We start from the raw sequence: 55,913 nt of genomic DNA, 5'->3' as shown, positions 1-55,913 counted from the left end.
TTTCCTGTCCCTATCTCCTGAGTTTGGGGGATTACAGGCTTGGGCCACCATGCCCTGTGTATGCCGGGCTCGGGAATCAAACTCAAGGCCTCAAAGTACATACCTAAACTTTTTTGTTTGTTTGTTTGATTTTTCGAGGTAGGGTCTCACTCTAGCCCAGGGTGACCTGGAATTCACTATGGAGTCTCAGGGTGGCCTCGAACTCACAGCGATCTTCCTACCTCTGCCTCCCGAGTGCTGGGATTAAAGGCGTATGCTTCCACGCCCGGCTTTTTTGTTGTTGTTGTCTTTGGCAGGGTCTTGCTATGTACCCTAGGCTGGACTCGAACTCTCAGCTATCCTCTTGCCTCAGCCTCCTGAGTGCTGAGATTACTGGAGGGCAACACCACACCGGGAGTAGTTCTTAGTTACAGAAAGCCATCCTACAAACAAATCAAGGTAAACCCAATTTAATTGGTCTCCTGTCATTAGGATTCGTCTAAGAAAGGCCAGCACTGGAGAGGAGGTAAACTGGGGAGACCAAGAAAGAGGATTACAGGTCACTGCGCAGGGAATCGGAGGGGCGGTAGGAGGGGCCACGGGCTGGGAGGCCCCGCCAACTACAATTCCCAGGCTCCCCGGCCCGCCCCTTCCCCCCGTCCAGCCCGTTCCGATGCCCCGCCTCTGCCCAGCGCCCAGGGGGTGCCCGCCCAACTTCCCAGCGGCCCCGTGCGGCCCGGGCATGCCCAGTGCGGGCGCAGCCCCGGCCCTGGGAGCGCCGGGCCCTGGGAGCGCCGGGGCGGAGCGGGCGGCCGGCGCGGAGCTGCCGAGCGGGGCCGCGGGGGTCGAGCGGCGGCCCGGCGGGGCTGCGGGGTGAGTGCGGACGGCGGCGGCCGGCCCTCGGTCGCGTTGCACGGCCCGGGTCCGCGCGGCGCCGAGCGGGTGTGTGAGGGCCGGCCGGCCGCGGAGCGGGTCCGTGGCGTTCCCGCGGAGGCTGCGGCGAGGACCCCTGACGAGGGCGGGCGCGGGGAGCGGGGCCAGGCCGCGGCGCGGAGCGGCGGTCGGTGGCCCCCCGCGTGACCCCGGGGGAGCGTGGTCCGCACCGCGAGCATGGCTGGGTGCGGGAGGATGAAGGCTCGGGGGCTCCCGGGGAGTCGGTCCCGGCAGATCCGGGCACTCGGAGGCAGTCTGCGGCCCGGGATGAGTGAGGACGGTTAACCTTGCCGATACCAGGGGTGGGATGGATACTCCATCTTCCTGCTTTCCAGGGCTTGTGCTGTGTGGCTTAGAAATGAAAATGCAGACATGTGCCTCGGTATATGCTAAATCTGTCCTGATGTCTGTCAAGAGTTAGTTTCAAGACCTAAGAAAGGTTACTTGCCCATGGGATGCTTGTGTCAAGTAAAAGTCATCATTGCAAAGCTTGAGCAAGAGGAAATCCCGATCTAGGGTTTGTTCGAACCCTGACGTTCTGAAGTTTACTATGACTTTGGGCAAGCCATTTAACTTCTCCACATGTAAAATGCTGTGAACCAGATGCCTGTCAGTTCCCTCTGTTTAGGAGCCCTCTGGCAGTGTGTGGGTTCAAGCTGTGGCAGGTAATTTTTCTGAATGCCTTTGCTATTCGTTAAACTGGGTAATTCATACCGAATGAGTTTGTAGGAAAGATGTTAGCATACTAGTATAAAATTGAAATGGCTTGTCCTTCAAAAGCCCCTGTTGGGTGAGTAGGTGGTCATCGGTGATACATGCAGAAACCAGGTAAGAGTCAAATAACACAGTGGTTCTAGGCTAGGATAGACATGTTTCAGACTCCCTGCTAGGGCCTAGAAGTGGGGAAGGGGCTTCCTCACACCTCAAAGATGTTGTTTTCTTCACTGGGCTTGAATTTATACAGAACTTTCAGTTTTGCATTCTATTGCATTTTTGCTACCCTTCATTTGTAGATGAGTGAGTGGATGCATGAGTCTTCACAAACTAGTTTCTTGTCCATCATTGGGCATTTACTACTCACCTGGCTCTGGGCTGCTTTCATCATAACTCGTAAACAGTGTCTGCCAGTGCTCACATGATTGGAACTCTGAGGTGTTTTTTAGAAGGGAGAGTGGGAGTGTGAACAGATGTTTCTTAACCCCAGAAACTTAACTGCCCCCAGGTGAGCACAGCTGGGTAGGCTTTAACTAAGAAGCAGATGGGTTCATATGGTGTTGCGCAAGGTGCTTTCTGAGCACTCCCTGCTCTTCTGGTTCTGAGTAGCATTAGTCTACACAGGTCAGTGAGGTGAAATGTTTGAAGGTTCAGGGAAACTGTGCTTATGTTGTATTACGCTGTACCTCTTAAATTGAAGACCTCACAGCCTTCACTTACTTGATTAAGTGGGGCTTGAAAACTAGAGTCCTAGGGGTTTTTTTTGTTTGTTTGTTTGTTTAACGTAGGGTCTCACTCTAGTCCAGGCTGACCTGGAATTCACTATGTAGTTTCAGGGTGGCCTTGAACTCATAGTGATCCTCCTACCTCTGCCTCCAGTGTGAAACCCTAAGTTCTTAAATTTCTGCAAGTAGGTTTTCTGTTCACCTTAGAATTCACTTAAAAAATATTTATAGTGCTGGAGAGATGACTTAGCAGTTAAGGCACTTGCCTGCAAAGCCAAAGGATCCAGGTTCAATTCCCCAGGACTCATATAAGCCGGACGCACGAGATGACACATGCGTCTGGAGTTTCCAGCGGTTAAAGGCCCTGGACGCCCATTCTCTTTCTCTCTATCTGCCTCTCTCTTTCTTTTCTTTTTTTTTTTTTTAATTTTTATTAACATTTTCCATTATTATAAAATATATCCCATGGTAATTCCCTCCCTCCCCACCCCCACACTTTCCCATTTGAAATTCCATTCTCCATCATATTACCTCCCCATTACAATCATTGTAATTACATATATACAATATCAACCTATTAAGTATCCTCCTCCCTTCCTTTCTCTACCCTTTTTCTTTTTTTGTTTTTTTATATTAATTTTTTTCATTTTTATTTATTTATTTGAGAACAACAGACAGAGAGAAAGAGGCAGATAGATAGAGAATGGGCGTGCCAGGGCCTCCAGCCACTGCAAACGAACTCCAGACACGTGCACCCCCTTGTGCATCTGGCTAACATGGGTCCTGGGGAATCGAGCCTCGAACTGGGGTCCTTAGGCTTCACAGGCAAGCGCTTAATCGCTAAGCCATCTCTCCAGCCCACTTTTTTGGTTTTTGAGGTAGGGTTTCACTCTAGTCCAGGCTAACCTGGAATTCACTATGTAGTCTCAGGGTGGCCTTGAACTCATGGCGATCCTCCTACCTCTGCCTCCTGAGTGCTGGGATTAAAGGCATGAGCCACCACGCGTGGCTTCTATCTCTTTTTCAAATAAATAATTTAAAAGAGGATTTAAAATCATTTTTATTGTTTGTGTGTGTTTGCATGTGTGCCTGAATCTCTTGCATGTGCCACTTGTTTATATTTTATGTGGGTGCTGGGACTTGATCCCAGGCCATAAGACTTTGTAAGCAATGCCTTTAACTGCTGAGCCATTTCCTTAGCCCCTTAGAATTCACTTTAAATAAATTAGATGAGGGCTGGAGAGATGGCTTAGTGGTTAACGTACTTGTCTATGAATCCTAAGGATCCATGTTCAACTCTCCAGGTCCCATTAAGCCACATGCAAGGTGAAACAAGTGTGCAGGGTCACACATGCATACTAGGAGGCACATACCTCTGTCTGGAGTTCAGTTACAGTTACAGTTGGAGGCCCTAATGTGCCAATTCTCTCTCACATTAAAAAAAAAATGGCCAGTCTGTTGGGTTTGCCTTAAAAAAAGGAGCCGAGTGTGGTGGTGCGCGCCTTTAATCCCAGCACTCGGAAGGCAGAGGTAGAAGGATTGCCTTGAGTTCTTGGCCACCTTGAGACTACATAGTGAATTCCAGGTCAGCCTGAGCTAGGGGGAGACCCTACCTGGAAAAAAGAAGAAGAAGAAATCAAATGAGTGAAGTTTTTTTGTTGTTTGTTGTTTTGTTTTTCGAGGTAGGGTCTCTCTCTAGCCCACGCTGATCTGAAATTTACTATGTAGTCTCAGAGTGGTCTTAAACTCATGGTAGTCCTCCTACCTCTGCCTCCCAAGTGCTGACATTAAAGATGTGCACCACCACATGCCTGGCTATGAATTGTCTGTTAAGATTATTTGTGCATGTGAGCTCTCATCTCTCTCCGTCTTTCAGCACTGGGGGGATTGAGCCCAAGGCCTCATGCATACTAGGTAGGCACTCTATTACTGAGTTATATCCCCAGCCCTCTTTTGCTTCCTCCCCCCCCCCCTTGCTTTTTATTTTGATACAAGGTCTCAGTAAATTATGCAGGCTGGGCTTAAATTCACTCTGTAGTAGGTCCCTAATAACTGGTACCATAGACCTACACCACTATACCTGACTCAATTTCTTTTCTTTTGGTGTTGAAAACCCACCCAGGGCCTTGCATATGCCTGGCAAGCACTCTACCACCAAGCTACATCTCCATCCTTGCTAGCTTCTTGATTTTTGGAGCTAAATTTCCCATTAACCTAAGGGAGGGGCAGTAAAAATCCTAACCTAATTTTCAAGTACATGTATGTAGTATGTGTGTTTGTGGTATGTGTTGTAATGCATGTGTTTATGCCGTAGTGCACACCCTTGGCATGTGGAGGCCAAAAGAGAATGTTGTGTTCCCCTCCGTAGTTCATCTGCATGTTTCCTTGAAACAGAGTCTGCCATGGATTATGGAGCTTGTTGTTTGTCTTCGGGCCTCAGGAGTTCTCTAGTCTCTGCTCCACACTGAATTGGGGTTAGAGATGTGGATGTGGGTGTGAGTAGCCCTGCCCAGATGTGGGTGCTGGAGAATCAAACTCTGGCAGTCTCAGGCCATCATGCTTGTGCAGAGCGCTCTTACCCACTGAGCTGTTTCTCCAGCCCTGAACCCTGATTTTATTTTTTGGTTGTGTGTATTGTACTGGGGATTGAACTCTTGGTCTCAAGATACTGAGCATGTATTATTCTGCCACTGAACTACACCCTAAGCCTTTCTAATTTAAAATTCATTTTCTTAAGTGATTATTAAAAAAGTACATGTATGGGCTGGAGAGATGGCTTAGTGGTTAAGCGCTTGCCTGTGAAGCCTGAGGACCCCAGTTCGAGGCTCAATTCCCCAAGACCCACATTAGCCAGATGCATAAGGGGCACAGGCGTCTGGTTTGCAGTGGCTGGAGGCCCTGGCGTGCCCTTTCTCTCTCTCTTTCTCACTCTGTCTATCTGCCTCTTTCTCAACTAAATAAATAAAAACCCAAAAAAAATTTCTTTAAAAAAGTACATGTGTGTGCAAAAGTTGGGAAGCTGGCTAGGGTTGTAGCCTAGTGTTATATGAGACCCTATATTAAATCCCCAGGACCATGCAAAAATAACAAAGTCAGACAGCATAGAAAGGCCTGTTTAGAGGGTGGGGGCATTGGTACACCAGGGCCTGTAGCCACTGCAAATGCATGTGCATCTGGTTTTACATGGGTACTGGGGAATTTAACCTATGTCAGTGGCCTTTGCAAGCAAGTTCCTTAACCGCTGAGCCATCCCTCCAGTTCCTAGAGGTCTTTTTAGGTAGTTGTACATCATGCCTTAAAAACCTTCCTGTGCATATGAAAGCTCTGTGTGTTATTTAAGGGCATATGTGACTTTTTTTTTTTCAAGGTAGGGTCTCGCTGTAGCTCAGGCTGACCTGGAATTCATTATGTAGGGGGTCTCGAACTCAGGGTGATTCTCCTACCTCTGCCTTCCAAGTGCTGGGATTAAAGGCATGTGCCATTGCACCCAGCTAGTATTTTATTTATTTATTTGAGAGAGATAAAAGGCAGATAGAGAGAATGGGTGTGCCAGGGCCTCCAGCCACTGTAAATGAACTCCTGATGCATGCACCAACTTGTGCATCTGGTTTACCTGGGTCGGGTCCTTTGGCTTTGCAGGCAAACATCTTAACCACTAAGCCATTTCTCTAGCCCTCTTTTTTTATTTTTTTAAATTTTGTTTTGTTTTGTGAGGTAAGGTCTCACTCTAGCCCAGGCTGACCTGGAATTCACTATGTAGTCTCAGGGTGGCCTTGAACTCACAATGATCCTTCTGGCTCCCAAGTGCTGGGATTAAGGCATGCACCATGATGCCTGGTAGCAGCCCTCTTTAAAAAAATAAAATAAAATAAAATAAAATAAAATAAAAAGGTTTTATTTTTATTTAATTATTTGGGCAAGAAAGAAAGATGTAGATAGAAAGAATGACATGTCAGGGCCTCTAGCCACTGCTAACAAACTCCAGACACATGCACCGCCGTGTTCATCTGGCTTTTATGGGTACTGGGGAAATGAATCTAGGTCTTTAGGCTTCACAGGCAAATTCCTTAACCACTAAGTCATTTCTCCAGCCATGTAACTTTTTTTTAAAAAAATATTTATTTGTTTACTTATTTGCAAGCAGAGAGAGAGATAGAAGAGAGACAAGAATGGGTATATCTGGACCTCCTGCTGCTGTAAAGAACTCCTTATGCTTGCACCAGCTTGTGCATCTCACCTTATGTGGGCACTGGGGAATTGAACTCAGGTCCTTCGACTTTACAGGCCAGCACCTTAACCGAGGAGCCATCTCTCTGGCCCCTGCATATGTAACTTTAAAAAAAATTCTTACTTTTTGGTTTTTTGAGGTAGGGTCTCTCTCTAGTTCAGGCTGTCCTGGAACTCACAGTGATCCTCCTACCTCTACCTTCCAAGTACTGGGGCTAAAGGCATGTGCCACCAGGCCCAGCATGTAACTTTCAAAGTACTTTTATCTTGTTCTTTCATTTTCATTCATTCAAGTGTTTTTGGTGTGTTGTTCTTGTTGCCATTCTCCCCTCCACCACTACCCTCTCTGCCCAAGTAGGGTCTCACTCTAGACCTGATAATTACTCCTACTTCTGCCTCCCAGGTGCTGAGATTAAAGGTATATGTCACCACATCTTGCTTGTATTGTTTAAAATAGGGTCTTAGTATGTAGACCAGGCTGGCCTTGAATTTGTGGAGATCCATCTGCCTTTGTCTCCCAAGTGCTAGGATTACAGGTGTGTACTACTATGCCCATCTTATTTAAGTGTTTGAGAATATATTGCAAGCATAAAAATGGCTAAAGAAGCCGGGCATGGTAGCCCATGCCTTTAACCCCAGCACTTGGGAGGCAGAGGTAGGAGGATCACTGTGAGTTTGGGGCCACCCTGAGTCATAGTGAATTCCAGGCAAGCCTGGACTAGAGTGAGAACCTACCTCGACAAACGGGAAAAAAAAAAAAAAAAAAAAAAAGACTGAAGAGACTTGGGTGTGATGGCACATGCCTCTAATTGGAGGTTGAGATGTGATAGGATTAATAGGAATTTGAGGTTAGTCTGGGCTAGAGTGAAACCCTACCTGGAAAAACAAAAGAATATTCACACATTATCACCCATCTCAAAAGTACTTGGAGTATGCAGGAGTGTGATGGTTTGAATGTAAAGTCCCCCAAAGCCTCAAGTATTTTTTTCTTTTATAATTTTTTTAATTGACAACTTCCATAATTAGAAACAATATCCCATGGTAATTCCCCCCCACCACTTTCCCCTTTGAAACTCCATTCTTGGGCTGGAGAGATGGCTTAGCGGTTAAGCGCTTGCCTGTGAAGCCTAAGGACCCCGGTTCGAGGCTCCGTTCCCCAGGTCCCACGTTAGCCAGATGCACAAGGGGGCGCACGCGTCTGGAGTTCGTTTGCAGAGGCTGGAAGCCCTGGTGCGCCCATTCTCTCTCCCTCTATCTGTCTTTCTCTCTGTGTCTGTCACTCTCAAATAAATAAATAAAAATTTTAAAAAAAAAATAAAAAAAAAGAGTTCATCTTCATTTAAAAAAAAAAAGAAAGAAAGAAAGAAACTCCATTCTCCATCATATCCCCTCCCCCTTCTAATCAGTCTCTATTTTGATGTCATGATCTTTTCCTCCTGTTATGATGGTCTTGTGTAGGTAATGTCAGGCACTGTGAGGACATAGATATCCAGGCCATTTTGTGTCTGGAGGAGCACACTGTAATGAGTCCTACCCTTCCTTTGGCTCTTACATTCTTTCTGCCACCTCTTCTGCAATGGACCCTGAGCCTTGGAAGGTGTGATAGAGATGTTTCAGTGCTAAGCACTCCTCTGTCATATCTTCTCAACACCATGGTGCCTTTTGAGTCATCCCGAGGTTACTGTCATCTGAAAAGAGAAGGTTCTCTAACCAAAAGTGAGAGTAGCATTAATATATGGGTATGAATATTAAGAAAAGTGCTTACTGTTAGTTTCGTGAACATAGTATATACATTTAGCCAGACATCAGCAGACATTATACCCCTAGGGCTCATGACTACCCCTTTTGTAGGTTTTCAGTATCAGGGATGTATTTCCTCCCATGGAGCAGGCCTCCATTCTAATTAGTGGGTGGTTTGTTTCCCCCAGAACAGACATGGCACTGTTGCACCGGTTGGCTCATTTGGCCTAGCTGGCCAAATATAAGGCTTGCAGTGTCCACTGTTGAGTATCTTCACTGGTGATTTCTTTCTTCCTTTAACCTGCATGCAGTATGGCTTCTTCTAGCTTTCTGTCAGCTGGTCTACATGGAAGAGGTTTTCAGCTCAGCTCCAGCAGGATTTCTCAGTGACCTTGTAGCCTGAGTATGTGAAGTCCTTAGCAATAGGGTCTTACCATCTATTCCTGGTGGGAAACCAAGGGCCTCGGCAATGTTTTGGGGGCATGAGGGACCTCCCTGGCCAATAACCCACTGGAAGGTGTCTCATCCCTGGCACTGAAAATGTTCTAGTAACAATCTATGGCTCCTGTGTGTTCTGTTGTCCAAAAATATAAGTTTTCATATGACTTTTTATATCCTCTTGGATTTTTTTTTTTGGGGGGGGGTTTCAAGGTAGGGTCTCACTCTGGTCCAGGCTGACCTGGAATTAACTCTGTCATCTCAGGGTGGCCTTGAACTCATGGCAGTCCTCCTACCTCTGCCTCCCAAGTGCTGGGATTAAAGGCGTGCGCCACCATACCTGGCTCTTGGATTTTGATTAACCCTCCCTCCACCTTTCCTTTACTCAATCTCTTCCCCTGACCTCACTTGGGCCTTTTCACCCCCATTAATCTGTTCTTCTACTTACATATATACAATACTGTAGTAGACAGCTTCAGGTTTGCTGAGATGAACTTCCAGACCAAGCACAGTTATGGAGGAAGGGATTTATTGAAGCTTACAGATCCATAATGGCAGAAGAAGCTGGCCTGCTTTCACAGGATCAAGTAGAGAGGGAGGTACAAGCCAAAGGCCACACACTTCAGGAACTCCAGCTAGGCACACTTTGCATTATCTTTAGATTGAAATCTGAAACCCACCACCACACCTTAAGATCCACCCAGTGACACTGCCTCTAGCCAAGTGGCTGCAGATCAGATGCAAACTACAAACAATAAAGAACTGAATATATTGGGGGCTATCTATTCTATTCAAACCACCACAAATACCATCCTATTAAGTCCCCTCCTCCCTTCCTTTCTATTCCCTTTATATCTCCTTTTTAGTTTACTGGCCTCTCCTACTTAATTTTCTTCCTACTCACACATAGACGTCCAATCATTTGTAGCTAGGACCCACAAATGAGAGAGAACATTGCTAGTTTAGCTTTCTGGGCCTAGGTTACCTCACTTAGTATAGTCCTTTCCAGATCCATCCATTTTCCTGCAAATTTCGTAACTTCATTTTTCTCTACTGCTGAGTAGAACTTCATTGTGTAAATGTGCCACATCTTCCTTATCCCCTCATCAGATGAGGGACATTCAGGCTGGTTCCTTTTTATTTTTATTTTTTTTCTTTTGAGGTAGGGTCTCAGGCTAACCTGGAATTTACTATGTAGTCTCAGGGTAACCTTGAACTCACAACAATCCTCCTGCCTCTTTTTCCTAAGTGCTAGGATTAAAGGCGTGCACCACCATGCCTGGCTTCAGCCTCAGATATTTCTGATTAAGGTTAAACTCCCTGCTAGGTGTGGTGTCACACACCTTTAATGGGTTCCTGGCTGGTCTATGTCTACAGGATGAGCTCCAGGTCAGCCTAGGCTAGAGTGGGACCCTATCTCAGACCTTGAAAAACTAAATTAAAGAAATAAAGATTAAGCTTCCTGGGGCGATGGCTTAGTGGTTAAGGCACTTGCCTGTGAATCCTAAGGACCTAGGTTCAATTCCCCAGGACCCATGTAAAGCCAGATGCACAAGATGGTGTATGTGTCTGGAGTTTATTTGCAGTGGCTGGAAGCCCTGGCACACCCATTCTATCTGCTTCTTCCTCTTTCTCAAATTATATATCTTCCTATTTATTTCTAGTCCAGGCTGACCTGGAACTCACTATTGAGTCTCAGGGTGGCCTTGAACTCACAGCAAGCCTCCCACTTTTACCTCCCTTCCTCCCTCCCCAGTGCTGGAAATAAAGGCACCCAGCTAAGCTTCCTATTTAAATCTCCAGCTGGTAGATCCCTGCTGTAAGAGGTGTGTCACTGGGGCACAGATCTTGAGTCTAGCCCTAAGGTGTGTGTACAGGCTCAGCATGTACTTAATGGTTCTGGCTTTTCTCTGTGCTCTGGAAATATGAAGTGAGCCAGCTTTTTCCATCATGGTGAAGCTTCCCCTGGAATCTATAAGCCTGAAATAATCCCTTTCCTCCCATAAGCTGCTTCTGGTTGGGTTCTTGTCCCAGGAAGGAGGAAGTAACTACAAGAAGGGATAGGAACATCAAGGCTCTGAGGAGACCATTTCTCTGAGAGCAGATGTGCTCCTGGACAAGTGGTCTCCTCTGAGCCTTGGTATGTCCCTAACTAAACGTGGCTGCAGTCTCAGCTATTATTCTTCAGTTTCTTGGGGAAGTTGAGACAGGAGATCTGTTTGGTCCCAGTGAGTCCTGCCTGGGAAAACTAATGAAATTCTACCTTACAATAAAGAAAAAACTGAATGGGATTTTAAGTTTCAACAGTTAGTGTTGGTTCATTGTCTTAGTGCTAGAATCTGTTGCTCTTGTATTAGTAACAAATATTGGGGTCCTCCTGTAGAAATGTACCATGAAGCAATGCATCTTCATGTAAATATTTTCCTCCATTATTATTATTCCATCTGCTTCCAGGTCTTTCATGATGAGAACTTCGGGGGTACTTCCCTCTCTGAGTAATTGATAGTCTGGGCGGTGAGGAGATGGCGGACAGTGTTAAAACCTTTCTCCAGGACCTTGGCAGGGTGAGTACATTTTGTGTCAAGGAATTTGTCTTGACCTTTTTTGCTGATGGAACTAACTAGGAAATCCTTCACTGTTTTTTGGAATTTTTATCATATTTTTGGCCCTTTACATATAATATAAATGTCATTCTAATTCACACCACTCAGCAGGTAAGGATTATCTTGCATTCTTTTTGTTGGTTGGTTGGTTGGTTTTCTTTGAGGTAGGGTCTCATTGTAACCCAGGATGACCTGGAAGTCACTAGATAGTCTCAGGGTGGTTTCGAACTCATGGTGATCTGCCTGCCTGTGCCTCCTAAGTGTTGGGATCAAAGGCATGCACCGCTGGGTGAGACAAGATCTTGCTTATGTAGCCCAGTCTGACACGCCCCCTTTTTTTGTTTGAGGTAGGGTCTCACACTGCTCCGAACTGATGTGGAATTCACTATGGAGTCTCAGGGTAGCCTTGACCTCACAGCAATCCTACTTCTGCCTCCCGAGTGCTGGGATTAAAGGCGTGCACCAGCACGCCTGGCTGCTGCTGCTACTTCTTTTTTAAAATTGTGACTCCAGTATGACCTTTAGCTTGTGGTAATGCTCTTGTCCCAGCATCCCCTGTGCTAGAAATGGAGGTATACATTACCCTGCATCATCTTTTTGGTTATCAAGATAACCTTTTGGAATGGAGAGATGGCTTAGCAGTTAAGGTATTTGCCTGCAAAGCCAAAGAACCCAGGTTAAATTCCCCAGGACCCACATAAGCTAGATGCACAAGGTGGCACATATGTCTGGAATTTGTTTGCAGTGGCTGGAGGCCCTGGAACACCCATCCCCCCTCCCTCTTTTTCTCTCCTAGATAAATAAATATTTTTTTCTCAATTTTTTTTTCTTTTCTTTTTTTTTTCTCAATTTTTATTAACATTTTTCCATGATTATAAAAAGCATCCCATGGTAATACCCTCCCTCTCCCCCCCCCCCAACTTTCCCCTTTGAAATTCCATTCTCTATCATATCCCCTCCCTATCTCAGTCAGTCTCTCTTTTATTTTGATGTCATGGTCTTTTCCTCCTCGTATGATGGTCTTGTGTTGGTAGTGTCAGGCACTATGAGGTCATGGATATCCAGGCCATTTTATGTCTGGAGGGAGCATGTTGTAAGGAGTCCTACCCTTCCTTTGGCTCTTACGTTCTTTACGCCACCTCTTCCACATTAGACCCTGAGCCTTGGAAGGTGTGATCGAGATGCTATTCAGTACTCAAGTCACTTCTTTCCAGCACTGTGATACCTTCTGAGTCATCCCAGAGTCACTGCCATCTGAAAAGAGAAGATTCTCTACCCAAAGTGAGAGTAGCATTAATACAAGGGTATAATATTAAGAGAAGTGCTTATTGGGCAGTTGGATAAGCATAGTATATACATTTTTCCAGACATCAGAAGATGTTACACCCCTAAGGCTCATGACTACCCCTGTTTTAAGTTTTCAGTATAAATAAAAATTTTTACAAAGATAGGGTCTTTCTTGTTGCTCTGTCTGGCCTTGAATCTCCTCAATCCTCCTGCCTGTGCCTCCCAAATTCTCAGATTACAGGTGTGCGCCTGGCTCCTGTATTTTATAGAAGCTTGTCTGGTGAATATCTCTAGTATTAGGATTGTTGTTAGCGTGGCTCTAGCGTCTTACTGTAGCCCAAACTGACCTAGAACTTTTATAGCCTAGGCTGATCTCAAACTCATTATAAGCTGAGGATGACCTTGAACTCCTGATCCTCCTGCCACTTGCCCTCCCAAGTGCTTATATTGTAGACAGACACCACCGTGCTCTGTTCCAGAGCCTTTTCAAAAAATATTTTTTTATTTATTTGTGAGAGAGAAGGAGAGGCAAATAGAGGGAATGGGTATGCCAGGGACTCCATCTGCTGCAAATGAACTCCAGATGCATGTACCACCTTACGCATCCGATTTATGTGGATTCTGGAAAATTGAACCTGGGTTTTTGGCTTTTCAGGCAAGTGCCTTAACCACTAAGCCATCTCCCCAGCCCCAGAGCCTTATTTTGTTTTTATTTATTTTTACATTTATTTTGAGGCTAGGCCTCATGTATCCCAAGCTAGCTTCAAACTTGCCATATACCTGGGGATGGCCTTGAACTCCTGATTACACAAGCTTTTTTAACAATAGTTTACTTGAGCTGGATATGGTGGCACAGCACCTATGAGTAGGGCACTACCGTGCTGAAGCAAGGAGATCACAAGTATAGTGAGAGCGTGTCTCAAAAAGAATACAAAACACAAAACAAAGTCCGGTGTGGTGACTCAAGTCTAATCACAACACTAGAGAGGTAGATGCAGGCCTTATTGCAGCTACATCGTAAGTTTGAGACTAATTTGAGACTAAATTACCTGGGCTGTTTTTTGAGACCCCTGTCTTAAAAGGGAATAAATAACTAGGCATGGTGACTCAACACTTTAATCTCAGCATGGAAGGCTGCGGTAGGAGGATGGCCAGCAATTCTGGGCCAGCCTGAGGCTGCAGAGTGAGTTCCAGGTCTACCTGGGCTAGAGTAAGACTCTGCCTCGGAAAATAAATGAATAAATCATATTTAAAAAGCGACAGCAGAGTTGCTGTGTCTTTGAAGCCAGCCTTGTCTAAATAGGTCAAGTCTAGCCTTGTTACAGCCCTGTCTCAAAAAATACTCATGGTGGGGGTTAGGCTGGAGAGATGGCTTAGCTTTTAAGGTGCTTGCCTGCAAAGGACCTCAGTTCAATTCCCCAGTACCCATGTCAGTCAGATGTATAAGGTGTTGCATGCATCTGAAGTTCATTGCAGTGGCTGGAAAACCCCTGGTGCACCCATTCTCCTTCTGCCTCTTTCCCTCTGTCAAATAAATGAATAAAAATATTTTTTTAAATTTATTTTTTTAAAACTTTTTAAAAAAATTTTTATTAACATTTTCCATGATTATAAAATATATCCCATGGTAATTCCCTCCCTCCCCACCCCAACACTTTCCCATTTGAAATTCCATTCTCCATCATATTACCTCCCCATTAAAATCATTGTAATTACATATATACAATATCAACCTATTAAGTATCCTCCTCCCTTTTTTTTTTTTTGTCTATATTTTTTTAAATTTTTATTAACATTTTCCATGATTATAAAATATATCCCATGGTAATTCCCTCCCTCCCCACCCCCACACTTTCCCATTTGAAATTCCATTCTCCATCATATTACCTCCCCATTACAATCATTGTAATTACATATATACAATATCAACCTATTAAGTATCCTCCTCCCTTCCTTTCTCTACCCTTTATGTCTCCTTTTTACCTTACTGGCCTCTGCTACTAAGTATTTTCATTCTCATGCAGAAGCCCAATCATCTGTAGCTAGGATCCACATATGAGAGAAAACATGTGGTGCTTGGCTTTCTGGGCCTGGGTTACCTCACTTAGCATAATACTTTCCAGGTCCATCCATTTTTCTGCAAATTTCATAACTTCATTTTTCTTTACCGCTGAGTAGAACTCCATTGTATAAATGTGCCACATCTTCATTATCTACTCATCAGTTGAGGGACATCTAGGCTGGTTCCATTTCCCGGCTATTATAAATTGAGCAGCAATAAACATGGTTGAGCACGTACTTCTAAGGAAATGAGATGAGTCCTTTGGATATATGCCTAGGAGTGCTATAGCTGGGTCATATGGTAGATCAATCTTTAGCTGTTTTAGGAACCTCCACACTGTTTTCCACAATGGTTGGACCAGATTGCATTCCCACCAGCAGTATAGAAGGGTTCCTTTTTTTCCACATCCCCGCCAACATTTAAGATTGTTTGTTGTCATGATGGTGGCCATCTGACAGGAGTGAGATGGAATCTCAATGTAGTTTTAATCTGCATTTCCCTGATGACTAGTGACGTAGAACATTTTTTGAGATGCTTATATGCCATTCGTATTTCTTCCTTTGAGAACTCTCTATTTAGCTCCATAGCCCATTTTTTGATTGGCTTGTTTGATTCCTTATTATTTAACTTTTTGAGTTCTTTGTATATCCTAGATATTAATCCTCTATCAGCTGGCGAAGATTTTTTCCCATTCTGTAGGTTGCCTCTTTGCTTTTTTCACTGTGTTCTCTGCAGTGCAAAATCTTTGTAATTTCATGAGGTCCCAGTGATTAATCTGTGGTTTTATTGCCTGAGCAATTGGGGTTGTATTCAGAAAGTCTTTGCCAAGACCAATATGTTGAAGGGTTTCCCCTACTTTTTCCTCTAGCAGTTTCAGAGTTTCAGGTCTGATGTTAAGGTCTTTAATCCATTTGGACATAAAAATATTTTTTAAAAAATATACATGGGGCCTAGGGAGATGGCTTAGTGGTTAAAGGCACTTGCAAAGCTGGCTGAGTTAAAAAGTGATATCACCCAACCAACACATGCACACAGAATTCAGATCAAGAAATAAGATTCTGGCTGGGTGTGGTGGCCCTCCCCTTTAATCCCAGCACTTGGGAGGCAGAGGTAGGAGAATTACCTTAAGTTCAAAGCCACCCTGAGACTACATAGTGAATTCCAGGTCAGCCTGGGCTAGAGTAAGACCCTGCCTTGAAAAACAGAAAGAAAAGAAAAGGAAAGGAGAAGAGAGGAGAGGGGAGGGGAGGAGACTGAAAATAATGGCTAAATTAGTCTTGAGAATGGTATTGCTATTTCCTTTTAGTCAAAATAAATTTTAGCCTGACATTTTGGTACATGCCTTTCATCCCAGCACTTGGGAGGCAGAGGTAGTAGGACTGCTGTGAGTTCAAGGCCAGCCTGACAATACATAGTGAGTTCCAGGTCAGCCTGGACTAGAGCAAGATCCAGACTCTACCTTGAAACCCCCCCCCCCAAAAAAAAACCCCTCTAGATTCCATCACAGTACTGGAAAAAATACAATCAAGGGCTCCTTAAGTTTACAGCAGTAAATAAATAAATAAGTAGATAAATAACTCTGGTTTCTATTGTTATTTCAATGTACTGTATGTAACTTTTAGAAAATTTTCTACATTCTGTAATCTCTTTAAAAAATATCCCTATGTTCAGGGAATCAAAGACTCCATCTGGGGCATTTGCACCATCTCAAAGCTAGATGCCCGAATCCAGCAAAAGAGAGAAGAGCAGCGTCGAAGAAGGGCAAGTAGTGTCCTGGCACAGAGGAGAGCCCAGAGCATAGAGCGAAAACAAGAGAGGTAAGGAGTGCAAGCCTGTGTTCCAGAACGTCACAGAGAGAGCACTAGAGGTGACTGATGCTTGATATAATAAAAAGATCATTCTTAGTAACATTGGTTTTACCTTATTATTGCTTTTTCATGGTTTTGTTTTAAAATAGGAAAATTTTATAGGTACCCCCCCCAATACACATTGTCTCACGCTAAAATCCTTACTCAAAATGGCATGTTTAAAAACATAAAATTAGAATACCAAATAGAGAACCACAAAAAAATTACTTGGTTTGGTGTATACATGTAGGAAAGCCTATGTGGGTTTATTTATTAATAAAACCACAGCTCTACTCCCCTTCCCCCAACCAAGTCTGTCCCATTTAGGAATATGGAGTTCATTTTTTTATTTTTTATTTTTTTAAACAATTTTATTTATTTGAGACAAAGTGAGAGAGATAGAAATAGGCAGGTAGAGAGAGAGAGAGAAAGAGAGAATGGGTGCACCAGGGCCTCCAGCCACTGCAAACGAATTCCAGATGCGTGTACCCCCCCATGTGCATCTGGCTTACATGGGTCCTGGGGAATCAAACCTGGGTCTTTTGGCTTTGCAGGCAAGCACATTAACTACTAAGCCATCTCTCCAGCCCCGAGTTTATTTATTATTAGTGGCTAATAATTGGAAGTTTTGCTGGGCATGGTGGCACAAGCCTTTGATCCCAGCACTTGGGAGGCAGAGAGGTAGGAGGATTGCTGAGACTAATATTTATTCCAGGTCAGCCTGGGTAAAGTGAAACTATACTTTGAAGAAAAAAAAAAATCAGGGAGGAGGCCAGGAACTGGGAGAATCAGGAGTGGATTGTAGCACTGCCAGCCCAGAATATCAGTGTGTGGTGGGATTAGCAGGGGAGGCGAGCTTGACTGAGAGAAGTGGTGCAGTGTGTAGGAAGAGGCAGACAGAGATCACAGAGAGATATGGAAATCAGAGAGCACACACCTTACATCAGGAAAGAGCTCCAGAAAGAGAAGGAAAGAGAGAGCTGACCCTTCTTAATAACTTCAGATTTCAGAAAATGCTTTTTGTTTCAATATTGTTTAGTTGAGAGAGAGGCAGATGAGGAGAAGAGGGGGATAAATGGGCACACCAGGACCTCCAGCCACTGCAAACTAACTCCAGATGCATGCGCCACCTTGAGGATTTGGATTATGTGGGTCCTGGGGAATTGCACCTGGGTTCTTCGAAGTCAAGCACCTTAGCTGCTAAACCATCTCTCCAGCTCTGTTTTCTTTTTTTAAGAAAAGTTAGAGCTGGGCATGGTGGTGCACACCTTTAATCCCAGAACTCGGGAGTCAGAGGTAGGAGGATCACTGATTTCGAGGCCATTCTGAGACTACATAGTGAATTCCAGGTCAGCCTGAGCTAGAGTGTGAGACCCTACCTTGAAAAACCAAAAACCAAAAAAGGGAGGGACTGGAGAGATGGCTTAGCTTAGCAGTTAAGCACTTGCCTGTGAAGCCTAAGGACCCCAGTTTGAGGCTCAATTCTCCAGGACCCATGTAAGCCAGATGCACAAGGTGGTGCATGCATCTGGAGGCCCTGTGCACCCATCCTCTCTCTCTCTGCCTCTTTGTTGTTCTCAAATAAATATAAACAAACCAAAAAAAGTAGAGCTAGTTTCTCAGCCTTTTTTCTCATTGAATGGACTAGAACATTAGACAAAGTTGGTAATACAGTGCCAATTGAAGGTGTAAAATGGAGAACAATTGTTAAATTCATATGGTCTTTTACAGTGAGCCACGCATTGTTAGTCGAATTTTCCAGTGTTGTGCTTGGAATGGTGGAGTATTCTGGGTAAGTTATTTTTCATCTAATTTAGGTGCCTTACAATTTAGTTGCTAAGTTAATATTTCTCAACTGTTTCCTTGAAACACTAAGCAGCTGCTTACATATGCTTCCTGATTTTTTTTGTTTGTTTGTTGTTTTGAGGTAGGGTCTTGCTGTAGCTCAGGCTGACCTGGAATTCACTATGTAGTCTCAGGGTGGCCTTGAACTCATGGCAATCCTCCTACATCTGCCTCCTGAGTCTGGGATTAAAGACATGTGCCATCATGCCCAGCTGTGCTTACTCTTTTAATGTTGGGGAGCAGAGGGATGGAGGAGGATGGTAGTGGGGTAAAAATAAATAAGATATATGAAAATGTCATGATGAAACCCATTGTATTGTATGCTAATTAAAATATTAGTTAAAAAATGTATATGTGGGCTGGAGGGATGGCTTAATGGTTAAGATACTTGCCTGCAAAGGTTCAATTCCCCACTGTCCATGTAAGCCAGATGTGCAAGGTGCTTCATCTGGAGTTCTTTTGCAGTGGCTAAGTAGCTAGAGGCCCTGGTGCGCCCATTCTCTCTATCTGCCTTTCTCTCACATTAAGAAAAGTGTGTGTGTGTGTGTGTGTGTGTGTGTGTGTGTGTGTGTGTGTAATCCAAGCACACAGGAGGATCAGAAGTTCAAAGTTATCCTTGTTTATATAGTTAGTTTCAGGTCAGTGTGAAATGCATGGATCTGTTGTTTTGTTTTGTTTTAAGGTAGGTCTCACTCTAGCTCAGGCTTACCAGGAATGTTTTTGTTTTTCCAGGTAGTGTCTGTCTCTAGCTCAGGGTGGCCTTGAACTCACAGTGCTGGGATTAAATGCATGTGCCTGGCACTAGAGGCTGTTTTTTGTTTTTGTTTTTTTCTCTAATAGTTTATTCATTTATTTAAGAGAGAGAGGGAGAGGTCTGGGGAAATGGCTTAGCCATTAAGGTGTTTGCCTGCAAAGCCTAAGGACCCCAGTTTGATTCCCCAAGACCCATGTAAGCCAGATACACAAGGGGGTGCATGTGTCTGGAGTTTGTTTGCAGTGGCTGGAAGCTCTGCTGCACTCATTCTCTCTCTCTGCCTCTTCCCCCCTCTCTCTCAAATAAATAAATAATATATATATATATTTTAAAGTAAAAGAGAAAGAATGGGAATGGCAGGGCCTCTAGCCACTGCAAAGAAACTCCATACACAAGTGCCACTTTGTGCATCTGGCTTTATGTGGGTACTAGGGAAGTGAACCCAGGTCGTTAGATTTTGCAGGCCAAAGCCTTAACCACTGAGCTGTATCTCCAGCTCCCATGAATCTGTTTTAAAAAACATTTGGCTGGGCATGATGGCACACGCCTTTAATCCCAGCACTCAGGAGGCAGAGGTAGGAGGATTGGCATGAGTTCAAGGCCACCCTGAGAATACAAAGTGAATCCCAGGTCAGCCTGGGCTAGAGACCCTACCTCGAAAAGAAAAAAAAAAAAGAAAAAAAAGTGTTTTTTTTTGTCTGTGTGCACACCAGTCTGTTGCCACTGCAAACAAACACCAGGTATGTAAAACATTTTTTTGTTGTTGTTGTTTTTGTTTGGTTCGCTTTTGAGGCAGGGTCTTGCTGTAGGCTAGGCTAACCTGGAATGCAATATGTAGTCTCAGGGTGGCCTCACGCTCAGGGTGATCCTCCTACCTCTGCCTCCAGAATGTGGGGATTAAAGGCATGTACCACCATGCCCAACTTTATACCACTTTTTGCATCTGACTTTACATGAATGCTGGGGAATTGGAATCCTGGGTTAGAAGGCTTTACAAGCAAATGCCTTTAACTGTTGAGCCATCTCCCTAGCCCCCTTTAGAAATAAATTTGGATTCTGTGCATCTGTATTCCCAATCAGGAAAGAACACTGCATATAAACAAGTGTCAGGGAGAGTACTAAATATACTTTTAAAAATGATTCACTCACATGCTTTAGTATTGCTTTAGATAATTTTTGTTTTTTGTTTTTCAAGGTAGGGCCACACTCTATCCCTGGCTGACCTGGAATCCACTCTGTAGTTTCAGGCTGGCCTCAAACTCATGACGATCCTCCATGATAATTTACTTTACTATTTTATTTATTTATGAAAAATAGAGAGAAAGGCAGAGAGAGGGAGCAAAAGAGAGCTTCTGGTCACTGCAAACAAACTCCAGATGCATGCGCCACCATGTGCATCTGACTTACATCAGTCCTAGGGAATTGTACCTGGGTCCTTTGGCTTTTGTAGGCAAGCACCTTAACTGCTAAGCCATCTCTCCAGCCCTGCTTTAGATAATTTGTGTTGACTGTCTGAACAATTGTGTTAAGAGATCTATGGGAATCGTAGGTGAAAGGACAGTCAAGAACAGTTTTTTTTTTTTACTTCTGTTGTACTTATTGACTAGAACTGATAACTATGGAAACTCAGCATTGAGAGGCAGAGGTAGGAGGATCGCTGTGAGTTCAAGGCAACCCCAAGACTACAGAGGGATTTCCAGGTCAGCCTGTGCTAGAGTGAGATCCTACCTCAAAAAAACAAAAAAAGAAAAGAAAAGGTTGTGTATAATTAATTGTTAATTGAGAAATAGCGCAGCCTACTGAGAGGTGGGTATTTCAAAGAATGGGTAGCAAATACTTCCTTTGACTTGGCATTCAATGCAACTCAGTTTTATACCTTCAGGTACTGGTTTTAGATTTAGTCAATAAATATTACTATGTATTTGGTATATGCCTTTATATTTTGTCCTCAATAATAATTAAAAATTTCCATGCCCTCATAAATCCTACTGCTTTGTAGGCAGTACAAGGTTTGTGTCATTCAGTTGGAGTTATTGGGAAATAGAAGTAGGTCTGAGCTTATTAGTGTTATGTTAAGCTTCCTAATGAACACATAAAATATGATTAAAGGAGGGTCAGGGGGACCCTCCTTACCTCGAAATGACTACACTGAAGCAGTCAAAGCAATGGGGAGTCTGAGCATAAGACAGATCAAATCATGAGTTGTTTATCAGAAAATGTTTGGAGAAGCTGTGAGTTCCTTGTCTTTAAGAAGCATAGTCTTCTGCGGCCTCAGGCTTAGCTTGTGCAAAGATCACCCTGTTGCCAGTTAGCTTGATCTTCTCAAACAGGCAATCCCAGCAGGAAAATCACACTGAACATTGAAATACTTCATTCTAAAGAAGAACTTTTGATTACTTTATTGCTTTTTTTCCTTTAGTTCAGTCTCCTCTTGTTTTACCGAGTGTTTATTCCTGCGCTTCAGTCGGTAACAGCCCGGATCATTGGTAAGTATATATCTCATTTAGTCCTGTACATATCTTGTTTATTCCTCAGTCTGTAACAGCCTGAAGCATTGGTAACCTCTGCTTACTACTTGCTACCTGCTGGGGAATGGAAGTGGGAGATGCTTATATCTGGTCGAGCTCAACTTCATATGCGCTTCCTACTTATCTTTCATATTTTCATGCTTGTAACTCAGAGTTCTCAACAGCCCATTGAGGTAGTTGTTGTGTTGCCCATTTTATGGATGAGGAAATGGAAGTTAATTAAATCCTTAGAAAGTAGCAGAGCTGGAATTTAAATTCGTGTGATGCAGTTAATCACTGGCATCTTAGTAGCCACCTTTTAGCAGGATTATTTCAAGATAAGCAGCATATATCTGTGGTTTCTCTGAGTTAGATTTGTGGCCAAAATATGGTGTGTCTACTATGATTGAGACTCTTTGAAAGATAGGAGTAATAATACACTGGCAGGAACAGATGTGGGGTAGGCGAGAATAGTCACAGTAGTTCCAGTTGTGATCTTCCGGTCTTTTATTTCTGTAGTTCAACTAACATCTTTTCACTTTCCTCAGGTGACCCATCACTCCATGGAGATGTCTGGTCGTGGCTGGAATTCTTTCTCACCTCCATTTTCAGTGCTCTTTGGGTGCTCCCCCTGTTTGTGCTTAGCAAAGTTGTGAATGCCATTTGGTTTCAGGTAGGTCCAGGGCAGAATAAAGTCTGGGTGGTACAACAGGACAGGGAGACAAGTCATAAATACCAGCTTATAAAGTTAGTGGCCATATAGAGACCCATTTTCAGCTCTTAGTTAGTCTTTCTTTGCTAAACCAGTGGGTCTGGTACTGTAGTCTTTGTGGTTTTGTAAAATGGAAGTATTGGCCCGATGTGGTGGTGCGCAACTTTAATTCCAGCACTCAGAAGACAGAGGTAGGAGGATTGCCAAGAGTTTGAGGCCAGCTTGAGACTACATGGTGAATTCCAGGTCAGCCTGCGCTAGAGCGAGAGCAAAATCCTACCTCAAAAATCCAGAAAAAAGGGCTGGAGAGATGGCTTAGCGGTTAAGCGCTTGCCTATGAAGCCTAAGGACCCTGGTTTGAGGCTCGGTTCCCCAGGTCCCACGTTAGCCAGATGCACAAGGGGGCGCACGCGTCTGGAGTTCGTTTGCAGAGGCTGGAAGCCCTGGAGCGCCCATTCTCTCTCTCTTCCTCTATCTGTCTTTCTCTCTGTGTCTGTCGCTCTCAAATAAATAAATAAAAAATTTAAAAAAAAACAACAACAACAACAAAAATCCAGAAAAAAAGAAGGTATTGTCTCATGTTAGTGAAGCATTTCATATTTCATATTTCATGCCTAATGTCTATGAGTTTCCTCACCAGGCAGGTCAATGGAAGACTAGTGGCATTAGCTTTGGGATGGATGTCGAGGCTATTTAGTTCCTATTTGTGCCCTCCTTTCTCTGTTTCAGGATATAGCTGACCTGGCATTTGAGGTATCAGGGAGGAAGCCTCATCCATTCCCCAGTGTCAGCAAAATAATTGCTGACATGCTCTTCAACCTTTTGCTACAGGCTCTTTTCCTTATCCAGGTGAGACTGGCCCCCTGGAAACATGGAATAATGTTTAAAACGTTTTATTAAAGAGAACTTCATAAAGGTGGCTTTTGCATTTATATTTGGAGAAGTATTTGTGGGAAGTAATGATAAAGCACTTTTTAGGAAACTGAGTTAGAATTATTAAGTAGGGATGCAGAATAGTACACACTTTAGACTTGAGAGGAGAAGAAGGGAGGGAGGCAGAGAGGAAAAAGGGAGACTGGCAAAGAGAGAGAGACAGAAACCAATATGGACAATACTGTGCATGTGAGATCTTCTCAAGAATTGCTTAAAGCATTTTCCACAGAAGTAACTAGAGAAAATAAAATTGGGAGAAACATGAATTTATGTTCTTTCCAGCCACCTTCGATATCCTCTACTGCTATTCAACCTTGAGAGGCAGTTGGGAGGCCATTTGAGGAGGCAGGGATGATTGGGAGTGGTGGGTGAGAAGTGTCTGTGAATTTTTGGAATTAAGATGTGCTGCATTTGCTCTTCAGGGGATGTTTGTGAGTCTCTTCCCCATCCATCTCGTTGGCCAGCTGGTTAGTCTGCTGCATATGTCACTTCTTTACTCACTGTACTGCTTTGAGTATCGTTGGTTCAATAAAGGTAGGTCCGTGTAAAGACACCCAGCAGAGAGAGGCCAGTTCAGAAACACTGTTGCTAAACTGGGTTAAACTATGCAACACCTAAGCTCACAACAAGGAAATAGCATCCAGAGCAAGGAGAAGCTTTCATTCAGCTTTTAGTGAGTTTAAACTTTGAGGCTGGAAGGGGGGAATATTGTAGAATCACTAATGTGACATAGCTCTGCCTGGGCCATAAGATGGTATAAATGAGCTCAAGTTGTTTTAGAAAAAAAAATATTTTTGTTTTTATTTATTTTATTTATTTGAGAGAGAGAGAGAGAGAGAGAGAGAGAGTATGGACACACCAGGGCCTCCAGCCACTGCAATCAAACTCCAGACACATGTGTCATCACCTTGTGCATCTGGCTTACGGGGGACCTGGAGAATCAAACCCGGGTCCTTAGGTTTCGCATGCAAGCACCTTACCTGCTAAGCCATCTCTCCAGTCCTACAATTTACCTTATATGCTATATATATGTACTAGGTGGTAGATTTGTACCTAAAACCCAAGCCTCAAATACTATGTCATGTGACTAGAATAAAGTATGCAGCCTGACCTTAGTACTGGCCTCCTTGTCTCAGGAATTGAAATGCACCAGCGATTGTCAAACATAGAAAGGAATTGGCCTTATTACTTTGGATTTGGCTTGCCCTTGGCGTTCCTCACAGCAATGCAGTCCTCCTACATCATCAGGTAATTTGGCCAGAGAGATTTGAAAGACTGGTAAAAATTAAAATTCAGGTAGCAAACATGTTTTTAGTAAGTACCTTTGGGTTCTGTATCTAGCATCTATATTATTATTTTTTTTCCAAGGTGGGTTCACACTCTGTAATCCCAGGCTGGCCCCCAAATCAACAGTGATCCTCCTCCTTCTGCTTCTCAAGTACTAGGATTAAAGGCATGTTCCATCATGCCAGGCTTTAGCATTCTATATTACTTAACTATCAGGGACCTGATTACTTGTCAGACAAAAGTAGTCCTTTTGACCTTCTATCCCATTTGCTATGTTGCCTTCTGGTGCAGTATTAAGTACACTAGGTGCTTCAAATTTTTCTTTTTTTCCAAAAGCTGTGTTTGACCTATTAAGGTTTCATTAACTCATGGTGTTAACACCTAAGATAAAAAGGTCTGGGTCTTCTAATATCCTCTGTGAAGTGTAATGGCTTTTGAAGGTAATTATTTTTTTCCACAGTGGCTGCCTCTTCTCTATCCTGTTTCCTTTATTCATCATCAGCGCCAATGAAGCAAAGACTCCTGGGAAAGCATAGTAAGTGTCAGGTGGTGAAGAAACTTTTACCTTATAAATAACCTCGTAACATAGCAAGAAAACATTAGTATACAGTTTATTTATTTTTAAATATTTCTATTTCTTTATTTGCAAGGGGAGATTGAGAGAGAATGGGTGCATCAGGGCCTCTTACCACTGTATACCAACTCCAGACACATGTGCCACTTTGTGCATCTGGCTTTTACATGGGTACTGGGAACTCAAAATTCAGGGTACCAGGCCTTGCAAGCAAGCACCTTAAGAGCTAAGCCATCTCTCAAGTCCAATTTAAAATTTTTTTTTGTTAAAATGTTTGTTAGAGAGCGGGTGAGGAGGGAGAATGGGCACACCAAAACCTCTTGCTATAAACAAACTCCAGATACATGCAACATTGTGTGAGCTGGCTTTATGTGAGTACCTGGGAATTGAACCTGGTCCAGCAGGCTTTGCAAGCAGCACCTTTAACTGCTGAAACATTTCCTAACCTCCTTTTTTTTTAGTTTTATCTGTGTGTGTGTATGTGTGTTGGATGTATCAGGGCCTCTTGCTGCAAATACATGTCTGTTCAGCTTCACCTGGGTGGCTGGGGATATGAACTCAGACTAGCAGCCTTTGCAAGCAAGCACCTTTAACCACTGAGCCATCTCCCCATCCTCCAGTATACAGTTTAAAGGGATACTTCTGAGATAGATCCCAAACTTTTTGCATGAGTATATGCATATAAATTTGTATGTATTTCCCAAATTGATGCTAGCATACAAACTCATTTTTTTTTTTCGATCCGTAGGTAGTCCAGTCAGGCCTTGAACTCATGATCCTGCTGCCTCAGCTTCTCCCATGCTGAGATTGTTGGCAATGCCACTAAGCCTGGCCTATTTATATATATTCATAAATTTAGGCCAGGTGTGGTGTCACATGCCTTTAATCCCAGTATGTGGAAGGCAAAGGTAGGAAGATCACCGTGAGTTTGGGGCCACCGTGAGAATATAGAGTGAATTCTAGGTCAGCCTGGGCTAGAATGAGACCCTACCTCAACCCCCCAGCCCCTGCCAAAAAAATAAATAAAAAATTTAACATTTGAGCCAGGCATGGTGGCCAAGGCTGAGGCAGAAAGATTGCTTTGAGTTCAGGGTCAAACTGGACTACACAGAGTGAGTTCCAGGATATCGAATTCACTGGATATGTCATTTATAAACAGGTGAGTAAAGCTCATTGCTCTAAGAATGGCACTTAAAAAAGCAAAAGTAGCCAGGCATGGTGTTGCATGCCTTTAATCCTAGCACTTAAAAAAAAAAAAGTAATGATTATATATGGTCTGGCCACATAGTGCTTGTTTAATCGTGATTAAAATATAACCTTATTTCCTTTAAAAGGCCCAATACAGAACCTGGTGATTTTAATACATTCATGGCAAACATAGGACCTGGCAATGTGTTGTTTTCCTCCTTCCTCCCCCCCCCCCCTTTTTTTTGTAGTAGATAGTAAACCCAGAGCCTTAGGCATCTACCACTGGGCCAATTCCTCTTCCTCCACTGCAGTTTCTAGTTGCCTATTCAGTCTATGTGTCTGCTGTCTGTACTACTTTAATAGTTTCAGTTCCCTTGTTTTTTCCCTATGTAATTTTTTTTTAATTATTATTTTCAAGGTAGGGTCTCACTCTAGCCCAGGCTGATCTGGAATTCACTGTGTAGTCTCAGGGTGGCCTTGAACTCATGGCAATCCTCCTACCTCTGCCTCCCCAGTGCTGGGATTAAAGGTGTGTGCCACCACATTTGGCTTTCCTTATGTAATTTTAAGTTTAATGTAGGCAAATAGGCCATCACATCATTGAACCAATTTTGATTGAATGGGAAGCTAACCAGTTGTTCCTGTCCTTTAGCCTTTTCCAGCTGCGCCTCTTCTCCTTGGTGGTCTTCTTAAGCAACAGACTATTCCACAAGACAGTCTACCTGCAGTCAGCCCTAAGCAGCTCAACCTCCACAGAGAAGCTCCCCTCACCACATCCATCTCCTGCCAAACTGAAGGCTGCTGCAGGCCGCTGAGTTTCCTGCTGTCCAAAGGAGATGGTGGGATTGGATGGAGGCTGTGGCAGCTCTTTTTCTTGTTCTCCTTCCCTGCCAGGGAAGGTGGGACCCACTGCCAAGGGCCTCTGCATATCCCCTTCTCTTTGAGGAACTGGAATCTTTGTCTCTGGTGCACATAAGGCAGGATTGTCCTGACCCAGTATGTGGAGTTTTACCACCACCGTGAGTCTGAAAAGACCACAGGTTTTCCAGCTTTTTTCTAGCATTTACCAGCCCCTGTGCCTGGACAGATTTGAATACTTGGTTTTTCTCCCTGTGCCATTACCCTTTCACCTCTCTTTGCTGCCTTCCAGCACCCTCGGATGAATGGGTTTTGTAATCCTAACTGTTGTATTTTGTGAATTTGTTGTTATTGTTTTTCTGTGAAGCACATACATTGGATGTGGGAGGTGAAGGAGTATCTCAGTTACTCCTGCTGACTCCCTTACTAGCCATCACTGTCTTGTTTCTTGTAACTCAGGTTAGGTTTTGGTCTCTTGCTCTATTGCAAAAAGAAAAAAAAGAAAAAAAAAAAAGAGCGAGCCTGAAGAGATGGGACAGGACAGACCTCACAGCCAGATTGGCTGGCTGCTGAGGAATAATTTTCTTTCTTCCCCTTGAAGGGGAAAAAGCTTTTTTTCACTGGTACATTTAAAATTCCCCAGCTAGGGGAGATACCAATTCTGGACAAGTGCCACTGGAATACAGAATGCTTGGAGAATCTGAACTTTTCAACTCTGGAAGATGAAAATTTACTGTTGGCCACTGCTGGGTCTGATTGGTATTTCAAAGGAATATTGGGTACTGCAAATAGGAACTGAAGGGGGGTAAACTTATTAAACCCATTAACCTGTGATTGATGATGTTTCCCTGTCATTTTAAAAGACTAAGTAGAAGGTGGGAGGTCTGATGTCAAAAACTTGTACAATTTTAAAATGTCACAATTAAATGTGAGCTGGTTTCCCATACAATGTGTAATGGTTCAGTTTGCAAATCATGACCTTAAGATAGAGGGGTTCACAGATCATAATCTTGGATATAGCTATTGATTTTTACAGATTGACACTGAAAGATGTTTGCTGCCTGAACTTGGAGAGGTGGGTCAGCGGTTAAGGCACTTGCCTGCAAAGCCTAAGTACTCAGGTTTGTTTCTCCAGTACCTATGTAAAGCCAGATGCACAAGATGGCACATGCGTCTGGATTTCATTTGCATTGGCTACAGGCTCTGGTGTACCCATTCTCTCCCTCTGCCTCCCCCATCTTTTATAAAATAAATAAAAAATGTTTACAAAAAAGAAAATTGGGCTGGAGAGATGGTATAGTGGTTAAAGCACTTGCTTAAAAAGCCTAACAATCTGAATTTGGTTCCAAAGTACCCACATAAAGCCACATGTACAAGTGGTACATTTAGAGTCCATTTACAACAGCTGGAGGCCTGGTATGCCCATACACTCTCTCTGCTTGCAAATAAATAATATTTTTCTGTTTTTTAAAATATTATTTATTATTTGAGAGAAAGAGAGAGAGAATGGGTGCTCCAGGGCCTCCAGCCACTGCAGACGAACTGCAGATGCATGTGCCCCCTTGTGCATCTGGCTTTCGTGGGTCCTGGAGAATCAAACCGGGATCCTCTTTCTCTCTCTCTCTCTCCCTCTTTCTCTTTCAAATAAATCAATAAATAAAAGTACAATATTAAAATCTTTTGGGCTGGAGAGAGGGCTTAGCAGTTGAGGCAAATAAAAAAGAAAGAAAATCTTAAAGTTTAAGCCATTGAAAATGAGGAACCTTCTCTTTCTCATTCAAAAATATTTTTTTCCTTTTCAAATTTTTTATATTAACAACTTCAATGATTATAAAAAATATCTGGTGGTAATACCCTCCCTCCCCATCTCAATCAGTCTCTATTTTATTTTGATGTTATGATCTTTTTCTCCTCTTATGATGGTCTTGTGTAGGTAGTGTCAGGCACTGTGAGGTCATGGATATCCAGACCATTTTGTGTCTGGGGGGAGCACGTTGTAAGGAGTCTGACCCTTCCTTTGGCTCTTACATTCTTCAAAAATATTTTTAAAGTGGGCTTGAGATATGGCTTAGTGGCTAAAGGCATTTTACCAACAAGAAAAGCCTGATATCCCCCAGTTCCTATGTAAAACCAGATGCATTATATGTATGAAAGTGAGGAATCACCTGGAATAAAGCTCAGGAGAGTGCTTGTGCAAGTCCTTAGGTTTGATTCCCATAGCCACCAAAAAAAAAAAAAAAATGCACAAGGTGTGCTAACACATGACTTTACTCACAGACCGAGGAGGCAGAGGCAGGAGGATCACCAGTTCAAAGTCAGCCTGGGCTATGCACCTAATGTAGTCTCCCCAAAACACAATAGCCATGTATGATGATCCATTCCTATAATCTTAGCACCTGGAGGTAGAAGCAGTTTGCAGTTTAACACTGAAAACAGCACTCACTTAAATTTTGTTATTGTAGCTGAGAGAGGTCATATCTGTATAAAGACTAGATTAGGTACATTTGCAGAAGTCAGGATCTCACTGTAGCCCAGGTTGGCCTGGAACTGACTGCAGCACAGGCTACAGTGAACTGTAATTGATCCCTTACCTCAACCTGACCAATGTTGAGATTATAGGTGTGAGCCACACCCAGCTAAAGAAACACCACCTTTTTTCTGGCTTGTTTTTTGTTTCAAGTTTTAAAATTTTATGTTTTTGACACAGGGTCTCTCACTATATAGTCCTTGGTCTGGACCTAAATGGCTTCCAACTTGTGGCAATACTTCCTGATTGCTAGGACTACAGCTGTGCTCCACCACACCCAAACTACAAAGAAAGGCAAACCTTTCTCTTAATGTATGGACATCAAGATGTAATGAGACTAAAATTCAAGGGAAACATGGCTTTGTTCAGAGTGGCAGTAAGCAACCCAATAGGAGAACTTACATCTCTAAAAATGAAAGTGCTGTTGGAGAAAAGGCTTAGTGGTTAAGGCACTTGCTGGGAAGCCTAAGGACCCAGGTATAATTCTCCAGTATCCACGTACCAGATGCGCATGGTGGCGCAGGCATCAGGAGTTAATTTGCAGTGGCTAGTGACCCTGGTGCATCCATTCATTCTCTCTGTGTCTGTCTCTAATAAATAAAATGAAAAATGAGGGCTGGGCATGGTGGCGCACATCTTTAATCCCAGCACTTGGGAGGCAAAGGTAGGAGGATCACTATGAGTTCAAGGCCACCCTGAGACTACATAGTGAATTCCAGGTCAACCTGGGCTAGAGCGAGACCTTACCTTGAAATCTACCCTCCCCCCCAAAAGTGAAAGTGATCTTGAGTTTTAGCAGTCAGTAGGGTCTTAGGAGTTGCTCATCAAAGTCCATTTTAAGGTCAGGCATTGCAGTTTAGTTAGGCATATGTGATTCACATACTACCCTTTTTATTTTACTTTTAGAGTCCAGGTATTTATTATAGCAACTTAATTTTTTTTAATTAATTTATAAGCAGGGAGAACTAGAAGAGGGTCAGAGAGAATGGGTATGCCAGGGCCTTCAACTGCTGTAAATGGACTCCAGATGCATGTACCACTTTGTTCGTTTGGCTTTACATGGGTACTGGGAATTGAACTCAGGTCATGAGGCTTTTCAGGCAAGTGCCTTAACCATTGAGCCATCTCTAAAGCCTGACATACAGTATAATCTTTTCCAGATTTATTCATTTCCCTGTAAATGTCACAACTTCATTTTTCCTTATAGCTGAATAAAATTCCATTATGTAAATATAGCACATCTTTATTATCCATTCATCAGTTGGAAGGGCATCTAGGCTTGTTCCATGTCCTACTGTGAACAGAGCAATAAACATGGATGAGCACTGACTCCTCTTATCTGCCGTACATTTAATACAGGCTAAGTAAGATAAGGTTTTAAGGAAAAGTGACAAACTGAAGCGAATGTAGAAGTGAGAGCTGGGAGTGGTTTCTTCTCCCTGTAATCCCAGCAAATCCTAAGGCAGCAGATTGCTTTGAGTTTGAAGCCAGCCTGTGTGTGCTACAGAGTAAAACCTTGTCTCCAAAATTCTATCTTGGTCTGAGTGGTGGTGCATGCCTTTAATCTTAAAGGTAGGTGGATTGCTGTGAGTTTGAGGCCACCCTGAGACTACATAGTGAATTGCAGGTCAGCCTGGGCTAGAGTGCCACCCTACCTTGAAAAACCAAAAAGGTAAAAAAAAAAAAAATTTAGTTTGCCAAGGTGGTTCATACCTATAATCCCAGTACCTGGGAGGCTGAGCTCAAGACCAGCCTGGGCTACAGAATGAGTTCCAGGTCAATCTGGGCTGGAGTGAGACCTTGCTTCAAAACAAAACAAAATTTAGAAATGAGGCTGGGTTGTAGCTCAGTTGGTAGAGTGTTTGTTTAGCATGAACAAGACCCTGGGATAATCCTCAGCACTGCATAGGTCAGGGCATAGGGGTGCATGCCTGTAATAGCAATATTTTGGGAAGTAAATGCAGGAGGATAAATTGAATGTCATTGCTGTATGGCAAGTTCAAGGCCAACCAGGGATATGTGAGATCCTTTCTCAAAAGGAAACAAGGCTGGAGAGATGGCTTAGCGGCGCGGTTAAGCTCTTGCCTGTGAAGCCTAAGTCTAAGGACCCCAGTGGTTCCAGTCTCTATTCCCAAGGACCCATGTTAGCTAGATGCACAAAGGGGGCACACACATCTGGAGTTCGTTTGCAGTGGCTAGAGGCTCTGGTGCACCCATTCTCTCTTTCTCTTGTCTATTACTCTCAAATAAGTAAATAAAAAAACATTTTTTTAAAGAAAAATCCAGAAGTGGGCGATTATTGGCCAGAGGTTTGTAAACTAGTTTAATATAAAATCTGTAGAGTAAAACAGGCAACGGTGGATGTTCAATCACTGTCCACTTCTCTTTCACAAGCTAGTGTTTGCATTCTGGCCAGCAGTAGTACATTCTGCTGCATTGCTGAAGTGTTTACCTCCGTCAATGAGATTGTTAGGCCACAAATTATCAGTTTCCTAGTAGTAGTGGAAGCAGTCTGATCATCAATAGAACCCACCTATGTTATATGACATGCAGAAAACATGCAGTAGACTTCAGTCAGTGTAACTTAGACCTTTGTAACAAGGAGTTACAATCAATGAAATATGTGAGAATGAACCTAAGTTGAGTCTATAGAAATAGTAGCAGATCAAGATGACTTAAGCATTTATGCACCTTCTATGTCAGACATCTGCAAGGTACTGGGAACCAGTTAAGAGTATCATGATTACTGCCCTCATTAAATAAATATGTAAAATAATAGCAAAAAAAATGCTATCTTCCACAAATGGTTACTAAAGAAGACTAGCAAATGAACTGCAGAACACATGGCCATAGAAATGTAAATGATTCTAGAAACAAAAGTTAACAAATTCTGACTTGGGTGCAATGGCACATACCAGTAATCCAAGCACTTGCCTGACAGAGGCAGGAGAGTGCCAAAAGTTCATGGTTGGCTTTGTCTCCACCCAGGCCACATAGCTGAGATCCTGTTCTTTTAAAAAATAATAATAACCCCCCCAAAGTAAGTTAAATTCTGAAAACTGCTGTCATAGAAAATTGAGAAACTACTATTGGCTATGAAAAGGGAACTTAATTAAAGTTATTGAAAATTAGGCTAGGCGTGGTGAATCATGCCTTTAATCCCAGCACTCGGGAGGCAGAGGTAGGAGGAGTGCCATGAGTTCAAGATCACCCTGTGATTATGTAGCGAATTCCAGTCAGCCTGGGCTAGAGTGAGACCCTACCTCAAAAAACAAAATAAATAAAGTTATTGAAAGTTTAAGTTGTGAAAATCAAGATTACTCTCATCTGGGTTGGAGAGATGACTTAGTTAAGGCAATTATCCTGTGAAGCCTAAGGACCCATGTTTCATTCTCCAGGTACCATGTAAGCCAGATACACATGGTAGTGCATGTGTCTGGATTTCATTTGCAGTGGCTAGAGGCCCCGGTATGCCCATTCTCATTCTATCTCCCTTTCCTTCTCTCTGTCTCTAGTAAAAATACAAATAAATCAGAAAAAAATTTTTAAAGAAGATTATTGTCATCCCATTATCCAACATTTGTCAGTGGGGAAGAATCAAAACATTTCAGGCCTGATGGAAAAGGGCCAACTAAGTATAAAGCAAGAAAACAGGGCTGGAGAGATGGCTTAGTGGTTAAGGTGCTTGCTTTCAAGGTGTAATGACCCTGATCCCTTTCCCCAGTACTCATATAAAGCCAGATGCACAAAGTGATGTGACACATGCATCTGGAGTTCCTTTGTATTGGTTAGAGGTCCTGGTGTACCCATTCTCTCTTCTTGCAGATAAATAGATATTTAAAATTAAAAGAGAGCCAAGCGAGGAGGATGCCTTTAATCCTAGCACTCAGGAGGAAGAGGTAGGAGGATCGCTGGGTTCAAGGCCACCCTGAGACTACATAGTGAATTCCAGGTCAGCCTGGGCTAGAGTGAGACTACCTCGGGAAGAAAAGAAATTCCCATAAAGGAATGTGACTGATTAGCACCTGACTTCTCAAGAACACTAGATAACTAAAGCATGCTATAATGTGGTTTTGTGTCTGTTATAATAGGTTTGGTGGGTCCCCATTTTGTTCCTAAAATTCTTTTTCATTGTTTTGAGGTTTTTTCATGTAACCTATCATGGCCCCTGGTATCCTGAAATTCATCCTTTTGTCTCCACCTCCCATGTATGTTAAAACCTTTTTAGGGTTGGAGAGATGGTTTAGCAATTAAGGACTCACCTGCAAAGCCAAAGGACCCATGTTCAACTTTCCAGATCACACATAAGTCAGGCATACAAGGTGACACAAGTGTACATGTGGTACATGCATCTGGAGTTCAATTACAGTGCTTGGAGGCCTTGGCATGCCAATTCTCTTTCTCTCTTTCTGGTGGTTTGATTCAGGTGTCTCCCATAAGCTTAGGTGTTCTGAATGCTAGGTTGCCAGCTGATGGAGATTTTGGAATTAATGTCTCCAGGAGGCAGTATATTGTTGGGGATGGTATTATGGGTGTTATAGCCAGTTTCCCCATGCCAGTTTTTGGCACACTCTCCTGTACCTGTTGTCCACCTTATGTGGGCAGGGGGTTATATACACTCTCTGCTCATGCCATCATTTTCCCTGCCATCATGGAGCTTACCCTGAAGCCTGTAAACCAAAAGAAACCTCTTTTTCCTACAAGCTGCTCTTGGTTGCGTGATTCCTACCAGCAATGTGAACCTGATTGCAACACTCTCATTGAAAATGAAAATAAAAGATCGAGGCGGGGACTGGAGAGATGGTGTAGCAGTTAAGCACTTGCCTGTGAAGCCTAAGGACGCTGGTTCGAGGCTCGATTCTCCAGGACTCAAGTAAGCCAGATGCACAAGGGGTTGCATACATCTGGAGTTTGTTTGCAGTGGCTGGAGGCCCTGTCACTACCATTCTCTCTCTCTCTGCCTCTTTCTGTCTGTCACTCTCAAATAAATAAATGAAAATAAACAGCCAAAAAAAATTGAGAGGGCTGGACAGATTGCTTAGAGGTTAAGGTGCTTGCCTGCAAAGCCAAAGGACCCAGGTTCGATTTTTCCCAGGACCCATGTAAGCCAGATGTGTAAGGTGGTGCATCTATCTGGAGTTTGCAGGGGCTGGAGGCCCTGGCATGCCCATTCAATCTTTCTCTATCTGCCTCCTTCCCTGTCTGTCTCTCCCAAATAAATAAAAATAAAAATATTAAAAACAAACAAATAAACTTTATTTTTTTATTAGTTTTTCGAGGTAGGGTCTCACTCTAATTCAGACTGACCTGGAATTCGCTATGTAGTCTCAGGGTGGCCTTGAACTCACAGTCATCCTCCTATCTCTGCCTCCAGAGTGCTGGGTTTAAAAGTGTGCACCACCATGCCTGGCTTAAAAAAAAAAAAAAACTTTAAAAGTAATACTTTTATTTATTTATTTATTTGTAAGCAGAGAGATACACAGAGAGAGAGATAAAGAGACACAGAGAGAGAGAGCATAGGCACACTAGGGCCACTAGCCACTGCAAACAAACTCCAAATGCATGTGCCCACCTTGTACATCTGGCTTATGTGGGTACTGGGAAATCAAACTCAGGTTGTTAGACTTTACAGGCAAGGACTTTAATCACCAAGCCATCTCTCCAGCCCTGTATTAAAACTTTTTATTGACAGTTTTCACAGATGTGCATAATGTATTTTGATTATAATATCCTATTACTTTGTCCTATCTCCCTCCCACTGAACCCCTTTCTTCCCAATCACTCCCTTTCCAGCTTGAAGTCCTTTCTTTTCCTTGTGCTTCCCTCGTTTTTTCTTTCTTTTTTTATATTTTTTTTGTTTCTTTTTATTTTTATTCATTTATTTGACAGCTACAGACAGAGAGAGAATGGGCACTCCAGGGCCTCCAGCCACTGCAGAAAAGCTCCAGATGTGTGCACCCCTTTGTGTATCTGGCTAACATAGGCCATAGGGAATCAAAACTCGAAACAGGGTCCTTGGGCTTCACAGGCAAACACTTAATGACAGCCATCTCTCCATCCCTTTTTCTTTCTTTCTTTTTTTTTTTTTTTAATTTTTACTTACTTACTCCAGACAGATTGGGTACACCAGGGCCTTCAGCCACTGCAAACAAACTCTAGACACATGCACCACCATCTTGTGCATCTGGCTTATGTGGGTCCTGGGGAAACAAACCTGGGTCCTTTGGCTTTGCAAGCAGACACCTTAACTACTAAGCAATCTCTCCAGCCCCATCTTCATCTTGTTTGTTCTGTTCTGATTTTGGCTCTTCTCCATCATTGATAGGCCTGGCACTGTGCAAGTCTGGTATAGGTAATAGCCATGGTCATGGTCATGAATGCAACACCACCTTGTGTCTATAGGGGGGGGGGGGGAATTGGGATTCTGGGATGTTTTCTGAAACCCCAAGCCCTAAGTTCATATTTGCAAACTTACCAAAGAATTGGCAATTACAGATTCAAGAAAATGTTTTTTGTTTTTTTTTTTTTTTGGTGTTTGTTTGTTTTGTTTTGTTATTTTTTTGAGGTAGGGATTCACTGTAGCTCAGGCTGACCTGGAATTCACTATGTAGTCTCAGGGTGGCCTCGAACTCACAGCAATCCTCCTACCTCTGCCTCCCGAGTGCTGGGATTAAAGGTGTGCACCACCATGCCTGGCAAGAATATGATTTTTAAAACATCACATTTTATTCAGATCTTACAAAGAAGTGGGAAAGAGAGAGAACTGGGAGATAAGGGAAGATAAAATAGATTGATGAGAAGTACACCACATGGAGCCCAAAATCCCATATAGTCCATGTGTAGCCCAGGAGCCCAAGTAACTGAACATGGATCATTGGGGAAAGATAACAAAATATGAGAACAAAGTTAAAAAACATGTGCTTCCAAGAAAGATCAAAAGTGAAGACAAAGCCGGGCGTGGTGGCGCACGCCTTTAATCCCAGCACTCGGGAGGCAGAGGTAGGAGGATCACCGAGAGTTCAAGGCCATCCTGAGACTACATAGTGAATTCCAGGTCAGCCTGAGCCAGAGTGAGACCCTACCTCGAAAGACAAAAAAAAAAACAAAAAACAAAAAACAAAAGTGAAGACAATAATAAAAGGAAAAAAGTGTCTCTTCCCACCCCAGCAAAGACAGCTCTTACCCTTCCAAAACCCCCCCCACACACACACAAAAAAAAAAAAAAAACAAAAAACATTGCTGCCAGCTCTGGAGAGAGAACAAAAATGAGCCCCTGTCTCCATGGTTCTAGGAGGATATAGAAGTTGTGCCATCCCACCTGGACACAGCTACACCTGGTATCCCAGCCAGTCAGCCTTGGCTTAGAGGAGCAATTCACCCATACCTGGGCAGGATGCACACTTCAGCCACTGCACTGAGAGATAATTGGGTGAGATGGGCAAACCCTAAATCCCATGACGAGGTGTAGGTGGGGCAAGATGGTGAGGGTGTGATGTCCTAAGGCTTCTCCCTTTTAAGGGCCCTCTTAGTCCTGCCTACTACTCTGACACACGCTCCTCCCAACATGTCCAGAAGACAATATTCCAAAGCACCTCTCCCCATCCTTTGCTACATTCTTTCAGCCACCTTGAGCCTTGGCAGGTCTTGTTTAATGCTTAGCACTTAAACTGTTACTTCTCAGCACTTGGATGAGTTTTGCATCACCTCAGTAGTCACCGCCATCTACAAAAAGAAGCTTCTCTGACTAAAAGTGAGAGCAGCATTAATCTATGGGAATATAAATATTTAAAAGAAAATTTGCTGGACACAACAACCATCTAGCCAAACAGTAATACCTTCCCCCACAGGGCCTATGACCTAGGCTTTAGAATAGGTTTTCAGTACTGATGCAAGATTTGGGGGTATTGGAGAAGTTTCCCAAACTTATGAACCCCAATGTTGGGTCCTTATCCTTCTTTTTTGTTTTGAGGTAGGGTCTCACTCTAGCCCAGGCCAACCTGGAATTCACTATGGAGTCTCAGGGTGGCCTCGAGCTCACAGCAATCCTTCCTCTACCTTCCGAGTGCTGGGATTAAAGGCGTGTGCCACCACGCACAGCTACCTTATCCTTCTTTAACAAAGAATCAATGAAAATGGACTTGAGAGTGTCATAGTGGCACATACCTTTAATCCCAGCACTTGAGAGACAGAGGTGAAAGGATAGCTGTGAGTTCAAGACCATCCTAAAATTTCATAGTGAATTCCAGGTCAGCCTGGGCTAGAGTGAAATCCTTCTGCTGGAGCAGAGTCACAAGTACATGGACCTAGAAGCTCATGTAGAACAATTTAGAAGAAACATGCATTCATATGGAAGGCATGGTATATAGTTCACAAGGGTCATTTAAGAGAAATTGATGTTTAGGAAAAGGCTGGAGCAGAGTTACATGCAGGGAGCGGCTACAGACGCCATTACAAGATGGCGCTGACTTCCTGCTGAGAGTCGTGACGCACAACTCCCTACTTGGTCATATCCTGGAGACAGTCTTGCTTGATGCTGCGCGTGCACATGATGTAATGCATCCTGGGCCTATCCTGTGGCCCTGGGTGGTGGGTGAGCAGGTGGCGGCCAATCCGTAGGTGTCTTGTAGTATTACACCCTATAAAAGCAGCTACACTCCTGCGCCCCGGCCCCTTCGCCATCAACTTTCCTGTTAACCAAGAGGCTCTCCAATAAAGTGTGATCGAGAAGGATCTTTGTTTGCTGGTCGTTCTTCTCCTGCTGGTCAGGGAGTTCGCCGCAAAGTGGTGCCGAAATCCCGGGACGCCAGGTGCTTTGTGGTCACCGGGCGAGGGGCCGAAGAGGATCCAGAACTTGACACACGGAGAGGAAGACCGCGGTAAGTTACCCCAGTCATGCTAGACCCGTATTTGAAAAAAGGGCGGGAGGCTCTAGCAAAGCATCAGGATAGTTTTTCTGAGTCTGATTCAAATGGGGAGTCAAAAGTTAGGCCTAAGAAAAAGGGAGATATAAAGAAGGAGAAACATATACAAGATAAAGATAAAAGCCTGCAGGAGGAGCTTGAAAAGATGGGGGAAATGAGTCATCGCTTGCCTGAGAAAGGGACTAAAGGGACCTTTACCAGGCTGTATCCCCCTATTGAAGAGCTTGTACGTTTAAGTGTTTTTGAGACAGATGAGGAAATCACCTCCAACTCAGACCTAGAGGAGGAGGAGGAGGAAGAACCATTACAAAAGGGGGGGGAAGGAATCAAGGAAGTCACAAAAGGGCACTATTCATCTCTGCCTAGGCGCCCCCTACTAACGAAAGGAAAGCAGGCCCAAGGGGGTGGATCTCTGCAATTAATAGAGCCGTCTGCACCCCCACCCTATAACTCCCCTGGGGACACATGCCGCTTCATTAAAACAAAAACCTGGTCGCGGCTGGCCTCCGCTAGGAGGGGCTTCTATTATGGCTTCAGAAGGAAAAAAAAAAAAAAAAAACTCTTTAGGAGCTCGCACTCTCCAATATTTCCCACAGCTGGTCGCTCGACAAGCTTGCTTGGGGCTTAAATATTGTTTAATACATTTTGCAAAGCTGCCTGACAGGCTTATCATTCCCTATACTAAGGAACAAGTAAAAGTTTTGTCTGGCACTGTGGATGATTGGAGCATTCTCATGTGTGCTTTCCCAAATGTCATAGATAATCATTACCCAAAGAGCCCTATTTTGTCTTTTGTTGAAAACAATCTGGTTTACTTTCCTAAAATCACTGTTCAGGAGCCTATTACATCAGCCCCTGCCATCTTTACTGATGGCTCAAAGTCTGGTCGTGGGGCCTACCTGGTACAGGGATCGGAGCCTATAGTAAGAATGTTCAGACCTGACTCTCCTCAGATTGTTGAATGCTTAATAGTCTTGGAGGTATTTCAGACATTCCCCACTTCCTTTAATTTGTTTACAGATTCCTTGTATGTGGCCAATGCAGTGGCTAATTTAGAGATCGCTGCTTCGGTTCGCTCTACTAGTCTAGTGTCTAATATTCTTTTACAACTTCAATCTTTAATTTTGCAGCGAACTTGCCCTTTTTATGTTTCTCATATTCGAGCTCATTCACTACTGCCTGGCCCCTTGTCACAGGCTAATGACCTTGTGGATTGGGCCGCTAGGCTAGCCCTGATCTCCTTGGATGATCCAAAGGCTTCGGCAACAGAATTCCATAGACTATATCATGTCCCTGCAAATACTTTAAGACTAAAATTTCCTATTTCCAGAAATGAAGCACGGGATGTTGTAAAATCTTGCCAATCTTGTGTCACCTTTTTGCCTTCCCCACATGTGGGCGTTAATCCCCGAGGCCTACATCCTAGAGACCTTTGGCAAATGGATGTGACACATCTTCCAGAGTTTGGAAGATTAAAATACCTACATGTCTCAGTGGACACCTGTTCAGGCGTTATTTTCGCCTCTCCATTGGCAGGTGAAAAGGTCTCTCATGTCAAGACTCATTGTTTGGAGGCCTGGGCTGCTTGGGGAAAGCTGCGCCATTTAAAAACTGATAATGGCCCAGCATACACATCTGCTGGTTTTCGAGCCTTTTGTGCACAAATGCAGGTAGCTCATGCCACTGGCCTTCCTTACAACCCACAGGGCCAAGGTATAGTAGAAAGAGCAAATAAAACCCTAAAAGCCCTCTTATTTAAACAAAAAAGGGGAATAGCAGAGGATGCAACCCCTAAGGAGAGAGTTTCTTTAGCCCTCTTCACTCTTAATTTTTTGGTTTTGGATCCATATGGTAAAAGTACAGTGGAAAGACACAGTCAATCTAAGATTCCCATGCCCAGTGAAATGGTGATGTGGAAGGATGTCTTAGATAATAAATGAAAAGGACCAGATCTTGTTAATAAGATCCAGGGGAGCTGTTTGTGTTTTTCCACAGGACCAAGATTCTCCGCATTGGGTTCCGGCTCACTTGGTGAAAACAATTATCCGACCCCAACAGGAGGCTCCTGGAGACGGAGATGCCTACCAGGATGGAGAGAAGGATGGAGAAAAGGAGAGCCTTATTTATGATCCTCATCCTGTGCCTGGAATGTAGGGGAGAACAGCGTTGGGGCATTATGTCTGCATTTCCCAAACCCATGCCAGTGTATCACTCTGCTGTGGTTTTTCCCCGTTTCTTTACAATAGAGAAGGAACTGGGTCTTCCCATGGTGAAGAAAGACACCTTTTCCATTTCTATTGGAGAACAGCGGAGTTTCCAGGCATCGGGGACATTGTGCTTTACGCTTGATCCAACTTATGAGGACTGTATGGTCTTAAAGAAACAAGCCTTTGCTTGGTTCCACAGGGACATGATTTGGGAAAGACATGACCAACAGAGACGTAATGATTGGTATAGTCCAGAGAATAAGACTTCCCAATATAAATTTGGTAACTATACCTATACTGAATTGGCAATCTGGCTTAATGGAACATTTCTGGTTGGTGTAAACATATCAGACAAAGCATACCAACCACGACTTGCTCCTCATTGTTGGGGAAGTGATGAAGGGGAAACCTGGCCGTGGTCTGACTGTCAGTCTACCGGTGTTGGCTGGACGAGTAAGGGAAAACTCTTTAATTTCTCCCCGGACATGAGGGGTCCCCATCCCTATCCGGCCTTATGGACTGGGGGATTTTTCAGACAAGATAGAAGGTATAATCCATTTTCAAAGTGGATTTTGTGTGGAACAAATGGAAGCTGTACTGATTTCACACCTTTTGTGTTATTACAGGGAGGACAAGTTGCTTGTAATAATGTGACTGCAGTCTTTAGTGAGAAGGAGCAGGTGGTGGAGGAAGCTGATGAGAACTGTGGTGCTTTATACAAAACTATCAACACCACAGGGGGAATTATGAGCATTGGACATGGGTGCCAAACTAACGCAAGAAATGCTACTTTCTCCCCGGCACCCAGTTTGCGTTCACCCACCGTTTATGTTTGTCCTCAGTAATTCCTCCTTTAGTAGTTGCTCCAATACCTCCTGCCTCTTGTCCCAATGCTGGGATGCTCCAAAGTTTAAGAATGCTATGGTCCTTAGGGTCCCTCGCTGGGTCCCTGTGCCTGTGGAAGCTCCCAGCACGCTGACTTTATTTAGGAATAAAAGGGATTTTGGCATCACAGCAGCAGTTATAGCAGCCATGGCTGCGATAGCTGCTGCCGCTACTGCGACGGGTGTGGCCATAGCTTCCTCAGTACAGACGGCTGAAACTTTGAATAACTTGGCTACTTCTACCTCAGAGGCCTTAGACACTGAGACAGCTTTAAATTCTCACTTAAAGGGTGGTATCCAAATTTCAAACCAAAGAATAGATTTAGTCCAAGAACAGGTTGATATCCTTTGGCAGCTAGCTCAGCTGGGATGTGAGTGGAAGTATAATGCATTGTGTGTTACTAGTGTCCCTTATGAAAACTTCACCAGAGCTGCTAATCTGTCTCGTAGTTTGTCGCTAGCCCTCTCGCAAAATTGGTCTAAGGAATTTGATAGGGAATTGGAGGAATTAAGACAAGCTATAGTACATATTAACTCCACACGAGTGGATCTTAGCTTGGCAAAAGGCTTTACTTCTTGGATATCATCTGCATTCTCCTATTTCAAGGAATGGGTAGGAACTGGAATGTTTCTGGTGTGCTGCCTAGGAGGGTGTGTGCTTTACCTATGGTTGGTCTGTCGCCTGCGAACCCAAACTAGGAGAGATAAAATGGTCATTTCACAAGCGCTCGCTGCCTTAGAATGTGGCTCTTCTCCCCAAATCTGGCTGGCAGCCTTAAAGGGAAAATAGCTCCCCTGGCCCTTGCACCCTCGGGGTCTCAGAGTACCCATTGCACAAGGATGGGCAGGAATATGGTAGCTTTCGTTTGACCGCCGCCTTTGCACTCTCAGGGGACCTGTCCCATTGCACTGAGGAAGGGGAGGTTGGACTTCTTCCCTTGATCGGTCAACACATCATGAGGTGTGGACCTGATCGGGAAGGCATGTTTTCTATGTATGCTTGGCCATTTTATTAAACAAAAAAGGGGGAGCTGCAGGGAGCGGCTACAGACGCCATTACAAGATGGCGCTGACTTCCTGCTGAGAGTCGTGACGCACAACTCCCTACTTGGTCATATCCTGGCAACAGTCTTGCTTGATGCTGCGCGTGCACATGATGTAATGCATCCTGGGCCTATCCCGTGGCCCTGGGTGGTGGGTGAGCAGGTGGCGGCCAATCCATAGGTGTCTTGTAGTATTACACCCTATAAAAGCAGCTACACTCCTGCGCCCCGGCCCCTTCGCCATCAACTTTCCTGTTAACCAAGAGGCTCTCCAATAAAGTGTGATCGAGAAGGATCTTTGTTTGCTGGTCGTTCTTCTCCTGCTGGTCAGGGAGTTCGCCGCAGTTACAAGCACATGGAAGATAGGATCTTAGAAGTTTATATGGAGAGATTTAGAAGAAACTCACACTTGTGTGGAAGGCACAGCATCTGCCCTGAACCGCCACAGAAGAAAGTTAATAGATTAAGTGGTGATGGCTTAAGGAAGAATAGCAGAGGGAAAGCTTCAAATCAGAGACCAAGAACTTTACATGAAATGGGTAGTAAAAAGAGTTCTCCAGAACCTCCACAGAAGAAAGTTAATAGATTAAGTGGTGTTGGCTTAAGGAAGAATAGCAGAGAGAAAGCTCCAAATCAGAGACCAAGAACTTTAGATGAAATGGGTAGTAAAAAGAGTTCCTCAGAGTTTAGAGAAATCACACAGGTATTAGGCCCAAAGTTTAGAGGAGATACCCATACAACAGATCTAGAGTTTAAGGGAAATCCACACATAGTAGATTCAGATCAGAGAACAGTCATACATGTCATTAAAGTGAGAAGTTACCCCAAAGCATAACACAGAGAACAAAACAGGAAATGCCCAGGCTGAGGGGGAAGCCTTCTCTCCTTCACAGAAGAGTTATAAATTATATATATTGGGTTTTTTTTTGTTTTTTTTTTTTGAGGTAGGGTCTCACTCTAGTCCAGGCTGATCTAGAATTCACTATGTAATCTCAGGGTGGCCTTGAACTCACAATGATCCTCCTACCTCTGCTTTCCCAGTGCTGGAATTAAAGGCATGCACCACCACGCTTGGCTTTTGTGAATATTTTTTTTAATTGTTTTATTTGCAAGCAGAGAGAGACAGAGAGAGAATGGGCATGCCGGAGCATCCAGCCATTGCAAATGGAACTCCAGATGCATGTGCCACTTTGTGCATCTGGCTTTATATGGGTACTGGGGAACTGAACCCCAGTCGTTAGGCTTTGCAGGGCAAGTGCCTTAGCCACTGAACCGTCTCTCCAGCCCCTGGGTTCCCTCTCTTTCTAAACATAAGCCATGTTATTAAGGACAAAGTGTATATAACTGGTTCAAACATGCACAGACCTAGTTCATTAAAAATGAAAAATAAATCTAGGAAACATTAAGATGTCTTATTAAAACAAAACACCTGGGAAATTGGCAGACTTTGCTGCTCAAGTTACTTTGTCAGGACCCCCATTTAAAGGCTTTCTCTTAGAAGCTTGGGATGCTAAGGATTTGAATGGTTCTCCTGTGGGCTCCTTCACATTGATTGACAGTGGGGTGTCACAGCTTCTGACTTGTGAATAGGGTTTAACGTGAGTCATACACATGCATCTAAGAAAACAGAACCTAAAGTCTACTGGAATGCTCCGAGCAGTGCCCCCAATCACATACAATTTCTAGCCACAGTTGTTGAGAAGTAAAAAATCTACTGGGTGAAGATTCCTAGTGATGTCATTTCACAGCCAAATGCACTTCCTTTCACGACACCTAAAGCTACAACAGCATCTTTGTCGACATTGCCTTCAGTCTCCCACTTAACTAAACCATTCAGTGCCTCTCAGTGTGGAAAGAAGTTCTGTGTTAGAAGTCCTGGGAACTGTGACCCCAAGCATGAGGCTACCTGCCTCTTCTTGTCCTTCACCAGAGATGAGCGGTCAGTGATAGTTGAGCTGAGTGGTCCCACTGGAAGCTATTTATCCTTTGCCTTTTCTCATGACAGATCAATGATGATGATGCTTACATGTGCGTCCATGGAAATCAGAATGTGCACACACAACCTTCCTATTTGAGAGGGATACTTCACCCTGGGCTGGACTCCAGGGGGAATCTTGAGGATATGGCCTAGAGATTGGCGGATGGTGTTATACAGTGTTTTTTCAGAAGAAACATTACCCTTTCTGGGGTTAAGAACAGATTTGATCTAAACACATGCTACTACATATTTCTAGCAGATGGTGAAGCTAATGCTGGTCAAATTCTTTTTTTTTTTTTTTTTTTTTTTTTTTGGTTTTTCGAGGTAGGGTCTCACTCTAGACTAGGCTGACCTGGAATTCATTCTGTAGTCTCAGGTGGCCTCAAACTCACAGCAATCCTCCTACCTCTGCCTCCCAAGTGCTGGGATTAAAGGCATGCGACACCACTCCTGGCTGTCAAATTCTTAAGCACTCTCAACAACCTTTGATTACATATGAAAAATATGATGTAACAGTTACACCAAAGAGCATAGGAGGATCATGTTCTTTACCCCTCTGGAAGGTCCATGGTGCCTTAATGTTTGTGGCATGGATGACTACAGTTAGCATAGATGTCCTGGTTGCCCAATTCTTCAGAACTGTTTGGTCAAAAGCTCTCTTTCTTGGTGGGCCGTGTGGCCTCTGCCTCAGCTTCCAGGGCCTTGCGGGGACTCAGCCCTTCAGCGTCGCTACATCTGGCTCAGCTTTTACTGCGAGCCCCCCGGGCAGCAGTGCACCCTGCTAGAGACTATGCAGCTCAAACGTCGCCGGCTCCGAAGGCAGGCATCGCCATCGGTCGCATTGTGGCAATCATCGGCCCCGTGGTGGACGTCCAGTTTGACGAGGGATTGCCACCGATCCTAAATGCCTTGGAAGTGCAAGGCAGGGAGACCAGGCTGGTTTTGGTGGTGGCCCAACATTTGGGTGAGAGCGCGGTAAGATTGCTATGGATGGCACAAAAGGCTTGGTTAGAGGCCAGAAAGTACTGGATTCCGGGGTACCAATCAACATTCCTGTTGGTCCTGAGACCTTGGGCAGAATCATGAATGTCATTGGGGAACCTATTGACGAGAGAGGTCCTATCAAAACCAAACAATTTGCTGCTATTCATGCAGAGGCTCCTGAGTTCATAGAGATGAGTGTTGAGCAGGGAATTCTGGTCACTGGTATCAAGGTTGTGGATGTGCTAGCTCCGAATGCCAAGGGTGGCAAAATTGGGCTCTTTGGTGGTGCTGGAGTCGGCAAGACAGTACTGATCATGGAGTTGATCAACAATGTTGCCAAAGCCCATGGTGGTTATTCTGTGTTTGCTGGTGTCGGTGAGAGGACCGTGAGGGCAATGACTTATACCATGAAACGATTGAATCAGGTGTTATCAACTTAAAAGATGCTACATCTAAGATAGCGCTGGTGCATGGTCAGATGAATGAACCACCTGTGCTCCTGCCCGGGTAGCTCTGACTGGACTGACTGTTGCTGAATACTTCAGAGACCAAGAAGGTCAAGATGTACTGCTGTTTATCGACAGTATCTTCCGCTTCACCCAGGCTGGTTCAGAGGTGTCTGCCTTATTGGGTAGAATCCCTTCTGCTGTAGGTTACCAGCCAACTCTGGCCACTGACATGGGCACCATGCAGGAAGGGATCACCACCACCAAGAAGGGATCTATCACTTCTGTGCAGGCTATCTATGTGCCTGCTGATGACTTGACTGACCCTGCTCTGGCAACCACCTTTGCCCATTTGGATGCCACTACCCTGCTATCCCATGCTGTTGTGGAGTTGGGCAGTTATCCAGCTGTGGATCCTCTGGACTCCACCTCTTGCATCATGGATCCTAACATTGTGGGCAGTGAGCATTACGATGTTGCCAGAGGGGTGCAAAAGATTCTGCAGGACTACAAATCCCTTCAGGACATCATTGCCATCCTGGGTATGGATGAACTTTCTGAGGAAGATAAATTGACTGTGTCCCAGGTAAGGAAAATACAGCACTTCTTGTCCCAGCCATTCTAGGTTGCTGAGGTCTTCACAGGTCACATGGTAAAGATGATGCCCCTAAAGGAGACCATTAAAGGATTCCAGCAGATTTTGGCTGGTGAGATTTGAGTACAAAGCTAAACAAAATGAGAAACTTTAGTCCTAAGTGAATATGACCATCTCCCAGAACAGGCCTTCTATATGGTGGGACCCATTGAAGAAGCTGTGGCAAAAGCTGACAAACTGGCTGAAGAGCATGCATCGTGAGGGTCCTCTTGTCAAATGAAGCACTCATCTGTACTCTTCCTTTCTTTCCTCCAGTCCTAAGAGCTACAGTTCTGTGTAGGCCCCACAAGACCCTTGATTGGACAAGTTATGTTCTGTCTGATGAGTAAAGTGTACATCCGTCAGAAAAAAAGGGGGGGGGGCTGGAGTGATGACTTAGTGGTTAAGCGCTTGCCTATGAAGCCTAAGGACCCTGGTTCAAGGCTTGATTTCCCAGGTCCCACGTTAGCCAGATGCAGTGGCTAGAGGCCCTGGTGCGCCCATTCTCTCTCTGCCTCTTTCTCTCTGTGTCTGTTGCTCTTAAATAAATAAAAATAAACAAAAAAAATTTAAAAAAAAAAGAAAAAAGAAAAAAAGAAAAAGAAAGAAAGCTCTCTTTCTTGAAATCACCAGTGAAGATATTCAACAGTAGACACTGCAAGCCTTCTATTTGGCCAGCCAAACCAAATGAGCCAACTGGTGCAATAGTGGCACTGGGTCTGTCGTGGTGGAAACCAACTGCCCTCTAATTGGACTGGAGGCCCACTCCATGGAGGAATACATCCCTGATACTGATAACTTAAACCAGGGGTAGTCATGAGCCCTAGGAGTGTAACATCTGCTGCTGTCTGGCTAAATGTATATACTATGTTTATCAAACCACTCAGTAAGCACTTCTTCTAATGTTCATATCCTTATATTAATGCTATCCCCACTTTGGGTAGAGAATCTTCTCTTTTCAGATGGCAGTGACCTTGGGATGACTCAGAAGGTGTCATGATGCTGGAAAGAAGTGACAGGAGTGCTCAGCACTCCAATATCTCTATCATACCTTCCAAGGCTCAGGGTCTACTGTGGTAGAGGTGGCAGAAAGAATGTAAGAGCCAAAGGAAGGGTAGGACTCCTTACAACATGCTCCCCCATACACAAAATGGCCTGGATATCCATGACCTCACAGTACCTGACACTACCTACACAAGACCATCATAATAGGAGGAAAAGATCATGACATCAAAATAAAAGAGAGACTGAGATGGGGAGGAGATATGATGGAGAATGGAGTTTCAAAGGGGAAAGTGAGGGGAGGTAGGGTATTAGCATGGGATATTTTTTATAATCATGGAAGTTGTTAATAAAAAAAAATTGAAAAGAGAAAAAAGCTCTCTTTCTTGGTGAAGCAGCTTGGTTCCAGGTGCATTGGGTGCTCATGCTTACCACCTGCATTGCTTTCGTCATGCCTTGTATATACAGAGGAGGCTGGCATTCTCACACAGGTTATCACCTGTCCTTCAGGTGCATAGTGATGATGTTAGCGATCTCTCAGCCTCTTCTGGCAGCCTCCAGACCACCTTTACATGACTCAAGGAGGCAGATGTTTAACTGGACTCATTGGAGGGTGGGAACAGCTGCTAGAATCAGAGCTGTGGCAGCAATGCTCCTGGGGATGGAGTTGCCAGGACTGAATCTTCCAAGTCCCCAGAAGACCTAGGCAATGATGGGATTTGCGACCTGGCATATGGAACTGAGATTATTCCAGAAATACATGCCTACCGACTGTCTCGGAAAGTTGAAATATTGGACAATGATAGAATTCAGATCTTTCAGTTGCTTACTGTTACGGAAGCAGAGGGGCATGTTTTCAAAAAGGTGGTGTTGACAATTTGTATCTGTGGGAATGTGACCTTTCTCATCATATTCTTATGTACAATCAACCACTGATGAACAAGCAAAGACCTTGGTCTATAGTTATCACCAAACCAAAGAAACTTGACACTTGTGCTGGCAGCCTGGAGCATATTCTAGTTTAGAGGACCCAGAGAGCTCTCTGTGGAGGAATTCAGAAGGCGGGTTTTTCTAGATCAAATTCAAGAGGGTCATACAGAAGAAACTGATGTCGAGGACTTATAAGTAATTCTGTGTTCAAGGCAACATGGTACTTGAGGAGAAATGACTCTCAAATATTCCATGAGATAATTTTAAGAATGTTAGCATTCTTAAAAAGCATTCTTAATAAACTAGAATGTTTAGGAAATGGAAAACTGATGTCCTCAGGGTAAGAGGACATTGTATTAAGGTAAATATACTTTTTTTCTGATAATGATGCTGATTTAGTGCTTTCAATGGTATATTTAATTATTTATTTTTATTTTTTGGTTTTTGAGGTAGGGTCTCGTCCAGGCTGACCTAGAACTCACTATGGAGTCTCAGGGTGGCCTGAAACTCATGGTGATCCCCCTACCTCTGCCTCTCAAGTGCTGGGATTAAAGGCGTGCACCATCACGCCTGGCTTCAATAAATATATTAATTTTTTACAAGCTTATATGAATGGTCTTTGAGACCTTTTTTTTTTGTTTGTTTGTTTTGTTTTTTGAGGTAGGGTCTCACTCTAGCCCAGGCAGACCTGGAATTCACTATGGAGTCTCAGAGTGGCCTCGAACTCACGGCAATCCTCCTACCTCTGCCTCCTGAGTGCTGGGAATAAAGGCGTGCGCCACCACGCCCAGCTAGAGACCTTTTTAAAGAAAGTATGTTTCTTAGGGCTGGGTGTGTAGCTTAGTGGTAGAGCACAGTGGGGGGTTGCATTTGCTTTGTTTTGTCTGGTTAAAAGTAGAAATGGGGACTGGAGGGACAGCTTAGTGGTTAAGGTGCTTGGCTGCAAAGCCAAAGGATTCAGGTTTGATTTCCTCAGGACCCATGTAGGTCAGATGCACAAGGTAGCTATATTATATTTTCTTTGTTAGCCAGGAAATGGAAACAGGTATATTTTGCTTAAAAAGTTATTAATTTTTCAGCTACAGAGGGAAATAGCGTTTTCAAAATTTTAATTGTTTCAGTTATTAGATTTAAGTCCTCATAGCATTTGGAGAATATAGGTTTTATTTAATTTTATTTTTTCAAACTTAATAAAACTCACTTTTGTGAGCATTTCAAAAAGGTATTCTCATCTCCTGTGGAACTAAAATAATATGGAGGGTTTTTATTTTTAGGACATCCTTGTTTCTCTCATGCATTAGCATTCCTTCCTATTTCAGGAAATTTTTGTTTTGTGGTAATCTCTAATTTACTATGAGGACTTATTGCCAGTGGGTGGCGCTATAATACCGACGAATTTACTTGTTTCTGTTTCCTGACACTCACTTTAAGATGTTGTAATATGGTATGATATTTTCTTTACGTTTGACACTCTTTTTTCTTTCTTTCTCTCTCTCCCTGTATGTCTCCCTCTCTCTTTCCTCCTTCCTTCCTTCCTTCTTTCTTTCTTTCTTTTCAAGGTAGGGTCTCACTCTAGCCCAGGCTGACCTGGAATTCACTAGGAAGTCTCAGGGTTGCCTTGAACTCAGTGATCCACCAACCACTGCCTCCCAAGTGCTGGGATTAAAGCCGTGCGCCACCACACTCAGCTCTTTTTTTTTTTTTTTTTTTAACTCATTTTTGTTTTTGTGCTGCTATCAAAGGTATTAGAAACTTAAACTTGGGACCATTGTTATTATTTGGTTCAATTTTGTTTGTTTTCTTTGATTATTTTTGACAATTGTTTGGTATTTTTCTTTCATATTTTTTGAATCTGTAGTAAATGTAGTTATCTCAAAGAAAACAAACAAAATTGTACATTCTAAGATAAAGCATAAAGACGTTGGGGGAGGTTTGTGTTTTATTTCTTTGGATAGTCTTTTAGATTATGGCATGGTTTCTACATGGTGTAGGAAACCTATTTCTATCTGTAAACCATGTTCTCAGCACCACATCTCATACATTTGATGGGTGAAATGATGTGAAATCTTGTGTTATTTTTTAGGTAGGGGTTTAGTACAAATAGCTTAGGGTTTTAATAGGAGTTTACCATTTTCGTGTTCTATAGACATCTGGCTGCTTATCGTCTCAAGTTAACCTTTGGAAAAGAAATGCCTGGTGATGTAGCTCAGGGGTGGACTGCTTGCTTACCATTTTTGAGCCCCAGGTTCTATCCCAGCACTGGGGGAAAAACATTTAGTGTAGCAAATTCAATGCATACAAAAAAATTTCCTACAATTTTCCACTATAAGGGGTATACAGGTTGGTAAATTTGTCTTAATAATTTATGTTCTATATCTGACCAAGAAAAAACTCTTTCAAAAGAAAGGTGAAGTGTGGTTATGTTTGATTTTCATGTAAGTGGGCTTGCTGGATATCTGGTGTGGAGGACAATTTTGCAGTTTATTCTGAGTCACATGTTGGCATTATTTTGATCCTTCATCAACTCACATACAGACTTGCCATTTATCTTAGGATCCCAAATCCTCTTCAGCTGGTGAGTGGTTAGTATCTGCCAACTGTAAAGGCCTTTTCTTCTTTCCTTTCAGTCTTTCTTGTCTCTGTAATAAGCAACCTAACTACTTCAAAAAATTCTTCCTTTTGATAGGAACAACTGTTAAACCAGTTGTTTAGGAATGCTGCCAAAACCAGTAAGCAGAGTCATGTATTTTCTTAAAGAAGGGATGATCTAAGAAATAAAGATACATAATTTTCTATCTTTGTTTTCTCCTTTCCCTCTCCCCTTCTCTTTCCCTTCCTTTTTTCCTTCCTTCCTTTTCTCTCTCTAATTTCAGGCTGACCTGGAATTCACTCTGTAGTCTCAGGGTGGCCTCCAAATCATGGTGACCTTCCTATCCCTGCCTCCTGAGTGCTGAGATTAAAGATGTGCACCACTATGCCCAGCTTACATTAAAAAAAAATAAAGGGAATTGCTTAGAAAATTGCTAGGATAGCATTCATAACCCAGTCTTTTTTTTGAGGGGGCTAGGGTTTCATTCTAGCCCAGCTGACCTGGAATTTACTATGTAGTGTCAGAGTAACTTCAGACTCAGGGTGATCCACCTAGCTCTGCCTCCCAAGTGCTGGGATTGAAGGTGTGCACATGCCTGACTTGAGTCCATCTTTTGTTTTTATCGTTTTCTGGTCTTGAAGAAATCAAATAAGGGCACAGGTAGCTTAGTGAATGAGTTACTCCATACACAAGTCAAATTCACTCTGGGTAGAGACTTGGAATGACTCAAGAGTTTGACTGTAATGTGGTTAGGTAATGCTTCCAGTCTAGTATGCCTTGGGAAAGTCACACAGCAGATGCCAACTAGGAAGCTGTGGAGGCCCATGTGACTCTCGGCTGAAATCCCATTATCTGTATACTTTGGTGAAGTAGGAGAAGGGAAGAACAAAGGTCTTTGTTTAAGATAATCCCTTGTTGGTGGGAATGAAAAAAAAAGGTTCTTGTAGGTTCTGTCTAAACCAGATTAGGATACTCACTAATTCATATCCATTTTGATTCTTCCTTACTTGTCTAACCCCCATGAAAACTCGTCTCTGTGCCCAGAGCTCTGAGAGTTGCTGGCATAGAATGTCCTTTCTGTTCTGCTTGTTCTAGAAAAAGTTATATGATGAAGTGTTAGTTCAAGTTTTCATCGCCTTGGAGTCTTCCTTGATTTTATGACTAGCACAGGTCTCTCCTTGTCCTGACTATCCTTAGAAGTGGGTGGGAAGTTAGGAGGCAGCAGATCCTATAAATTAGAAAGGATTGGGAATTGGGAGGCCCATGTAACCTCCATGCTCCACGCTTATGGGATGGTGTTGTTTCCCTGGAGTGATGAAAATACACATCTTCTTCCCCAGGTCGGGCACAGGGGACAGATCAAAGGACAATTAAACCAAAACCAGTTTGGTGAACCAATGAATTTTTTGGGGTTACTTACAGAGCAGGGTGAGGGGCTGCTTACAGGAACAAAAGATAACTCAAACAAAGCCACACCAGAAGTCTCATCCCATTGTGGTAGAAAAGAAGCTAAAAGTTGAACTGATTTATTGAGCTACTATAAGTGTTAATTGTTGAGGAGTTGAAAGGGCCTAATGGCCCTTGGTTTCCCACCAGGAATAGATGGTAAGACCCTATTGCTGAAGACTCCACATACTTGGGCTGCAAGGCCACTGAGAAATCCTGTTGGAATTGAGCTGGTAACCTCCTCCATGTAGACCAGCTGACAGAAATCTGGAAGAAGCCATTCTGTATGCAGTTCAATGGGAGAAAGAGAAAACACCAGTGAAGATAATCAACAGTGGACACTGCAAATCTTATATTTGGCCAGCCAGGCCAAATGAGTCAATGGGTGCAATAGTGGCACATCTGTCATGGTGAAAATCAACTGTCCTCTAATTGGACTGGATGCCCGCTCCAAGGAAGGAATACATCCCGGATACTGAAAACTTAAAACAGAGATAGTTATGAGCCCTAGGGGAATAACAACTGCTGCTGTCTGGTTAAATGTGTACACTATGCTTATCAAAGTGCACACTAAGCACTTCTCTTAATGTTCATACCCTTATATTAATGCTACTCTCACTTTTGGTAGAGAATCTTCTCTTTTCAGATGGCAGTGACCTTGGGATGACTCAGAAGGTATCATGGTGCTGGAAAGAAGTGACAGGAATGCTCAGCACTGCAATATCTCTATCACACCTTCCAAGGCTCAGGGTCTATTGTGGAAGAGGTGGCGGAAAGAATGTAAGAGCCAAAGGAAGGGTAGGACTCCTTACAATATGCCCCCCACCCCAGACACAAAATGGCCTGAATATCCATGACCTCACAGTACCTGACACTACTACCTACACAAGACCATCATAATAATGAGGAAAAGATCATAACATCAAAATAAAAGAGACTGATTGAGATGGGGAGCGTGCAGTTTCAAAGGGGAAAGTGAGGGGAGATAGGGTATTGTCATGGGATTTTTTAATAATAATCATGGAAGTTGTTAATAAAAAATTATTTTTGAAAAAAAAAAAAGAAAGGGCCTAAAGGGATGATAAGAAGGAAAGACAGTTTAGGCTTAAACAAAGTAAAATGCAGTTTATTGTTAGGGTGACCTGACTATAGAAATGATTCATATGTAAATTTTCAAATCTTGTTTATTAATCCCTCCTCTTGGCTACGAAAACTGTGAAACATAAATAAAGTCTCAGCTTGGGGCCAGACATATATTGGAAGACTATCTCAAACTCTTTGGCCCCCAGTTAATAAACTCCTCTATTTTCAAAAACAAAACAAAAAAAGAAAAAACACCTGGGTTGGAGAGATGGCTTAGCGGTTAAGGCGTTTGCCTGCAAAGCCAAAGGATTTGGTACGATTTTCCAAGACTCACGTAAGCCAGATGCACAAAGGGGCGCATGCATCTGGAGTTCATTTGCAGTGGCTAGAGGCCCTGACAGGCCCATTCAGGGAGGCAGAGGTAGGAGGATCGCCATGAGTTCAAGGCTACCCTGAGACTACACAGTGAATTCCAGGTCAGCCTGGACTACAGTAAAACTCTTACCTCAAAATCAAAACAAAAACAAAAAACACCCAACCAAACATGAAGCCACAGTAAAATCCAGAAATGTAGTAGGGGAAATTAAGCCTTCATGGTGGTACACACCTGTAATCACAGAATTTGGGAGATGGAGTAGGAATTATGAGTTCAAGGTCCAGTCTCTCCACCTTCAAGACTCCTGCTGTCCTTCCCCTCAGCCATCCATGCGCCCTTGAACCTCATGGTGCTCCAGGCCATCACGTGCTGAGATCCTCCAGTGCCCCCTTGGGGCTTCCACCCAGGTGAGTAGGGACACAGCCTCCTGCCAGGACCATGCGGGTCAAGCTGCTGGTTAGTAGGCCACCAGTCTCCATGTATGTAGTGTGTCCAAACTCGCTGTTCTACTTTCCAAGGATGGGTTGGATCCACGACAACCAGGCTACCAGCCCCCTCACCCCAAACCTGATTCTTTTTATAATTTTTTTCAAGGTAGGGTCTCACTATAGCCCAGGCTGACCTGGAATTCACTATGTAGACACAGGCTGGCCTTAAACTCAAGGCAATCCTCCTACCTCTGCCTCCTGGGTGCTGGGATTAAAGGTGTGTGCCACCGCCAGTCTAAGCCTGATTCTTTATCGTTGCCGTCTGCTGAGGAGCCTAGAGGACTCAGCCATTGGAGAATGCACTGCTGAGTGATCTCAACCCCACCCTGGGCTGCGGATGAGGATGGACTGCCTGCGAACTCTGATGTTGGCCTGTGGGAGCCTGTAACCCTGTAATAGAAAAGAAGCTGATTTACTGAGTGTCGTGGTTTGATTCAGGTGTCCCCCATAAACTTAGGTGTTCTGAATGCTAGGTTCCCAGCTGATGGATATTTGGGAATTAAGGCCTCCTGGAGGGAGTGTATTGTTGGGGGCGGGCTTATGGGCTTTATAGCCAGTTTCCCCATGCCAGTGTTTGGCACACCCTCTTGTTGCTGAGGTCCACCCTCTGCTCATGCCATCATTTTCCCCTGCCATCGTGGAGCTTCCCCTCGAGCCTGGGAGCCAAAATAAATCTCTTTTTCCCAGAAGCTGCTCTTGGTTGGGTAATTTCTAACAGCAATGCGAACTGGACTGCAACAGTAAAGTGGTACTGAGGAGTGGGGTTGCTGCTAGACACCTGACTATGTGGCTTTGGCCTTTTGGAGCTGATTTTCAAGAGGAATTTGGGAGGATTTGAAACCTTGGCCTAAGAGATGCTTTGCAAGTGCTGTAAGTACAGCTTGATGGACTATTCTGGTCAGAGCTGAAAGACCTGAAGGCAGTAAGAACTATGGACTGTGAGGTTTGGCTTATGAGGGTGAGAAAGAGCTTTGCTTGGACTGGGCTAGCAGTTTGTGTGAGAAGCTTGCTCTTATGCCCATGTCCTGAGAAGTTGTGCAGGGTTGCTTTGCGTAGAAATGAACTGGTGTGTATTGTATATATGTAATTACAATGATTGTAATGGGGAGGTAATATGATGGAGAATGGAATTTCAAATGGGAAAGTGTGGGGGTGGGGAGG

At 43.7% G+C, this 55,913-nt stretch overlaps 1 protein-coding gene and 1 pseudogene across 2 annotated transcripts; both read left to right on the top strand.

Moving 5' to 3' along the window:
* Positions 1–801: 801 nt before the first annotated feature.
* Ei24 (EI24 autophagy associated transmembrane protein) lies at positions 802–28,159 on the top strand. Of its 2 annotated transcripts, XM_045146392.1 has the most exons (11): positions 803–852; positions 11,211–11,320; positions 16,380–16,525; positions 18,287–18,347; positions 21,574–21,640; positions 22,210–22,334; positions 23,103–23,222; positions 23,729–23,840; positions 24,443–24,554; positions 25,054–25,128; positions 27,008–28,159. In XM_045146392.1, exons 2-11 carry the CDS (start codon positions 11,279–11,281, stop codon positions 27,168–27,170), a joined length of 1,023 nt encoding a protein of 340 aa, XP_045002327.1. In that variant the 5' UTR covers positions 803–852; positions 11,211–11,278; the 3' UTR covers positions 27,171–28,159. The 2 variants fall into 2 exon arrangements, with proteins under 2 accessions (XP_045002328.1, XP_045002327.1); XM_045146393.1 differs by lacking the exon at positions 24,443–24,554 and having other exon boundaries at positions 802–852.
* Positions 28,160–41,900: 13,741 nt separating this feature from the next.
* LOC123459437 lies at positions 41,901–48,775 on the top strand (annotated as a pseudogene).
* The last annotated feature ends 7,138 nt before the right edge of the window (positions 48,776–55,913 follow it).

The sequence above is a fragment of the Jaculus jaculus genome, chromosome 3, assembly GCF_020740685.1.
Source record: "Jaculus jaculus isolate mJacJac1 chromosome 3, mJacJac1.mat.Y.cur, whole genome shotgun sequence".
NCBI classification, from domain to species: Eukaryota; Metazoa; Chordata; class Mammalia; order Rodentia; family Dipodidae; genus Jaculus; species Jaculus jaculus.
The sequence above is the reverse complement of the archived record's forward strand: the minus strand, read 5'-3'. Positions and strand labels throughout refer to the sequence as shown.

Excerpts from the sequence above, each read along its gene's own strand:
- Ei24 (XM_045146392.1), top strand. The coding sequence starts at position 11,279 with ATGGCGGACAGTGTTAAAACCTTTCTCCAGGACCTTGGCAGG. Across the intron at positions 11,321-16,379 it reads TTCTCCAGGACCTTGGCAGG|GGAATCAAAGACTCCATCTG; the intron begins GTGAGTACATTT and ends CCCTATGTTCAG. Across the intron at positions 21,641-22,209 it reads GGTAACAGCCCGGATCATTG|GTGACCCATCACTCCATGGA; the intron begins GTAAGTATATAT and ends CACTTTCCTCAG.